The sequence below is a fragment of the Quercus lobata genome, chromosome 1 (genome assembly GCF_001633185.2).
Source record: "Quercus lobata isolate SW786 chromosome 1, ValleyOak3.0 Primary Assembly, whole genome shotgun sequence".
NCBI lineage: Eukaryota > Viridiplantae > Streptophyta > Magnoliopsida > Fagales > Fagaceae > Quercus > Quercus lobata.
In genome coordinates, this window is record NC_044904.1 from 16,420,808 (window position 1) to 16,491,936 (window position 71,129).

A 71,129-nucleotide genomic window follows, 5' to 3' on the forward strand; every position below is an offset into this window, starting at 1 on the left:
CCTAAAATATTCTATCAAATAAAATTGAATGCCAAAAAAAGAAAAAAGAAAAATCAGATAGTATGGGGTGTTTGATTTGTGTTTTCAAACAATTATTTTCAATTTTTAAACAGCATCAGACATATTTCCACATACTTTTTTATTCACACATATTCCTACAAATATTTTCAAACAATTATTTTCAATTTTTAAACAGCATCAGACATATTTCCACATACTTTTTTATTCACACATATTCCTACAAATATTTTCAAACAATAATTTCCAGTTTTTAAACAGATGTAACAAACGGACAGCCAAAATGGCCAAATGGCCATAAAATCCTAACTATCTAGTTAGTAGTTCTAGTTACCAAACTATATTATTTACTAGCATCTTGAGTCTTAAAGATTCGATTTTGGTCTATAAATCGAGTTTCAAAGACTCGATTTCTATGGTCTGATGTGGATTTTTTTCCTACTTGAAAATTGAGTCTCTAAGGCTTGATTTATAAACCAAAAAAATTTTAAAAAATTTCAACTCTTAAGTCTCTCGTACAAGCCAAAATACAAAAAAAAAAAAGAAAAAGAATTAAGAAATCCAGAAACACAACAATCAGATCAAAGGGAGAAAGAATCAGATCAAAGGGAGAAAGAATCAGATCAGATAAGAGAGGTGACCTGCCCAGAACATATCATAGAAGAACCCAGAGAAAAAAAAAAAAAAACCAGAAACAAAAAGAGAGAAGAACCTGGATCGGTCAGCTTGGGTCACCGCGCACCGCGCTGCCTGGCCTGGGTCGCACCTCTCTCTCGTTTTTTTTTTTTTTTTTCTTTGGGTTCTTCTGGGTCTGGGATGTTCTTTGAAATTTATAAGGTTTATAAATCGAGTCTTAGAGACTCGATTTTCATGTGATCACGTGAAAAAATATGCCATATCGAAAATAATTAGACCATGAAAATCAAGTCCTTAAAATTTGATTTATAGGTCAAAATCGACTCTTTTAGACTCGAGAGGTTAATAAATAATATAGTTTGGTAACTAAAACTACTAACTATTTAGGATTTTATGTCCATTTGGCCATTTTGACCCAAACGGACCCTATAAAACCCCAGTCCAGTCCACACTTCTCCCCATTGTTTCTTCCTCCTCAGGAAACTCAGGAGTTGGATTGTTTCTCAAGAAAACGAAAACGAAAGCAAAAGAAAATGGCATCGTCGAAATCATCAACACCACCACCAGGGGGAACTACCGATGCAGAGAGAGAAAAAGCGTTGGATCAATTGCTCACTGTCTTGGCTTTCTGCGAAGACGACAAACTCCATATCTTGCTCAGCAGGCTTCTCCCTTTCGCTATTTCCTCTCTATCTTTTCAATCCTCCCTAGTCCGCAACAAGGTCTCTTCTCTCTCTCTCTCTCTCTCTCTACCCATTTATTTTTTTTCTGATTCATGCTGTTGCTGTGTCAAATTTTCTCAATTATTAAAACCATTTTAATGCATAAGTACTGCTTTCTGAACCTGAAAATGGAAAATGAATGAGCAACGACAATAGGGTAGGACTCGAAGAATTGACCAGTACCCAGATTCTGAATTTTCAATTTTATGTTCTGGCGAGAGGGTTTCTCAATCACTAACACAATTTTAATGCGTAAGTACTGCTTTCTGAACCTGAAAATGGAGAATGAATTGACAATGACAAAAGGGTAGGACTCGAAAAATTGACAAGTACCCAGATTGTGAATTTTCAATTTTATGCTCTTATTTTTTGTGTCCTGGCGAGAGGTTTTCTCAATTACTAATATATTGTTAATGCATAAGTACTGCTTTCTGAATTTGAAAATGGAAAATGAATGAGCAACGACTAAAGGTTAGGACTTGAAAAATTGACAAGTACCCGGATTGTGAATTTTCAATTTTATGTTCTTATTGTTGTGTTCTGGCGAGAGGTTTTCTCAATTACTAACACATTTTTAATGCATAAGTACTACTTTCTGAACCTGAAAATGGAAAATGAATGAGCAACAACAAAAGGCTAGGTCTCGAAAACTTGACCAGTACCCGGATTGTGAAAATTCAATATATGTTCTTATTGTTGTGTTGTGGCAAAAGATCGGGGCACTTGGTGCAATGGCAAGTGCCTTCCCCCCAAAAGTGACAAGTTGTGAGTTTGAAGAAAAAATAAAAAATAGGGTAAGGCTGCCTACCAATGACCTCTCTTAGACCGTGTAAAAGTAAGAGCTTTGTGCGCTAGATAGAAATGGAAAGTTTATTTCGATGGAAATGGAATGTTTGATGTTTGTTCTTACTACATGTGATCAACATTTATCTCTACTCTAGTGTATCCTTATTTTTCTGTATACTTTATTTTCTACACATGTAGGGTAATAGATGTATACTTTGGTATTTGAATTGCCAAGAGCCTTGTAGCTCAACTGGTACCTTTTGGTGTTTCCAACGGAGACGTTCCGGGCTTAAATCCCTTCCTCCAACTATCAAATTATCAAAAACTTTGGTATTTGAATTAAAAGCCTCCAAGGTTAATAACTTCCATGTCGTGACAGGTTCTTGAGATATTGAGTCATGTAAACAAGAGAGTGAAACATCAGCCTGAGATTGCTTTACCGCTATTGGAGTTATGGAAAATGTATTCAGAAGCCAATGCTGCTCCAATGGTTAGAAATTTTTGCATTGTGTATATTGAAATGGCATTTGAACGTGTTCAAGCAAAGGTATGTTTGTTTTCTACAGTCTACATCTTTTTTAGGAAATTATTTTGCCTAGTTTGGAATGACAGCATGCCATACTAGCAATTTGGAATTAATGATGATACCTGATGGTAATAGCAAAAAGAAGAGTTGGCACCTATGCTTTTGGTGAACATTTCAAAGCTTCCTCTTCAGCACCAAGAGATTATCCTGAGAATTGCAACCAAGGTATCTTTTTGTCCTATCTGCTTTAAAAATAGATTGTTGATGCCGCCCTGGAAAACTTAGAATGATTTTTGTTAGTTTATGAGGATAGGAAGGAAATAGAGGAATTGTGACTGGGTGGCTGCATTGAGCGGCCATTCTTTTTCTTTGCTGGAATTTTAACATTTATGCACTCTGTCTTGATTTTTCATACCATTTGTTCATTTCCTGTGTACTGTGGATGTTATTTGCTTTCTTTCCTTTGAATAAAATATTTATCTTCATTAATTAAAAAAAAAAGGAAGGAAATAGAGGAAAATTAGGTGTGGCGAGTGCATCTTCTTGGACAGACTATCTCAAAGTCTAATCCTATGTTTGAAAGGAAACATTTTTATTTTATTGTTTTTCCTAGAACATGTCAGGGTGCAGCCTAGTGGTTGGAGGCTTGGGATGAGCTGTAGACTTAGTCATATGGGTTCAATCCTCACTAGGAGTTCTCTTGGATTAGGTCATGTATTCGTGGTTTACTCTTAGGGATCGGTCCAAAGGACCTTTCCTTGGTGAGGTTCCAGTTCTTTTTTTGCCAGAACAAAGATCAGAAACAAAAAAATTCATTGCTTGCTTCTAGAACCATACAATGACACATGTTCATAGAGGCTTAGAACATTCAAAACTTCTCTTGTAACTAAGATAATAAATACTTGACTTCTTGGAGAACTAAGAATTTGGCTTATTTAAGGATGACTCCTCTAGAATTTGAATACTCAAAAATAATTTTAGATTTATTAGTTGCTTTATTCCCATCAACAACTGAGCTCCAACTATTGAAAAGCTTGATATCTTTCCAAAAGTTCTTGACTGATACATTGGAAGTCTGATACAATTATTTCTGAAATTGGTTTCCCTTTCCACTTGACTAGGAATTTCTGGTACCCTTCCTTTCTTGTAGAGACAAGTTGTTCATCAAGGACATCTTTTATCATGTCTGGTTTCATAGGTATCACAAGCAGTCTAAGAGCTTTATTGTTTTCATTCAGTGCTTCATGGTGCTCAGAATAAGGGTTGAGATTCTCCACATTGAAATAGAGCTGATGCTAAGATCTTTTGGGAGCTCAAGTAGATATGCATTTAGCCCAAGCCTTTTGAGTAGCTAATAAGGTTCATGTGTAATATTTTAAATGCTCCTTTGGCAAATTGTTTAGGTTGTTACCATAACTTTGCCATAATTTTTTTTTTTTGTTTTGTTTTTTGATAAGTAATAAACTTCATTGGAATTGAAAAAGGACAAAAAGATATAACAAGGCACACAGGCAGTGTGCTAAGAGGCAACAAAGAAAAAGAAAACTAAATAGCAATGAAAGTACACAAATCAAGCATTTCAGGCAGAGACATGAAAGTAACAGCACCCTAAGCATTTACCCATTCAAACAGAGTCTGAAAGAAGACAAGCTTCAACTCATGAATCAACCTTTCATCCCCTTCAAAAGGATGTGTATCTGCATGAGACTTGAATTGCTCAGAGCTAATAGCAATCTTCTTTTAAACTTCTTCATGGATCTCATAGATATGCCTCACGAAATCCTCAGCCTTTTGGCTTGTTCTAATATCTGTTGGTAACGGATAAGGTCAATAGGTTGGCTTGGCTTTTAATCCTGTGGCAATTTCAAATGGTGACCGACCTGTTATTTTATTATTAGAATTGTTATAAGAAAATTATGCTGCAGGCAGAATCACATGCATGATTGTACATTTTCCCCAACAAGGTATCATAAAAGGTTTCTTGAACTTTGGTTAATAACCTCTGTCTGACTAACCATCGGTCTTATGGTAGTAGGCATTTGAGCACTCAGCTTAGTAACCATATTATTCATAAGGTCTTCCAAAAGTAGCTCATATATATATATATATATATATATTTTTTTTTTTGGAAAAAATAAGGAAATAAAAATTCTTTAATATCTCAAAGGGGTGTAACCTATGTAAAAGGGAAGTATTTGAGAGGTGCACCAAGAAATCATGTAAAAGTAAAAGGATCAAGAAATTATAACAAAAGAGGGAAAAAGGCCATGATTTACTCTAGAGTTCGAGGATTCACTTTTAGGGTTTGAATGCTTCTTACAATGGCTCTAGAAAATTCCAGAAATTGTCCTTATTTCATATCTTGGCTACAAACAGCTTTTTAAATAAAACCCTACATGACAATAAAAGTAAAATACCTGACTTTAAAATCAAATAAAGCACTTAAAAAAAAAAGGATAATCTGGCAGCAGCTCTGTTTTAGCATAAGACCCACATATAACAAACTTCCAGCAATCAAACTAGCTAGATAAATCCCTGGTGAGACTTGTAGTATCATTGTAGTCCGAAATAAAAATTCATGATTTAGAGTTCGGATTCTTACGTCTTTTGTAAACCTTTCCAAAATGCCTTGTGTCCTCGTTAGAGGCCTTTCCTACACAAAAATATCTTAGTGTTCTTAATGAGTTTCTCAAGGTAAACAGACCAGCTAAAGTTGGAAACGGCTGAATGGTGGAAAAAGATTCTCATAACTGACCTTAAATACAATTCAAATTAAGACTTAGTTGAGACAGTGAAAAGGATTCTCATGACTGACTCTGACCATGCTTGGAGTTAAGACGTGGTTGAGTTCAGTGAAAATTGGCAAAAGTTAGCTAACTTATTAATTCTAAGAAACAGCTTATGTGGCATTCCATTTTACATCTGGGTTTCTTTCGGAGTTATGGCAATTCACAAATATCGACTGTTGCTTGCTTTTAGGTGATTGGTGAATGTCATTCAAGTCAAATTGATGATGAAGTTACTGCCAAGTATAGATCAATAAATGATTCTCAGGATAGGGAGCTCTTCATTGAATTTTGTCTTCATACAGTTTTGTATCAACCACCATCTCAAAGGTACAGAAATCAATTTAGTTTTTTTGTGATACTTGATCACTAAGCATGTTGTTTGTTATATCATAGCTGACTTTGAAGACTCATGTTTCTTTGCAGTGGAGGATGTCCACCTGGACTTTCAATTGCTCAAGCCAGTCGTGTTAGTGGGAAAAATCAATTGAAAAGCGATATGCTTTTAACGACAAAGGTGAATTTATTATGGGGCAATTCAACTGCAATAAATTAGATGGCTTGTCCTATTTCCAATCCTACGTGGAAAAAAAAAAAAATCTAAAATAAATGAGCTGTGAGGTTGGTTGCTCAAGCTATTTCATTTATTTATTAGCAATCTAGAGCAAATTTTCAGTTAGGATTGATCAAGTTATTTGGCTTTTCTAGGGTAAAGAATCAAGCCAACCTGAGCAATTAGGTGCTTATGATTAGTACATTCATCTTTCAAGATTATAGTTGATTGTTCAAGTCGTTTTTATGAATCCAATCTTGAGCTGACTTTAAGTATTTTGTTATTTTTCCAAACTGATTGTTGGAGCAAAAGCTCATTATATATCTAACATGCCTATTAAATAGCAAATGGTTTCATTGTTAATTGGTATCTAATCCAGGAAATGATTTATGTTCATAAAATTAAACTTCGTTTTTAACATTGTGGCCTTGCTTATGCTTTGTGGATATTTGTTTCTGTGTGTTTTGGGTACATTGGGTTGTGTCACTGAAGAAATTGAAGACAGAAATTTCTCTCAAGCAAATCATTAAATGCAAAAGCATTAATCAGATAGAGATATTGCCTATAACTTACTCGCCATTCTCTTGAGCTTAATTCTGCAAAAGTCGTTTCCAAGTGCAATTTGAAGACCTGATTAAACCTATCTTATGCCACTATATAAGCTTTATATTGCGTGACTATTTGACATTGAAAAAGGTTGACACACCAAGAGCAATGGAGAGAACTTCTTGCCTTTCCTTCCTTGTGCCAAACTAAAAATTTTTAGATTTTGCCCACTCATCTTGTGATCCTAAAGAGAGTGATTGTGAGTTTATTTGAAACCACAAAGATTCTTTCCAGTGAGTTCACTGCAGCAAATCTTATTGGCATGTGGAATTCATAAGAAATTTTAATGATTGGGAGTTTGATGGGGTGGCTTCATTTTTCCATTTGTTAGATTCTCATATTCTTCTTAGGGAAAATAATGATAGGATGAGATAGAAGTTAAAGAGTACTAGGGAGTTCACTTTGCAATCTTTTAATGAGACATTGCGTTTTTCCATTTGTTAGATTCTCATATTCTCCTTAGGGAAAGTAATGATAGGATGAGATGGAAGTTAAAGAGTACTGGGGAGTTCGCTTTGCAATCTTTTTATGAGATATTGCGGGGCTCATGCCCTCTGACTTTTCCTTGGAAGGCCATATGGAGGGCCAAGGCCCCCCAAAGAGGTTCTTTCTTTGTGTGGACAGTGGCTTGGGGGAAAATTCTCACTTTTGAGAATCTCATCAAGAGAGTTTATTCAATGGTGAGTTGGTGTTGTATGTGCCATTGTAGCGGGAAGATTGTGGATTACCTCTTGATTTATTGTAGCTTGGCTTTCAAGTTGTGGAGCTGTATATTCATGATGTTTGGGGTTTAGTGGGTTTTACCGGAGAAGGTTTTGATTTACCATGTGTGTGGTGATGTTGAGGCCCGAATTCAGATATATGGAATCTTATTCCTTTATGTTTGATGTGGACTATGTGGAGGGAACGAAGCCGGTGTACTTTTGAAGATGTGGAGTGCGCGTCATCTCAATTGCAAGCATCCTTCATCAGTTCTGTTTATGAGTGGTCTTTTGTATCGGGTCTTACTGATAGTAACTCTATTCACTCTTTTGAAGAATTAATTCATGTGTAGATATTTCTCCCATTGTAATTCTTTAGGCTACTTCGTGCTTATTCTCACAAAGTAGCCTCATTTCAATAATATTATTTTTACCTATCAAAAAAAAAAAAAAAAAAAAAACTGCAGCAAATCTTAATGGAGGTCCTTGAAGTGACAGAGGTTTGGTTTGTGATGTGGAGAATATCACTGTAAATGGATGCCATAGGTTCTGGTACTATTTTGGTAAGAAGGTAAGCATGTGTTTGCAGACGTTATATAGAGAGTCTAGGTTACAAAGGTTTGAGAGTTCTGACTAATTGTAACTGTTCCTTTATAGTATATTTTCAATGGGATTGGATTTCTCGGAGTGGTTGTCCATTGAATAGGCTCTTCATTGGTTTTGCACTTCATTCCAAACCTTTGCGTTCTTACTTGTGTTGGTTTAGATTTGGTACTTGTGGTTAATATATTTGTTTGCACTAGAATCCACAATAAACATGTTTAATTTCCTCTGTTTAGTTACATAGGGGTCAAAACATAATTTTCAGTTCAGAACTATACTCATCCAGCTCTCATGTATTGCAAACTCCTCCTTAGTGTAAAAATTAGCTGATTTTCAACTTGCACCAACATATCTCTCCTTACACATGTATGCACGCAGTCTATATTGGTCAATGCCTTGAATTCTTTCATGAGATAGATATATATTTTTTTTGTAAGCAGTTGGGGATCTTGAATGTTATTGAAGCCATGGAGTTCGCCCCTGAGCTTGTTTATCCTATATATGTGGCTGCTTGTGTAGATTGGTACGTCATAGTTCCTCTTGTATATTTATTTAAGTTTATTTAAATATTTCTTATCTTTTTTTTACTTTGGTTTGTTTAATATATCAATTATAATGTGTTATTTTATGATTGATTGATTCAAGGCAGGAGCCTGTTGTTAAGAGAGGGGAGGAGCTTTTAAAGAAGAAGGGTTCTGGTGCGAATTTAGAGAATCCCAACCTGATAAACAAACTATTTATATTATTTAATGGTATGTAATTCTTAATTTATCTTTTTAATTAAATTTGATGTAATGGATTTGTTATAATTTGATCAAGTGATGTTCTTTTCTCACATTCTCTTCCTCGCTAGATATCTTATCCGTTTTTTATTAAGAAATTTTATTAAAAAAGCACAAAAATGGGTGCAACTTCAATAAAGGGAATGCATACAAGAGATACCAAACAGCTATCATCTGAAATTAAACAATCAATAAACATTGTATGTTTCTTTTTTATCTTATCAAAAAAAATAGTTCTCATATTACCTATCAAAAAAAAAAAAAAAAAAACCTTTTTGTTGCTTTATTTGAAAAAAGAAAAGAAAATGAAGATCAATAAACACTATCATTTTGAATAACAACTAGTGGTAGCAATCCAACGTACAGGGAACGCAATAATAGAAGCTTTAAGTCCAAAATTGATCTCTCACACCCTTCATAGCCACAAGCATTTCTCGCTTTCCATATACACCATACCATATCAGGCACTAAGGAATCGCATTCCAAATGTCAAATATGATGATGCTGTCTGAGCTGTCCCTTCCAACAAGCTAATGAATAAATCACCCTTTAGGCTTAGCCCAATTAATCTCAAATAGTCATAAACCATGACCCACAACTCTCTAGCAATATCACAATGAAGAAGTAAATGATCTGTTGATAAGTTCTATCATTAAATTGAATTTTTTTTTTGATAATTTTGGCATATTAGTTTGGCTTTTTAAAATATCTTTGGATGATGGAAATCATTACCATATACTTAACCTTGAGATTCCATGGGTAATTGACCATAATTTTATTAGTTGGATTTGTTAGATTGTACTAACTGTAATGAATCTGAATCTCCTTGCAAGTCTTGGGAGCTTTCATATACAGTCGCTAAAAAATGATATAATGAAGTAACAGAAGGTCATGAAGTGATAATATGTGAAGAAAATCACTTTTCACAATATTTATGACTCATCCTTTTATCCTGATCATCATTAAAGGTTCGTTTGAGTATTTGATGATAGCGACTGCTAGTATGCTTTGGCTTATAGTTTGAATAAGAGGAGTTTACATTGTAATATTTTCTATCTGAAAAATTTATGTTAAGGCTTTTGTTTGAAATACATTGGTTTTTTTTTTTTTTTTGAGGAAGAAATACATTGGTTTTTGCAAGTCTTTTTCACCCTCTTTCCTATCATGCTAGTACATATTTGATACATAATTACGATTTTTGTAGGTAATGTTGGAGCAGAAAATGTTGAACCAGATTTAAGAGTCAATCCTGGGAATCCTGCTCTTAAATCCAGACTGATGTCTATTTTCTGCCATTCTGTAATGGCCGCAAACAGTTTCCCATCAACTTTGCAGTGCATATTTGGCTGCATATATGGTACTTAGCTTCTCTTAATTTTTTTTTTTTAAATTTTTATAATATATATGTATTTTTAATTTTATAATATATATAACTTGACTTTGTGTTTGCCCATTGTTGGAATGGTTCCATTTCAAACATGGGGACTTGATGCTGGAGACACAGAGATCATTATTTTAATTTAGTTGTTTATTGTTTTGCAAGACAATTGTATTTTTGTTTGGGCCCTAGTAATTAATTAGGTTAATTAGTATTTTTATTTAAAGTCTAGGGTATTTTTGTCATTCAATAAGTAGGGTTTCTTACAGACTTAAGGTTTAGCATTCCTAGATAAGCTAAGTTTTGTACTCCTATGGAGAGAGATTTTTTTGATGAATAAAGTTTCGATTGAAATCTGTGGTCTAGTGCTGACTCCTAGTGGTTCTCCTTTACTTGGTGTTTACTCCAAGCAACCCTAGGTGCCGACTCCTAGGTTTTATCATTTATTTTTCTGTTGCATTGTTCTGGTTTGTCCTGCATCCGGATTGTTCCTGTTGCTAGATTTGCTGAAGCATTGTTATTGGGTTGCAAATATTTTGTTTTGTTTTGGTAAACTACACACACCCAGTGGGGCTTGAGTAATGCTGACTTGTGAAAAGATCAATAAACACAATCATTTTGTTGGGTGATGCCACGGTAGTAGAATTGTTCTCTTCTTTGCAAGGAAACTATGGTCACTCTGTGAGTGGTAAAATCTGGGAGTTCTTTTTTTTTTTTTTTTGGCATCTTCTGTGGGTAATTTGGAGAGAAGATTATCTGAACTTTTGAAGGGGCTGAGCTTACATTGATCTTGATCAAATCTTTATACCTAAGAACTTTGTATAACTGGATGTCTGTCTTAGGTAGGGTTAATTCTGCTTTTTTGTAGAATTGATTGATATTTTAAATTTTAGAATATACTTCTTAAGAGTTGCTCTAATGTACTCTCTTTGTACTGTAGCATTCTCCCCTTTACATAAAGTGATGTTTCCTTTAAAAAAAGAGAGGCAAACATCCTTATAATTGTCATATTGGAAATCACATAGAAATTTAGGACTTTCCATGGCTGCATCATTCTCCCCAAGTTTGAAGAAATCTGGCCTGAGCTTTTCTAGCACAGAAATTGATTTCTTTCCAATGAGCACTAGACATGCATTTCAATCTTGGTAAAAAAATTGCATTAACTTTTCGCTCACCTTTTGAAGCATCAAGCTTAATAACAAAGGATCTGTGTTTCATGCCTTATGTAATCTGTATGGAATCAATACTTATAAAAGAAAATGTAATCTGTATTGAATGTGGTAAAACTCAATAGTGGAAATAATCTTGAAAAAAAATGCATCCTTAGATTATTTTGGAACACGGACTGTTAAAGAATCTATATCTATCCTTATCTCCATTGCCTTTGTCATGCAGTCTTTCTGATTCTGCCAGAGTACACAAGTATTTAACCACAAATACTTATCACTTGATTTTGAAAACCATGTAAGCCTTGTTGCCATTGGTGTCACACATAAATCTTCATATTGCTAAAATTGTAAATAACATACAAACTAACAGGTACCCCATTTTCATGCCATCCTTTTGTATTGAACACTTTACTTTGGGCAAAGGAGCTTGAAAGGCTAAATGCTTTTTAGAACAGGAAATACTGATTGGTACTGCAATTTGTAGGGTTTATGTATAAGTACATTACTTTAATAATGCAGTGTCATAGAAATGTCATATCCATGGTTTTGGATTTTTGTATTTTGTGATAGTTTATCTAAACCTCATCATTTTGACTACTTGGTCATAAAAGGGCAGATTTACTTTTATCTTCTTTTCATTTTGGTAATTTCATGTTGATTGTGTGATAGAATGTCCTTATGCTTATTTTTCTTTGGTTTCCTGAATTCTTAAATGTGATAGGAAGTGGTACCACATCAAGGTTGAAGCAGTTGGGAATGGAGTTTACTGTCTGGGTATTTAAACACGTAAGGAACTTATAACTTCTTCTTTTTCTTTGGTGTTCTGAAAGAGTGCTCATGCTAGTGCAGGTTCCTATTTGTGGTTCCCACTATAAGTTCTAGATGTTAGATACTACATTTTGTGGGCTATGATCAAACCTTTGGTTCTAGTTTCCTACGCTAGCATACATCTAAAATTACATATGTTGGGAGGTTTTAATGACTAAGATATTTTGCGTGTTTGGTATATAAGTTAATTGATGTTTGCCATGAATCATGTCAATTTTAATATGTTTTGGTTGAAATGCACTTTTGTCTCTAAAATTTGATCTAAATTCAATCTTCGTCCTCCAAATGTAAAAGGTTGCAATTTTGTGGAAAATATAAAAGGTATCAATTTTGTCATTTCATAATTTATTCATGACCAACCTCAACTTTTTAATGTGCCGTGTTAGTACTCTGCTTGCCTAGTACGCAATTCCTTTAGTAGCTGAAGGAGAGAAGGAAGCAATTGGTACTTTTTAAAATTCGGGGAAAAAATTGCAGTTTGTTTGTTTGATTTTTGATTATTTAATATTGAAGAATGAAAATCAAACTTGGATCAAATTTCCAGATGAAAAACATATTGTAGCCTTTGAACAATGGGGGGTCCTTTTTTTTTTTTTTTTTTTTTTTTTTTTTTTTGTATTAGAAAGGTTTTTTCTTATTCAAGTTGGAGCTTTATCATGTGTAGTGAAACACCCCATGCTGCGTGTGCCCCAATTGCAATGCAAATGTGAGCATGGGATAGCTAACCATCAACCGTTAGTCGCTGTTGCTCTACATTAACAAAAACAACAACAACAACAACAACAAGGCCTTTGTATCAAATTTTTTGGGGTCAGCTATGGATCCTCTACAAGATTAGTTTGGGTCCACATGTGTTCTTTTCCTCCATTTTATTATATTCAAAGTCATAACTTTTGTTACTTCCTTAATTGACATGTCATTTTTAACTACTTCTACTAATGTTATCTTTGGTCTTCCTCTAACTTCTTTTGTTCCCTTAACTGAATTAACTCACACTTTCTTACTGGTGTATTAATCACTCTCCTCTGCACATGACCAAATTAGAGATTTTGATGCTCTTCTTCCTCACTTCATTTTGATAATTATTTATGCAGGCAAAAATTGATCAACTTAAGCTTATTGGCCCAGTTATACTCACTGGAATCCTGAAGTCACTTGACAGTTATTCAGATTCAAAATCAGGTCCTGCATTTGAAGTTCTTTGAACTTCTTATATATATCTGTGTGTGTGTGTGTGTATTTATGTATGTATGTATGTATAAAATTTTATTTTATTAGGCTTTGTAGAACTTCATTCTGATTGATCTAGTGTACTAAATTCACCCAGATGCTACTGCTAGGGACACCAAGACTTTTGCTTTTCAAGCAATTGGGTTGTTAGCACAGCGCATGCCTCAACTTTTCAGGTTCATCACCCAACTTTTCTGCTTTCTTCTGTGACCCCCCATTAGGCATTTCTTAACATTGTGTAGGAGGGGAAAAAGTTCTGATGGCTATTTTTTTTCTCAGTGGTAAGATCGACATGGCTCTACGTCTTTTTGATGCATTGAAAGTAGAGGATCAGTCTCTTCGTTTCATTGTTCAAGAAGCAACCAATTCCCTTGCTGCAGCATACAAGGTTTGCTAGTATTTTTTTTTTTCACTGGGTTGAATATATCATTAATAAATTCTCTTTCGCTGATGTGGCAATTAATTCACAAAGCTGTTGTCTCTCATTGCTACTTTAGTGAAGTTAATTTTAGCAATTCTGTTGTGGTTTTGTCAATTGAACTATTGCTACGTGATACTGGTTGGTTCAGTGGCAGGGAAGGTTTTGTTTTGTTTTATTTATTAAGGTGTATTTTTTAGTATTTATATCTACACTTGCTATTTTCTAAGGAAAATGCTCATGATGGGAATCATGTTTAAGACTATTCTTCTATTTACGGAATACTCATGCTCCAACTGATCCAAATGAGAGAAAGGATGTCTGAGATTCATTTATAATCCTGGACAAACTCATTTATAGACAATTGAGATTGTCAGAGAGGATATCTTTGAGATCTGTGACATAGTATGGAAGGATTAAAAGAGACCCATTATATTAGTTAAAAAGATATTATACAAGGATTTCAAAGAGAGCCATTGAAGTGTATAAGTTATATATGCCCAAAAGTTACCTCAAATAAATTTGATGTAGAATTAGATATAGTTACCATCATTTAGTCACTAAGACCTGTCCAGAACAACAAATGCTAAAGGGCAACATCTTTAACTCACTTGATTGACAGTACATTATGGTGGAAACCATGTTTATAATGAGATTCATTGAATTTTAAAATAGGTCAACTATAAATTTATTACAAATATATTTTGAATTTGAATTTTCTAATCAATATCATTTACATTTACTCCAACCAATCAATTCCTTGGTCTTGTCTTCAAGATGCATGGTTTTAAAAACCGAACTGGACTAGACCAGCTGGTTCAACTGGGAACCGGACATTAATCCGGTCCGGTTATTATTAAAAACCGGAAATAAGAGAAAAACTGCAAAAAACAAGAAACCGCTGGTTCCACCGGCAAAACCGGAAATCAGTACGATTAAACCGGTTTTAAGCAGTTCTTTATAAAAGACTTCTGCTGTTGTGTTTTTGAAAAGAAAAAAGAAAAAAAGAGAGCAATCTTGTTTCAGATTTAAGGAGAAGAGAGATTTTTATATTGAAAATGCTCTTAAGTTTGAAGTGGTGAAGCCTAAAACGGCCACAATGACCCCAAAAAGGCAAAAACATCAGATTTACCATCTTTGTGTTGAGGAAGAAGCTCAAAGATGAAGCAGATTTACAATTTTACAATGATATGATCTGTGCTTCAGTTGAGGCCTTTTTTTGCTGCTCTTGTCTGCTTTAGTGGTGGTATACTGGTATGAAACATTTGAAATTTTAAAATTGGTATTTGAAGAAACTGAAATGCAAATGCCGAAATAGAGGGATAGCATAGAAAGAAGTTGGGGTAGGTTGAGATATTTAATGCTGTGCCACGTTTCAGTTTTCTATTGGTTATGGGCTTTTTAAAATTTTTTTCCATTCAATTGTGTGTTCCATGTGGTGCCATGTCGTTGGCATGCAGGGTAGTAAAATTTTTCCATTAGTCATAAATCGTGAAGTCATGAGTGATCACGACATTTCTTTCTCTTAAAAAAAAAAAAAACAGCATCATCTCATTTCATTAATATAAAAACACGAAAATGAGCATAAATATATATATAGTTATGAATTAAATAACCAAATAATTATATATTAACTAAATTTTAATATATTATATATAATTAATTAATTCATATGCTAAATAAGTCTTTGGTTATATTTTAGTATTTTTATTTTGTAAATATAAGATCTAAAAGCTTACTTAAATCATTTTAAATTTTTTTATATATTTTTAACTAAACATATTTACTACTATTAGCTTATTAGTTATATGAAAAGACTTATTATTTATTTTTATAATTTAATTAAATTATTTATGACGTCACCAGTCAGACCATTGGTCTGACCCTGGTCAGACCACAAAACTGATAAGCTGTCCCTTTTTCGGTTCTTTGTCCGTTTCGGTTTTTAAAACCATTTCAAGATGTGGAAAGTGAACCATTCTTTCCAATATATGTTATCACTGATTGCAGTCCTAGAAAGAGTGGTATTTATACCCAACTGCTTGATTTGGATTTTACTATTCATATCTTCTTTTGCAATACAAGTTATAACCTACAATCAATTTAAGTATATTATTGGTTAGTGCTCTAAAGCTTAAGTTAGGCGTCTTTGTAGAGATGGAGATTTGTTTGGGGTGGTGGGGTTGCAGGTGGAAGGCCACTAAAAACTGAAAAACAAGAGTTAAATTCTGTTTCTTTGTCATTATGCACTCTCAACCTTTATTTATATGCTCATAGCTTCCTCAGTGCAGTCAGAAATATTCCAAATGTTTATTTGAGGCAAAGATGGGTGGGTTACTTGGCTTGAATGCTTCTTGTTTGTTGGACATTCTCTTTCTTTGCTTTACCGTAAGCATTCACATTTTTGTGAATACAATTAGCTTGCTGATAAAGCTGACAACTTACAATTCAGAAGTATTTGACTTCTTGACCACTTTGCACCTGTACATCTGAGCCATGTTCTATGATATTAACTTTTTTGTTTTGATTATTCTGCATCACATGCCCTTTATAATAATCTAATTAATGCTGCTATATTATCTGAGCATCAGGAAGCCCCTGCAACAGTGCTAAGGGATTTGGAAACTCTTTTACTGAAAAGTTCTCAAGAGGTATCACACTTTTAATTTGTTGACTTCGTTTGTCTGTTGCTCTTTGTTCTTCCTTTGAGGATAAGAATTTCTATGATTCATTAAAGAAACTTGCTGCTCAACCATATATGGCTAACTTATTGGTGCTGACCAGGAAAAAAGTGAAGTACGGTTTTGTGCTCTGAGATGGGCTACTTCTTTATATGATATGCAACATTGCCCAAGTCGGTTTATTTGTATCCTTGGAACTGCAGATTCTAAGTTGGACATAAGGTACTGTAAATTTTCATTTTGTATTTGGAATGGTCTCTGCTTAATTTGCAGAAAATTCTCTCCCTATGTCTGTCTTTCTGGCTCTCTTTATATATATATGTGTGTGTGTGTGTGTACAATAATTTAAAATAAATAAAATTTACATTCAATTTATAATTCAACTTCTTTATAATCTTGCTTTTGGAATGAAGTGATTGAATGGAAAACAATTTATGCCATTCTGTTTCATAATGTCTTGTACGTTTTGATTCTTATATCTATATCTCATCTTTTTGTATTATTTCTTTCTTGAAATCTAACAATTTTAACTAACGCCGTTATTTTTTTTGATAAGTACATGATGATGATGTTTTGTTGTTAATGTAATTTCCTTCTGTCAGATGAAGAAAGAACTCAGATAGTTTTTATCAATAAATTATAACACTCGCATCCCCCTTAATTTTTTAGGGAAATGGCACTTGAAGGCCTTTTTCCTGATAAGGATGAAGGACGGATAATGACTCAAAGTCTTGATCTTCGATACCCAAAACTTGGTGTCATGCTAGATTATATTCTTCAGCAGCAACCGAAGTTGTTAGAGTCCAATGAAACAAGGGAACATAAGCTTCTTTTCCCATCAAAAACATATGTGGCTATGATTAAATTTTTGTTGAAGTGCTTCGAGTCAGAGTTGGAACTGAACAACTCTCTAGAAGGATCATCTGAATTTCAGTCTTCAGTGGAAGCAATGTGTTTATTACTAGAGCATGCTATGTCCTTTGAAGGCTCTGTTGAGTTGCATGCCAATGCTTCCAAAGCATTGATAGATATTGCATGTCACTTTCCAAAGGTTGGTTAGCACAGATTCTCTTGCTTTGTTTCTTCACTGGTTCTTGTTGTTGCATCTTTCTTTTCTTACGTATTATTGTTCTATCTAGATGATAGCTTCACACTATGCACTTAAGTTGTCATGGCTGAAGGCACTACTTAGTCATGTGGACTTGGATACTCGTGAATCTGTCGCACGCTTACTTGGAATAGCTTCCTCTGCTCTTCCTATGCCTGCAGCATCTGCTTTTATTCATGAGCTGATTGCCTCAATCAGTGGAACACACAAGTTAAGGTTTGTATGGTTATCTTGTAAGGAATTTGATATTTGCAACAGAATATGTAAATTGTATTAGATTTCTCAGTCTTTTATTTATTCTTTCTCTGTTTAGGTTTGAGACTCAGCATGGAGCATTATGTGCAATAGGATATATTACTGCAGATTGCATGTCTAGAACGCCTACTGTAAGTTGGATGTTTGTGTTGTTATGTTATTATGTATCTTTTTTCATTCTTTCCCCCCACTCTCCCCTCTGGGTAAGAAGATAGTATTTGGAACTTGGTGGTGTTGCTGGGTTGCCATGTGTGTTCTCTTCTGATTACATACTGTGGATTACTACTATGGCCCCTTTTAAGGCAGCAGCAGCTGTTGAAAAGAGATTGGCTGCTTAGAAGAGGCAGTATCTTTGAAAAGGCAGGAATATCAATCTTAATATAAGCTTACTCTTGAGTTTTCTAATAGATTAAGAAACGCCAGAGGGATCTCCTTTGGAATGGGAAGGATGATTTATTTGAACACCATTCGGTCATGGAAGGGATGTTCCTTTACTTTTCATGGATGGGGTAATGCTGGTTTTACTTCCTAAAATGTTTTACTTGCCAAATAAAGAAAAAAAGAAAAAAGATTCAGTGAGGGGTAGAAAGAAGAGGAAGACAGCTAAGCCTTAATCCCAATTTAATTATTGTTAGGAATCTTCCTTCTTAATAGGGTGCTTTTAGGTTAGTGGCTTTGGTGGTTTACTTTTTATTTTTTTGGTATGGTGGTGTGGGGGTTATGGGGAGGAGTATTAAGGAGGGGAGTACTATGTATGAAAGTTGGAGTGGCTGGTTGGCTCCAACACTGCAAAGGGGCCAGTATGGAGTATACAAGATGTACATAGGGGAACCACCATAGACCAATAGTACGATGAGTCAATAAAATCACACAAACTGCTGTGAAGTATGGTGAGGACTGGGGTGGATAGAGTACAAAACTTGTTCAAGGAACTATGGTTGTGGGTTATGGAATAGTATTATGATGGGGTTGGATAGGTTCAAACAGTACACTCAATTGTAAGTTGCCAAATTTTACAAATGAATGTCTAATGTTCTATACAGTACTGACATGTATCCAACATAATTTTGCGTCATCTCTCAATGAAATTTATTGGTACTGACTAAAATTTTCTGTTATTTTTTACTTTAATTATTTCTGTTCTCTAAATGCAGGTTACTTTATCAATTAAAACTGAAAATCTGATTTTTTTTTTTTTTTTTACTTGCATTTGTAATTCTCTTAAATATTTTGACAGATTCCAGAGACATTATTTCAGACTACTCTTAAGTGCCTGGTTGATGTTGTTGTTTCAGAGACTGCTACACTGGCCTCAATTGCAATGCAGGCACTAGGTCATATTGGGCTGCGTGTTTCATTGCCTCCACTTATTAATGATTCTAGTTCAGGTGAAGTTTCTGTGCATTTGCTGAAACCTCATGGATTGCTTTTACTGTACTGTACTTGTTATATCTTTACAGCTATACTTGAGGTATCACATAAACCCATTTATTAAATGCAGTTGACATTCTGACGGTTTTACATGAAAAGTTGAGGAAGCTACTTTCTGGTGATGATATTAAAGCGATTCAGAAGATTGTTATTTCCATTGGACATATATGTGTAAAGGAAACAGCATCCTCACATCTAAATATCACCCTTGATTTGATTTTCAGTCTTAGCCGGTCTAAGGTAGGTGTAATTTCTTAATCAGCTAATGTGCTTGTACACGCATTGGACTGCTTGTAAATATTATTTAGCATGGTGTTTTCATTTTTTTAAACTTATACAAACAAATCTGGATACAATAAATTCAGTAAGGGATGACTTTAGTCTCAAACCAAAACCAGACCAGTGGCGGTCATTTCTCTTTTTTCTAACATGGAATTACTCCAATGAAGTAGAATTAATCCAACCCAATACGTGTAAATCCTGGTTTGGTTCAGGTCAAAATTATTATTTTTTCTATATGATATGTGGGGAATCTTGATGGGTGGAAATCATTATCATGATTACACCAGAAAAACCCAAGATGGAAAACAAATTAGGAAAAAGAAAAAGGGAAAAAAAGCTACTAAGAGAAAAGGAAAAATTAGTAAGAGGATTTTGTTCCTCATTGCAATTAAATGTTGATGAAATGGGTTGTTTGTTGCATCTTATGCTTTGTAATAAGTTAAAAATCTCTAACTTGAAGCAATGAGTACAGGACTACACGTTTGCACATTCATAGGCCTTTTATGTCATGTAAATAAGGATGATTCTCAGGTTGCGTTTATTCCCAAACCTCTAATCTTTAAATTTGAGTAACTTTGGTTAATTATTTATCTCTTGAATAAGGAGTTTGTGACCAAGCTTAAATGGCTTAAATACTGAGCCAAACTCAACCAAGGGATTGGTTCTGTTCAGTTCTTAGGTTGCTTTGGATTAAGTTGTACCCTAGTGGATGAGATTGGAAAAACCCTAATAATTACAACTTTGGAGTTTTACAGGTTGAAGATATCCTCTTTGCTGCTGGGGAGGCTCTATCATTTTTGTGGGGTGGTGTTCCTGTGACTGCCGATGCGATTCTCAAAACTAACTATACTTCACTTTCCATGTTTTCAAACTTCCTTACTGGAGATGTGACCTCATCACTTGCAAAATATGGCCCTGTTGAGAAAGGCAAAGTGAATGATGATTGTCATGCCATGGTTAGAGATGCAATTACTAGAAAGCTTTTTGACGTTCTTTTATACAGTACCAGAAAAGAAGAGCGCTGTTCCGGAACTGTCTGGTTGCTATCACTTACAATGTATGCTGGCCATCACCCAGCCATTCAACAAATGCTTCCTGAAATTCAGGTTTGCCATTCCTTTACAAGTCAAAAATATCTATTGTGTTATTTTCCCCCCTTTTTCTTATCTTTGAGAGTTACTTGTTTGCATTGTACCGAAATTCAAGAAGAATAAATGCATGCTGACCCCAAAGTTTTGTGATTAAGGTTTTTTGTTGTTATTAGTACAAATCGCAAATGCTAATGCTGCCAATGAATATTCTATACGGCTGCATTTTCTTGCAAATACCAAAGAGGCGTTGATGTTAAAACCTTCTTTCCAGCTTCTTGTAATACCATAATTGGATTTCTGAGTATAAAACATTTTCATATGAATGCAGGAGGCTTTCTCACACTTACTTGGTGAACAGAATGAACTTACACAGGAGTTGGCCTCTCATGGCATGAGTATTGTGTATGAAATTGGTGATGCAGCAATGAAGGAAAACTTGGTCAATGCACTTGTAAGCACTCTGACTGGTTCAGGGAAGAGAAAAAGAGCCATCAAGGTAACTGTTTCGATACCTTATATATATAAGTTACTGTATCTTATATATATAAGTTACTGTTCTGATACCTTCTATTTCTCTCTCTCTTCCCATTGAAGTCTGAAGTTCTAGAGTGTTTATGCAGCTTGTTGAAGACTCTGAAGTGTTTCAAGAGGGGACTATTGGTGAAAATCTAAGTGGAGGGAAACTGAGCACTTATAAGGAGCTTTGCAGCTTAGCAAATGAGATGGGGCAACCCGACTTAATCTATAAGTTTATGGATCTTGCTAATTATCAAGCTTCTTTGAATTCCAAGAGGGGTGCAGCTTTTGGGTTTTCCAAGATAGCAAAGCAAGCAGGGGATGCTCTTACACCATATTTACGCTCATTGATTCCAAGGCTTGTTCGTTACCAATATGATCCTGATAAAAATGTTCAGGTACACATTTTTGAGTGCTCTGATTTATATTTATGAATTTCTATTCTATACTGGATGTAGTTTGTTACTTAAAAATGTAAATATTTTCAGCTGCATTCTGTAATTTCACACACACTTTAATGCGTATGTTTCTGCGAGTATTTTGTTTCCTTTTCCCCCCTCTTTCAAATGAGCATACTAACTTGTATATCTTAATATTGTTGTTTGCTTTAGGCCAATTAATGTTACTAATGTCATTTTCTCATTGCCTGTTGTTCTTGCAATGTTTTAGGATGCAATGGCCCACATCTGGAAGTCACTAGTAACAGACTCAAAGAAAACCATTGATGAAAACTTGGACCTCATTATTGATGATTTGTTAATACAATGTGGATCGAGGCTTTGGCGTTCACGTGAGGCATCCTGTCTTGCCCTTGCAGATATCATCCAAGGACGAAAATTTGATCAGGTGAGGAGGTCTATATTCATTTCTTTGTCCTAGTATATTGTAAACTCATGTTTGACATTGTAACCTATACAATCCTTGCTTAGGTTGCTCGGTAGTAGTAAACCAAGTTTTCTCAGAAGATTAGGATATTGATTCAGAACTCAATTTTAAATTTTAAATATTTCCTAGTATGGCATGGCTTTATCAGTACACCTTGCAAGTTTTTTTGATAGGTAAGGAAAATTTTTATTAAAAAAAATAGCCAACCCGAGTACATTGGGAATGTACTGTGGGGGCAAAAATCATGGACCAAAATTACAATGATAAAGTAGAACAAGAAGGGAAAAACAAGAAAAAAGCAATAGAGCCACACTCCATACAAGGAGAGTATGTAAGAAAAAAGACTTAATCTCTAGCAAAGACCGTTCACATCCCTGAAAACATCTAGCATTCCTTTCACTCCAAATAGACACATCAAGTAATTTGTCACAAGTCTCCAAAAATCTATATTGTGATGTTTCCCAAACTTACCTTGCCAAGACTCAAACAACTCAATAACCTTATGTGGCATAACCCATTGAATTCCAAACAAACAAAACACCAATGACCACAACTCACCTTACAAACTTTTTTGCAATGCAGAGTTTGAAAAAATTTTAGTATCTCTTATCCTGGGCTTGTAACTACAATAAGCTGCAAATATCATGCCTCAATCTGATTACTGGATTGTCCTTGGGGAAAGTATGGAGTGGTGTCAACTTCTAGAATTTATATTCAGGACGTGCTGAAACAGAACTCAAGGTCCGTATGGGGTTAGTCTTTGGAAATTCATCAGGAAGGGTTGGGAGGGTTTTCATCGGTCCAACAGTTTCAAGGTAGGCGATGGCTCTTCTATTAATTTTTGGCATGACTCTTAGTGTGATGGGCCACCACTGTGGATCATTTGACTTACTTGGGGGCTATTACCACTAGGGTATTAGCTTTGTTAGACTGATTTATGATTGGGAAATGGTGTCTTTTGCCTCTTTTATGAATGTACTTTATATGGTGTTGATAAGGCAGAGTGGGGTGGATATTCTGTTTTAGAACCCTTCTTCACCGAATGTCTTTGAGGTTAGATCCTATTATAAGATTTTACATTCCACGTTTCATTTTTCTTTTCCTTGGAGGAGTCTATGGAAGCCTAAAGTTCCTTCTAAAGTTAGCTTTTTCATTTGGACATCAACTTTGGGGAGAATTCTAACTTTTGATAACCTTAATAAGCGTTGTATAATCATTAGACTTAGACTGGTGTTGTATGTGTAAAAGGGATGGGGAGACTATTGATCATCTACTCCATTGCCTTGTGACATTCAAAATTAAGTAAGCTTTATGATTTGTGTCATCAATAAAAATAAAAATTACTACATATTTTGAAATCTAACCGTTGAATTACATGTTTTTTACTCTCTTAATACACATGTCAAATTTTGTGTCAATTGTATATTATTTACTATATGATCTATAAACGCTTATATTTTATGCATAATTCTAAATTATAAAAACTTGTAATTTAAACAATTTATTGATTATTGATGACATAGTTATTGATCTTTAATTTTTTAGAAATTTTACAAGTATGGAGGTTATAAGAAGAAGATGTAATCCAATGATCTATTTGTCAAAATTCATCTCCAATAAAAAGATATTGAGTAAGGTTGTAGCCTTAGGCTACAACACAATTTTATGGCTAAACTTTGTCCATATTTTTATTAAAATTATACAATGATTTGGCCTTTTTAATGGGAAATAAGACTATAAGAGTACATTGTTCTTTATATAAGACAGATATGGATGCATTACAATCCAGAATCCTTTGCAATTAGTGCTTCTTTTATGTTCTTGCTTTTCTCTATTTTTTTTGTACTTATTTTTTTGCTCTGTGCTAATTTGCGTTTAACAGTTCTTTGATAATACATCTTTCTTACCTATCAAAAAAATTTACAATCCAGAATCTTGGTTTTACAGTTGGATTCAAAGTTCATTTCATTTCTGTGATTTGGACTTAAACTAATTGGATTCAAACCTGATCTTTTCTTTGATAGGTAATAAAAATTTATTAAAAAAAAAGTATAGTGCAGTATACTAACAGCTCAACAAGCTAGGATCTAAAATTACAAAAGTCAATAAGCTCTGATAAATTAGAAAAGGAAAACATCCCAACTGCTGTCGTCCACTCAAACCTGATCTTGTTCAATACACAGCAGAATCCGAAATATTAAAAGCCCTTCTTTACTCTTCGTTCTTTACCACTGTAGTAACAAGATTAAGTTTCTGTATTTGTATATACATCCACAATATGGCCATTCTTTCCTTTTAATGGAGATGTGAATTCATCGATAACTTTCAGCAGAATCCAATACCATCTGATACATCTTATACTCAGATTGTTCCTATTTTTCTACATACAGCATCTTTAAAATATCATTTGTGTTTGCTGCTTGGCGATATCATTTAATTGTATTTTTGACATGTAGGTCGGAAAGCATTTGAAGAAATTATGGTCAGCAGCATTTCGAGCCATGGATGACATAAAAGAGACAGTTCGTACTTCTGGTGATAAATTATGCCGTTCTGTAACTTCATTATCTAAGAGGCTTTGTGATGCATCCTTAACTGAAATCTCAGATGCAAGTCAAGCGATGAATATTGTTCTTCCTTTTTTGCTTGTGGAAGGCATATTAAGTAAAGTTGACAGTATCCGTAAGGCATCTATTGAAGTTGTTACAAAACTAGCGAAGGTTAGCATTGTGTTACAGTACAGTACGCTTTTTTTTAGTGAAAATAACTTAAGTTTTCTGTTACTGTGGTACTAGCTTTTAAATATCACCTCAAATGATATTTTTCAGACTGTCCAATACAGTTGAGGTCTCATTATGAAATGTTACTTTGAGTTGTTTATAAGAACCATATTCTTGTCTATTCAAGGTATAATTACATGCATATATATATATATATAATGTTTTCCGTGTATGTGTGTAACACCTGGATGCTAAATGGTTTACCAATCTTTGATCTTGATAATACATTGAATATACATTCTTTGGCTACTTCAATAAGAGGAAAGGGATTATATCTGCTTGTTTTTAGATGATGTGGGAATCTTGATACGAGGAGGTGGAATTGCTTGCGTCCTCTAAATGGGAGAAAACTCTAGTACTATTGTCATACAGTATAGTATCATTGTGTATGCTGCCCCAACTAGGTCAAAAAATGCCATCCCATTATTACTAAATCTCACTGAACTGTCAAATTGTAGAAGCCTTTTGCTTGGCTTTGGAGCAGGATTCTTTATTGAAGAGCTGTATCTAAAGATATGCAAATAAATATTTATTAAAAAAAAGATATGCAAATAAATGATATTATGAACAAGACTTTATTTCTAATTAAATCAAATATATGTTGTTGATATAATGAAAAAGACATGTTGTACCCAACATCAACTATTCTTTAGGCAATAGCAACAGCAAATAAAGGTGCCAATGATATTAAGAAATACTTTTAAATAAATCCATAAATGCACTAATGACTTTACACTTTTAAGAAAAATGCAACAACTAACTTATGGAGTTATGAGTTGGTATAGACTAAGTTATTTTTTTTAATAAGTAATAAGTTTATTGATGTCAAAAAAGGGGAACACCCTAGTACACAAGGAGTGTACAAGGGGTCAAACACTCAAGAACAAAAATTACAAGAATCTAAGAAATCAAGAAAAGATAAAAATGATTGGTTCCGCAAAGCAGCAAACCAATCCATTAAAGTTCTAAAGAAAAATAGCTTCAAGTTTGATATGGATCTCTCCTTATTTTCAAAGCACCAACTATTTCTCTCCCTTCAAAGGCACCACAATAAGCAATGGGGAACCGTTAGCCATAAATACCCATTTCGATGACGGCCAAATCTGCCTTGCCAACATGCTAGAAGCCCTACTACAGATTGTCGCATAACCCAGCTCACTCCAAACAAACTGAACACCAGAGCCCACAGATCCATTGCAACCGGACAATGAAGAAAAAGATGATCAACCGATTCACCATTACACTTGCACATGTAGCACCAATCCAATATCCAAACCTACCTTTTTCGTAAATTGTCAATCGTTAAGCATTTCTCTAAAGCAGCAGTCCAAACAAAGAAAGCTACTCAAGAAGGAATCTTCTGTTTCCAAATGCTCTTCCAAGGAATGCAGTAGTCATTAGAGCCCACTAAGAGACTATAATAATCCTTAACCATGAAGCCCTTTCCTCTATCAGATTTCCAACACATTTTATCCTCACCAAACCCTCTCACTGAAGCACCATATATGGTATACATGAAACCGGCCAGTGCCTCTAATTCCCGAGCATGCACACCCCTAAAGAAACTTACATCCCAAAACAGGATACCATTATCAAACTTCATAATCTCAGCCACACTAACCTCCTGATATCGGCAAAATCTAAACAATTCAGGATAGTTGATTGCAAGAGATGTTTCACCACACCAACGGTATTGCCAAAATTTCACCCTAGACCCATCCCCAATATCATATAGAATGTGGCGAGAAAAAGAAGGCCATCCTCCACTAATAGTTTTCCGCAAGCCAACACCATATAGGCCATTAATAGGCCTAGTACACCAGTCACCCCATCCACAACCATATTTTACCGCTATCACTTGCCTCCAAAGGGCAGCCCTCTCCATTTCAAATCTCCATAGCCATTTTCTAAGTAAAGCTTCATTAAAAAGTCTTACCTTCCTTATCCCCAAACCACCCGAAGCAATGGGAGTGCAGCCGGTAGCCCATTTAACCAAATGGAATTTTGGTTCATCAACGATGCCACCCCATAAGAAATTCCTCTGAAGTTTCTCAATTCGGTTAGCCACAGCAATAGGAATAGGAAATAAAGATAGAAAATAAGTGGGTAAATTAGATAGAGTGCTTTAAATTAAAGTGACTCTACCTCCCTTGGATAAGTACAAACGTTTCCATCCTGCTAATCTTCATTCTATCTTCTCCAGAATTGGATTCCATATTTTCTTATCCTTGAATTTAGTTCCCAAAGGAAGACCCAAATATTTCATTGGAAGATTATATTGTTTACAGCCAAGGACATTCAACAATAAGTCAAAATTTTGCACCATACCAATAGGAACCAACTCTGACTTGCCCAAATTTATCTTTAGACTAGAAACCACCTCTAGACTAGAAACCACCTCAAACCAAATGAGGATTATACGGAGAAACAAAACCTAATCCAGATCAGCATCACAAAAAATTAAAGTATCGTCCACAAAGAGAAGATGAGACACCGCCAAAGATCTTCTCTTTAAATGACCCACACCAAAGCTTGACATGTGACCATCATGAACAGCTTTATCCAACATTCTCCCAAGGGCTTCCATAACCAAGACAAATAGCAAAGGGGACAATGGCTTTGTCTCAACCCCCTAGAACTCTCAAAAAGCCCACAAGGAGAGCCATTTATCAGAATAGAGAAGCGAACTATAGATATACAAAAGAAAATCCACCGCCTCCATTTAGCAGAGAACCCACCCCATTCTAGTAACTGCATAAGAAATCTCCAGTTTACATGATCAAGAGCCTTCTCAACATCTAATTTGCAAAGTAGCCTTGGTCTATGAGATAGGTTCTGTCATTCTGTGATTAATTTGATCCCCACAACTAGGGTCAATTACATTGAAGATTTTCTCCATATTAATTTATTTGTACCCTCATGCTTGTTTGAATTGTTAGCCATTATGTCATTTTTAACCACTCTTTTCCCTCCTTTCCTCTCTGCACCTTCAACATGGATCAAATCTCTCCTTAACTGTATTTGGATAAGCATTACTGACCTGGGCTGGTCCACATTAATTGAATTTCCTACTGTTGTACCATCATGTTGCCTCCTATAGCTTGACAACAAGCTCCTTTGATTTTGTCTTCTATTTTTTCATATTTCCTTTCTTTTGGCATCCTCATTCCTGTTGTACTCAGTTTCATGGGCATGTTTCTTCACTGTTCAACAATTTATTATAAGGTATGCCTTTGACCATCTCAACACTTATCCAAAAATCTCTGATGTGCCCTGGTGGATCTCTGCATGTTTCCTTGTCTTCTCTTTTTGAAATTACTTTTTTCACTCCCATATCTTTAACAAGATTAGTAGCTTGAAGACTAAAACAGGGTGCAAAAAACTGAAAATCCTTCTCTTAAGTTCCTATAGATACATGGGTTACATAAACTCCTAATTATTTTTGCAAAACAACTGAATCGAGGTTCTAGACAAGTTTTGGCTATTCAATCTTGTAAACTAGTCAAGATTGAAATTGGACAGATGGCTTGGCGCCTGGAGACAGGACAAAATGGAAGATTGCTAGTTTGACTTGCTGTATTAATTGCAATGCGAACCTTATTATTTCACTATGTTGTCATTGCCTTTTCTTTTATTCCTTTTTTTTTTTTTGATAAGTAAAATTTCATTAAAAAATAAAGATAGAAGGGCGCCACCCATGTACATAGGAACTGTACAACAGTACCAAAATAAAATGCTAAAGTACATTGATCAATCAAATCATGCAAAGTAATAGAAAACATCCCAAAACCGTTAATCCACTCAAACAGGGTCTTGAGGAATAACAGCTTCAGGTCATGAGCAGATTTTTAATAACCCTCAAAAGTCTGACCATTCCTTTGCCACCAAAGACCCCACATGAGGCAAGGGGTAATCATTACGACACTAACTGAACTTGCCTTTTCAGCTAGCTAAAAGCTCCACAACACCCACATGTTGCCATTGCTTTTTCATATTCCCTTCAAGGATCTCAAGGAACCTTTTTCCTTACTCTATTCATTCATTAATATAATATCAAATGATCTCTCTTCTTCTTCTTCTTCTTCTTCTTCTTTCTTTTTTTATTTTTTTATTTTTAGTTTTGGTTTGTTGACTTATCAGAAAAAAAGGTATTAGGTTGTTGACTTTATTCACTCTCTAATTCTTTGTTCTATAATCATGGGTTTCATTGTAAAGTCAATATATTTGTGATGTTAGCTAATGAGCTCTAGCTCCAATAGCCCCTCTAATGCTTCCAACTTTCAGATTCAAGAAGTGAGAGAAGAGATTTTGGGTTTAGAGAAGGATTAGCTTGTCGAGAACTTAAGAGCGAAAATAAGGCCAGGCTTTGTTATTGGAAAAGAAATTCTTTACAAGTGAAAAATTTATTACAAGGGTTGGAATTCTATTATGTATACTCTAAGAACAAATAATAGGCTATACTCCCCTTACAGCCTGGTTACTTAAGCAAAATGACAGCCCAAAATAACAAACAAGTAACAACCACTCAAAACAGTTCAGAGAATGCCCTGCATCAGAGACTTCTCCTCTTAAAAAAAAAAAAACTTGTCCTCAAGTTGGAATACTAGCAGAAACATCTTCTTCAGTTGCGTAGTAAAGCAATAACTGCTTCACTTTGATGATGTTAGAAATGTTGAAGTGGGGTGGAGGCTGCACTTACCATTGATTTGCTCAAGACCTTGCTAGGATCAACTTTTCTATCATTAAGCGTCACATAAGATCTAGCAGGCATCAAGGTGTTTCTATATTAAAGCGCATAAATGATTAGTGGGAAGGACATGACAAGCATGTTCACTCTATTCTCTCCCGTTATAATGATATAAGTTGTCAGATGCTAAGCTTTGGCAACACAAATGCCCAGTGGGATATGGTCAATTGTTCTGTTTACTATAGTGGCCATAAAGGAGACTTGTAGAAGGATATAAGATCTCGATATTTTATATGATTTTTGTGGATTGGTTTAACAGCTCATTTTCTGCATATGCAGTTTGAACTTGATAAGGTTTTGTGCTTTATTTTTTATTTTTTGTTTGTTCCTAAGTGACTGATTCTGGTAGTACAACTTTCAAGCTGTCACATGTTTAATTAGCATACTTGTTAATCAATAGCCAAGGTGTAAGTCATTAATTTCTTTCATTCATTGGTTCTGTCAAAAACTACATATCCCCTTTTATTAAAAATTACTCTTGGATTTTGTGCCTTATTTACAGGGTGCAGGAATTGCAGTTCGTCCACATTTATCTGATTTAGTTTGCTGCATGCTGGAAAGTTTATCAAGCCTTGAAGACCAAGGGCTCAATTATGTTGAGGTATAACATAATCTTTGTGCCATTATTGCATTTATATCAGCTCATGCTGTTTAGTTTATTCATATATTTATTTACTTTTCTGTTCCAGTTGCATGCAGCAAATGTTGGAATACAAACAGAGAAGCTCGAACATTTGAGAATTTCGATTGCAAAAGGCTCTCCCATGTGGGAAACTCTTGACATATGCATAAATGTTGTAGATACTGAATCATTAGATCCATTGGTTCCTCGTCTTGCTCAATTGGTACGCTCTGGAGTAGGCCTCAATACCAGGTATATAGTCATACTAATTCATGTGCTGTATTTTAGCATCTATTCAAGATGAAAAAGGATTTGTTTTGTATTTAATAGCAGTTTGTGTTGCCTGTTTTCTTTCTCAATTTATATATATAAACTACTCTTTCTTACCTATCAAAAAAAAAAAAAAAAAAAACCTCTTTCTACAGTGAGTTATAGCTCAACTGGCTCTTCCTTTTCCTATAAAATGGGATGGAGGGGGAAGTTTTGGGTGGGTGTAGGACACACTGGGTGCATGTGTAATTTATACATGACAAACATAATGATAAAATACTGCTCAGTGTTATAAGATTTGTGGCAAAATCTTTATGTGCAAATTATTAGTAACATAACAATGGTTACAAATTTTAGTTTTATGGTAAGTACTAAGCAGATCAATAAAGGACATGACTTAAACAGAAAAAAGTTGTAAATTGTAAAAAATTGAAGAATTGATAGGGTACGGAAGTTTGGGGCAAACCCCTTAACTTGTGTGTAATTTCACATACAAAACCCTAGGCGACATAATCAAGTAAGAAACAGATGGTCACCAAAATACAAGAAACTTTGATTTCTTCAAACTTCTAAAGATAATGTCCATAGGTGTTTATTCAATTCAATTGATTCAAGTTCAAGATCCTTGACTTGCCCTGTTGTGAACGAGCTCTAGCTCAATTGGTACCTTCTCCCCTTTTAAGTGCTAGGCAGAGGGTGAGATCATGGTTTCAAGACCCATCAGATGTGTTTGTAACTTACCCAAAATACATATATATATATATATATATATCCTTTAGTTGCCCTATTATGTCCCTTCCAGTTACACTACATAATACACACAACAAATTTCAAAGGTTCAATTTGTTTCATTTATTTTATTGGGTGAACTTGGTGTGAAATGTTTGGGTAATGTCTTAATGTGGCACATTTGAAAGGAATGTTAAATCCTTTTGCATTTACAATATTGCACAAAATTTTGGGTAGTAGCAATGATTCAATTTTGGATCCAAGTTTTACTATATTCCTTAGTGTCTCCTCATTTCATCTAATACATTATTTATTTTGATAAGTAATGAAATCTTTTATTAGAAAAAACAAAAAAGCAAACTTAGCACACGACGGTGTACTAAAAGAGAAGTACAATCAATTCTTTTTTTGATAAGTAATAAGTTTTATTGATATCAAAAAAGGGACCCCCTAGGCCAACAAATCAAGTACAAAAATTTCAAGAATCAAGAAAATCAAGTCAAGAAGAGAATGATTGGTTTCGCAAAGCAGACAACCAATCCAATAATGTTCTAAATAAAAATAACTTGGGGCCTGTTATGGATCTCTCATTATCTTTAAAACACCCACTATCTTTCCCTCCAAAGACACCACATTAAACAATGGGGAACAAGTAACCATATATGGCCATTTTGATGTCGAAGTTTGCCTTACCAGCAAGCTAGGAGCCCCACAATCAACTCCAAATAAACCCAAAACCATAGACCACAAATCCATAGCAACTGGACAATGAAGGAAGAGATGGTCAACCGATTCACCATTATACTTGCACAGATAACACCAATCCAAAATATAAATCTTCCTTTTTCGTAAATTGTCAATCGTCAAGAATTTCCCTAAAACAGCCGTCCAGACAAAGAAAGCCACTCGAGCAGGGATCTTCTACTTACAAATGCTTTTCTAGGGGAAACAAAAATCATTAGAGCCCACTAGAAGATTATAATAATCATTAACTATGAACCCCTTATTTCTATTTGGTTTCCAACTGGAAATACAATTAATATGCTAAAATAAACGACAACTAGAACTAACTCTAACGAATTATGTTTTGATCCCAAATCCTCGTATTATCTTTTGATGAGTAAATAATCATCTTATAAAGAAGAGGAGAATGCTTCTGAACACAGGCTGTATACTAGAGCAAGTCCTAATGAAATTACAATCAGAAATTTAAAAGATCAACAAATTCTAAGAAGAGGAATGAACAATGCCTAAGACAGATTTTCAATTGTATAATAAAATTCTCAAGAACTGAGATTTAAACAAAATCAAGATTAATTCCATTTCTCCAAAAGTCCACCTTTCTCTTCAAGTTATCCATGTAAGGCGCAGTGGAATATATTGTGGTTAAGTGATTAAATTGACCATTTCATATTAGTTTAAACATTTAGGACAAGTGGTAGTTTATATTAAAAGTTTAATGTGTTGGGTCCCACTTATCAAGGGAGAGTTTGGGCCCATACTGAGGGCAGTGTTAGAATGATGGTTTGGTAATTAAATTAACCCTTAAAATTTCCTACAACTTGCAATTATTAGTGTAGAAATTAAAAAGGCGTTTTAGAAAACAACTTTTTATTATGTGAAACTTGAATTAAAAGGCCAACAGTAAAGTCTTGTACCCATAAGTATTGAATTTCTATTCTGATAAGTAATAAAATTTAGTTAAATAAGAGAAGTTTTCAGTCCCAGTACATGTGGAAAATTACAAAGATCCTGAAGCATTGAATCTTTAAGATCATTGTTTGTTTGGATCCTTTTCAAGCATATTTGTTCTTCAGCTTAGTGTGTGTTATTGGGATAGCTTTTTTTAATTGGCTTATTTTGCTTTAAAAATAAGTTGGGTGAGCGTACAACTGTACTTAGAAAAAGTGAGGTTTTAAAAAGTTAAACATAAGTAGGCTTATAAGCTACACCAAACAGGCTTTTACTCTTGTTGAAACTTCTTGGTCGACCTAAGTTATATTGGGAACATTTTTCTTGTTTGGCCACCATCAATGTTATATTTTGAAACTTTCAGACCAAAGCAAAATTCATATCTTTAATTGTACTGTGCTCCCAGTTATCTCCCCATTTTTTCTGTTTACTTCATACAAGGCATTTAGCAATCTTAGTTGGTAATGCTATGGACTGCTGTTTAACTGAAGAGAGTTTAACAATGACGGATACATCTTTATTGTTCAAAAAGTGATGGAAGTTCCTGAACATAGTGTCTCCAAGGGAACGGGCATTGTAACTTTCTAAAAAATTAGTCCTGTCTGTAATGTACACAATTGTTAACAGCAATGATGCTTTCTGTAACCTATACATATTCTTCTGCAGGGTTGGTGTTGCCAGCTTTATTACCTTACTAGTTCAAAATGTTGGAGCTGATATCAGACCGCATATAAGCATGCTATTGAGGCTGTTGTTTCCAGTTGTTACAGAGGAGAAAAGTGTTGCAGCAAAGCGTGCCTTTGCCAATGCTTGTGCTATTGTTCTTAAGCATGCAACACCCCTTCAGGCTCAAAAGTTAATTGAAGAAACTGCAGCTTTACATACTGGTGACAGGAATGCTCAAATTTCGTGTGCAATTTTATTAAAAAGCTATTCATCCATGGCCTCAGATGTCGTGAGTGGATATCATGCAGCAATTGTTCCAGTTATCTTTCTTTCAAGGTCCGAATCAGATGATTGGAATTTTTTTTTTTTTTTTTTTTTACTTTGAGATATTATTAATGCTCTCACCAGAAAGGAAAAATATATCACAATAAATTGTTGTCACCATGTTATTCTCTGATTACTATTTATCATGTTGGCAGGGAATGTAGATGAATATGGTAAATAGTTTTAGAGAACCATTCCGGCCAGTAAAAATCATACAATGCTTAGTTGTTTACAGACTTAGAAGTTAAACTGCATTTTGGATTAAAGTACTATCAAGGTTTACAGAATATTACCCATTCTGGTAGAGAATTACCCGAGTCTTTGATGACTGTATTCTTTTGGACTCATGCACTTAAATTGTTGGAAATTTTGAAATATAAACCAACATTTTTGCTTCTTCAATGAAACTTATTTACATATATTAATAAAAAAATCTGTACAAAAAATGTTGACACTTTTTAAAGATCTTTATAATAATTGCCAATGACGTTTAGGTCAAATGGTGTTGATGTTTCTAACAGAGATGTCTAGGGTTTGAAATTCCTTCCCCCTCAATTCCACCTCCCAACCCCCTTTCAATGTATCCAAAAAGATCTTTATAATAATTAACAAGCAAAATTGATTGTGCAAGTGAAATTTTATTTTCCTTTAAAGAAACCAGTCAATTATGATGCAGGTTTGAGGATGACAAGTATATTTCTGGTTTATTTGAGGAGTTGTGGGAAGAAAATACAAGTGGTGAACGCATCACCCTTCAGTTGTACTTGGGGGAAATTGTTTCTCTCATATGCGAGAGCATTACATTGTCATCATGGGCAAGTAAAAGAAAGGTCAGTGTTATCTTCTTCTTCTTCTTTCTTTTTTCTTTTTTTTTCCCTCTTTTCCTTGCCTTTTAATTTTATGTTCCTATGAAATGGAAATTGGTTGCCTATGGTTTTTAACCAAATGGAGTTCCCATTCCCCGTTCCCTGTAAGTGGTAAGGGGTTCACTCAGGTTCAATCACATAAGAACCTAAAAAGAAAAATAAAATAAAAATTGTTTCCTATATTTGTAAGATCTCTGCTTGTGTCTTGCAGTCAGCCCTAGCAATTTGCAAGCTTAGTGAAGTTTTGGGTGAATCCATGTCATCTTATTATCAAGTTTTGCTCCAATCTCTTATGAAGGAAGTTCCTGGCCGCTTATGGGAGGTAGGTTGATCTTTTCATGAGCTTTGATAAAGAGAATGCACAAAGTCAAAGTTATCATAAGCAATATGTTTTACTGTGTTTTCTGCTAGAATATGCAGTCAGTTTTTCCCCCCTTCCATTCCTACATATGAAGCAATATCATTGTAAAATAAAAACCTGATTGAGTTACTATTTAATGGTAGTCAATCCAGTATAAATATATGCCTCATGGGTTCTTAATTATGTCATAGTGTAAGATTTTTCCTCTTTTTTTTTTTTTTTTCCTTCATATTTTAACCTATTTTGCTAGTATTGAGAACCAATTTTTTGGGTGGACAGGGGAAGGATGCTCTATTGAATGCTTTAGGTGCCCTCTCTGCATCATGCCATGCAGCAATCTCCACTGGAGATCCTGCCAGTCCCAATGCCATTTTGAGTTTGGTATCTTCTGCGTGCACAAAAAAAGTGAAGAAATACCGTGAAGCAGCTTTCTCCTGTCTTGAACAGGTTAGAATTGTATAATGTTGCTGTAATATTCATGAAATCTTTCATATATTTTCTGGAAACATTGGACAGTAGAACCTATGTCTTCACAAAACTTTTGTACAAGGATTCTTAAATTTCACTATTTCATACTAAAGCAGGTCGTATGGAATTATGGTTCCTGACTTACAGTTTAAGTTCCAGTGGTCCTTTCTAGACAGTTGCACCTTAGTCCAATTATTGCAATCCTGAAAACATGTTTTATGATGAATTACATTTTTTTATTGAAATATATGTACGTCAAATGGAAGTTCCAATCTTTTTTTTAACATAACACTCCATCTCTTTATGTAATGATCACTAAAATATTGAAACAATGTGCGGGCCCCCTTTGGTTAGCATTCTATGAAGTCATCTACTGATTGGTGGAAAAGGATTTATCTAGTGAACCCTAATTAGTTGGCATTAACACTTAGTTCAGTTGATACCTAAAAAATGTGTCTCCTCTTAGAGGAACAATTTTTTTCCTTAATTTTTAAAGGTGTTAGAACCCAGGCTTTGATATATGTTAAAATAGAAAGATGAAATAAGTCTGAAGGTGGAAGCAAGAGAATTAATACAGTTTGACCTTAGAGGCTTACATCCCCAGTGTAGAGCGCTCAGTGGCTACACCTTTACCATATTGAACTGTGTTTTACAATGAACCTAATGTAGGGTATATAGTAGTTAACCCTAAGCTAACCCTCAAATTGCAGTACTTTCACTACAACTAGGTCTAAGATTACTTTGCTTGCTCTATCAGTAGATGGTCCTATAATAAGCCTGGGATTCTTGGGCCGTTATACCTTTAACAGTTATATTATCAAGTTGTGATAGTGCTATGGTATTTCGAGGCTTTTGTTAAATAGACTCTAAAATTACCTTTAACTGCATTTTGGGGCTTTTAAATAGACTCTAAAATTACCTATGGTAGAAAAATAGTTATATTATCCTAACAATAAGCTTTTAGGATAATCAGTAGTTTATCATGGTATCAAAGCATGTGGCACTGAGTTCGAACCATGCCTCCATTTTACCTCCAATAAAAAGGTAAAAATGTTGGGTCCCACTTACTATGTGGGAGTTTGGGCTCACATATGAGGGAGAGTGTTGGAATAATGGTTAAATGATTTAATTCACTACTTCCTAATAATTTATAATAATTTAAGTTGTTTGGATCAACATCATGGAAGGGAAGGAAATAAATTTCTAACCTAACAAGGAAAGGAAATAACTTGTAATCTATTACATTAGATGTAAAATAAAAGAGAATAAAATCCGAAGAGTCTCAGCATCCATCAAGATCAATCACAATCAATTAGGTACAATGAAACCAATCACCATTAATATAGCACTTTTGGTGTCCTCACCACCAGAAGTCAGATGTCACTATGCTGTATTTTTAACTGATTTATTTGGGCCACTTTTTCAATATATGCTTTCTTAGAATTATGATTAAATGATTAAATTCATCATTTCCTAATAGTTTTAGCTTTTGGGGCAATTGGTAATTTAATAGAGTATCAGAGCAAAAGATCCTGAATTCAATCCCTAGCTTTACTACCTCCCATTTAAAATGTTAAAAATCCCATGTGTTGGGCTCACTTATTAAGGGGGAATTTAGGCCCACAAATGTGGGGGATTGTTAGAATTATGATTAAATTCACCATTTCCTAATAGTTTAAGCTTTTGGAATAATCGGCAATTTAACATGCTTGAATTATAGGTTTTGCTTAAACTGTATTATGAAATGTTGATGTATGCTCTCATGGTGATTGATGAAGAATGACTTCTTTTTGTTACCTATAATTTTAATTTGAGATTCGACTTCTTTTGTTTATTTTCCTTCCTGTATTATTTGTTACAGGTCATAAAAGCCTTTGGTCTTCCAGAGTTCTTCAATTTGGTCTTTCCTTTGTTATTTGATATGTGTAATATGGCTGCACTCAATAAGTCTGGGCAAGCACCCTTGGCAAGTGATGCTGCTACAAAAGGTTACATTCAGATTTTCAGTCCTATCTAAAAATTTATAGTTCACATTATTTGAGCTAGGTATGGCGAAGGTATATTTAATCATTTCACAAATTTAGAATATTATTGTTAACTTATAACTATCTAGAACATGATTGGGATTGAGTTCGTCTGATTGGGATCTTTTCCTTAGGAGGTTTGAAGGATGTGACATTAGCTCTTGAAGTATCAATATAAAGGGTGTAACCAATGCCTAAAACTCCCACTTTTGCTAGATCTGGGAGAGATGATTGGTACACAGCCTTACTCCAATATTTTTTGGAGAGGCTGATTCCTAGACTCAAATCCTTGACTTGCTTTTGGTGGAAAGACACTTGCCATCACACCAAGGCTTGACCTCTAGTTTCTAAAGTGTAAATGATAATTGGACTTAAATAGGATCATCACCTCAATAGTTAATAGGTTTTGTTTGTGTCATTATTATGGGGAATCTATGGACCATCTTCTGCTACACTATCAGTTTGCTTATGCTTTATGGAGTGAAATATTTTTTCGTGTTTGGGATCCAGTGGGCGATGCTGAAGACAGTTGTTTCTCTCCTTTTTGCATGGAGGAATTTGTTGGGAAAGCACCGGTCAAAGATCTAGAATATGGTTTCGGGGTATCTAATGTGGTTAGTTTGGCAGGAATGCGTACCCGTACCTTTGAAGATAAATAGAAATCTCTAGAACTCTTAAAATCTCTTCTGTTTGGTACTCTGTTTCAGTGGTCTCGAGTTTGGGGTTATACGCAATATATTTCCATTCATTCTTTTCTTCATTCTATTAGTTTTACTCGAGTTTAATTTATTCATTTCCAGTTTAGAGTTTTCATCATAGTGAATGCATTAAACTTTTTTATCAATAAAATCTCTATTACCTATAAAAAAAAAAAGAGGATCATTGCTGCAGTCTTTTTTCTGATATGCAGATGGTTTTAGGACATGTATTTGTAGAATCATGAAATCCATTTTTCCATTTTACAACATATATCCAAAGGTTGCTGGAAAGTGTAAACTAGAATGCAGTCGGTTGAGAGGATAAGTAAGAGAAAATAAAATGGTAGAGAGAAAATGGAAGACGGATTGATATTTCGATAGATTAAAAAAGCAAAATGAAGGAACAAAGGGAGAGATGGTTATTTTTTATCCGGGATCACCATTCTTAATCCTCCCAAATTGGGAGGAAAATAGGAGAAAAAAATGTCTTGCATGGTTATCTGACTATCTTCTCCCTCTAGTTCATTAAAAGAAATTAAATACAAGTTGTTTTGTTTTCTCTCCTTCCTACCAAACACTTACAATGGAAACTAGAAATCTCTTCTTCTTCTTTTTCCGCCCACACACCCCCCCCCCCCCCCCCCAATTCTCACATTCCATCCTCTCAGTTTTGTATCCTCCCTACCAAATAAAGCTAATTTTTCATAGTTTCTCTCATGAGCTTGGGCTTCTGTTGTTAGCATAAAAGAATTTCTATCTATTTTTTCAGATGCAACCCTCAGGGGTTTGTCTGTCCTTTGTACATTTACTGTTGTGATATTTTCATGTAGATTTGTGCACTGGGTATGACCATCACTTCCACTACCCATAATTTCTGGAAAACAAAGTCCTCAATTCGTAGCCTCTTTCAGGCCCCCAGAACTAAAGCTTTTCAAACCCTAAATGAAACTACAAATTTTAAACCTTGACTCAACTGAAGAAAGGGGGCAAGATCTTCAGCTCTTTGCTTATTATCTACTGCAAAAATAGCCTTACCTTTGTTTCTCTTTTCCCCACTTGCTTCCATGCATCATCAAACTATTTTACAATTTGAAATTTGTGTGTTAAGGCTGTAAAGCAGTGCTAGTAGTCTTATTATAAACTTTCTGTTGTGCAGAATCAGAAGCTGCTGAAGATGTATCTATTCCACATGAGAAAATATTGGACTGCATGACGTCTTGCATCCATGTTGCACATATAAATGATATTCTTGAACAGAAAAAGAACATATTGCACATCTTCATAACTTCCCTGTCGCCTGGATCTCCATGGACAGGTACCCTGATTAGCTTTTTCTTTTTCTCAAAAGTTTAGTACCCTTCTTTATAGTTTATTGATTAAACTTTCATGGGCAGTCAAAACATCAGTGTTTACATCAATCAAAGAACTTTGTTCAAGACTCAACAAGGCTTCTGTTGACTTTCACGGAACTTCCCTTCATGCCAACATAACTTCTTTAGTTCAGGAGGTAATCAGAGTTGTATTCATTTGTCAGATATTTTCTATGGCTTTTCTGAACACGAAATTCTATATTTTTTTTTCAGTTGTTTCACTCAGTGTCACCTGAGGTAGTCCAATGCATAAGCACAGTAAAGATTGCCCAGGTATGTTATCCATTTCCTTATTTGGTTGGTCAATGCACATCAACTTTTGTTCTAGTTATTGGTTCATTGAGCTTGAGGAAACCCTTACACCTGACTTATTGGATATCAGGAGGCACCTCATCTCTCGTATGCCTTTCAAGTAAAACATCTGATACATATCGAAACTGATCCTATATATGTAGTCATAATGATTCTGCTCCCCCACCCAAATAGGGCAACATCTATTATTTTTATTGTTTAATTCAACTTTATGTAATTTATAAAAAAAAAATGTTAGTTAATACAATAAATCAGAATCCACTGATAAGATGGCCATATCATTATTTTTGACATCAAATAAATTGTATATTGCATCTCTCTATGGGTCAGTTGCTTGCCTACATACATCTTTGGGGTCCGTAATCGCGGGGCAAACACATGATTTTCACATTTAAAAAATAATATAAATCTTTTGGCCCAAGGTATTATTGAAATTGCATTTTTAAAATCATCAAAATGTTGCATTGTGATACTGCAGTTTCTTTTTCACAAAGAGGTTTCATGACTTTCTTTTCATTGTACTTGCTTAGTTGTATTCCTCTAGTTTCTTCCAGACCTTTTGCCAAGTATCAGCTCATCAAACACATTCATATAACCATCTCATAATACTCAAATATAAAGATTTACCAAAGCTCTTTAATTAATGGTACACATTCATATAATAAATTTTTATTGATGTTAACTTCTAAAATTGGCATAAACCCCCCTCCCTTTTTATTTTCAATTGGTATTAACTTTCTCAGAAAAGATTTATTGTTTGACTTTCATGTCTGTTTGACTGTTCCCCTTTGCTTCTAGCAGTTTCAAATTTATTAATGCGTTTTCTTATTCCCATTTTTACAAATTTTACACTGTCTAATCTAATTCTCAAATTTAGGTTCACATCACTGCTTCAGAGTGCCTTCTGGAAATCACCAAGCTGTTTGGAGACCTTCCATCAGCGCATTTGATAGAAGTAGGGTTTAAGAATGAGATTCTTAATCAGCTTGGGGTGGAGAAGAATGGGGAGGCAAGGTCATTGTTAAAAAGATGCATCGATATACTTGAAAACTTGAAAATCGAAAATGTCCAATAAACTTGAAATTGGTACAGCATGAAGCCAATGAACCTGTTGAAGCTCATAATTAAATTTGCAATGACATTCTATTTTATTTTGAGTTAATAGATCATGCAATTTAGAATTATGAAGGGGTGTGCCGTGGGGACCAACCATATTTGCTTGCTTTTGGTAATTGGAGTGGAGACCAACCATAGTTTTGCTTATTCTTGGATAATATGAAGAATGCTTACTTGGAATTGGTATAGCTGATTGTATTGTATTTCACCATGTGGTCTTTGTGTACAGGTGTGTATTTTGGAATGTGGCAGTGATAGACACTGCACCGACTATAAAAACCGACACAACACCACTAACAAGTAGACTTACCTTTTATTTTTTGAGAAAAACAGACGACTTAATCGAGAGTAAAGACACAAAACAGTGACTTGAATCATAGAACAGTCACTGCACCAAACTAAACAAGACCATTGATAGAATTATTTGCAACACAGATCGGGATGAAACAAAACCCATTGAGTCCCAACTGTAGCTAAGTTTGATGCCCATTTTCTCTTCTCTCCTTCAGCTTCTTGAGCTAAACTTCATAACATTTAAGTAATTTAGTGCCACTCTTATGAAGACCGAATTTGTCATACATGTCTAAGCACTCTTTAACAATTTCATAAAGTTCGATATTGCTACTTTTAATTCTATTGTCATCAACCCAAATACACCTGTAAAAAGTCTTAATAATACAGTTTTCATAGTCAATAAATTTCCAACCTGGTTTTCGCTTTTCTTTTTTGCACATGGTTACCTTTAGGGAAAGAAATGAGGTGAAGACAAAGGTTAATGGTTAGCAGAAGTAATAGGAAAATTTAAGTAATTCAAGTAATGTCTTTTGGGAATGGACAACAGACTTTTACGGAATATGTAATTCTTAGAGCTGAAATATATATACTTATAAAAATATTATGTCAAAAGACTCGAAACTATAATATATGCTTCTAAAAGGTAATTCAAAAGTTATTATTGATTAAGAAAAAAAGAAGAAGAAGATAAGGATCTCAAATTAGAAACTGGTATTGTCATTAAACCATTCATTTATAAAAATGCTACCTCTTTAACTTTATCTTCCATATTAACATTCATATTTTTACGTTTAATTTCCCAACCTATTTTTATTCATTAAAAAATCAAAATCAATCATTTAATATTAACATACTACAACAATGTGCACTCTATATGGCAAAAACACTCATATTGTAAAAAAATCAAAAATTAAGGTTCCACAGCTGCAATACATTTTTGTGTCCAACTACTATGGCAATATGTTTTACTGTGTTTTCTGCTAGAATATTCCGTCAGTTTATTTTCCCCTTTCCATTCCTACATGTGAAGCAATATCCTTGGAAAAGAAAAACTTGGATGAATTACTATTTAATGTTAGACAATCCAGTATAAATATATGCATCATGGGTTCTTAATTATGCCATAGTGTAAGATTTTTCCTTTTTTTTTTTTTTTCCTCTTCATATTTTAACCTATTTTGCAAGTATTGAGAACCAATTTTTTGAGTGACAGTGGAGGGATGCTCTATTGTATGCTTTAGGTCCTCTCTCTGCATCATGCCATGCAGCAATCTCCACTGGAGATCCTGCCAGTCCCAATGCCATTTTGAGTATGGTATCTTTTGCATGCACAAAAAAAGTAAAGAAATACATGAAGCAGGTTTCTCCTGTCTTGAACAGATTTATTGTATGATTGCTGCTGTAAAATATTCATGAAATGCTTCATATATTTTCTGGAAATATTGGACAGTAGAACCTATGTGCGATTTTCACTTCACATAACTTTCATATAAGGATTCTTCAATTTCACTATTTCATACTGAAGTTGTAAGGAGTATTGGTTCCTCACCTACATTTTTCCGACAGTAATCAAAGGCATTAGCTGAATGTAAAATAGCTGACAGGATGACGCAGGAGAAATAGACTACAGGAGGAGAGGATTTTATTTGGGAAACAAAATAAGGGGTAGGACCTAGGGGCTAGGAATAAGCACCAAGTGGATAAAATAGAAAAGTAGTTAGCATCTAAAGCATTATCACCTGGATTTGCTTGGAATCAACACCATACATGATAGGTGTGACGCAGTCATGCAGGACAACTAGAGCAATTGAACCGTAAAGGGATATGACCTAGGAGTTAGTACTAAAGATGGAACTAGAGTCAGCACCAGACCAAAGAGACCAAAAGACTATTTTTTTTTTTTTTCATTCATCAAAATATCAACTAAAAGAGTACAAGAGGTTGCTTATATAAGGAGAACTAAACCCTAGTTCTAATCTGTGTAAGAAACCCAAGTTGCCTTATTACAAAAATAAATTGCTTCCAAATATTTAAATACTAAAAGCCTAATAAACTACTAAGATCTTTCTCAAAAAAACAAACATAAATAATACTGTAAAAATCTTTTTGCGTCCCTCGCATCAATAAGAACCAAGGAATCAACACCTGAGTTTGACTGGAATAAGGACCCAACACTGGAAGAAAACCTCCAACCCAAATTTTATAAACCCACTATCAAGTTTACAATACTGAGGCTTTTAAATAGACTCTAAAATTACCTATATTAGAACCATATCCTAATGACTTAAACTTTTAGAACAATTGATAATTTATCATTGTATCAGAGTATGTGGTATTGAGTTTAAACCATGCCTACATTCTACCTACCATTTGAAAAGATAAATGTGTTAGGTCTAATGAAACCAGTCATGAGTCATCATTAATATACATCTTTTGGTGTCCTCACCACAAGAAGTCAGATGTCGCTACGCTGTATTTTTGACTGATTTGTCTGGGTCATTTTCCAATATATGCTTGAACTATTGGCATTGCTTAGACTGTATTATGAGTTGTTGATATATGCTCTCATGGTGACTGATGAAGAACGACTTCTTTTACTTACCTATAGTTTTAATTTGAGATTCGACTTCTTTTCTTTATTTTCCTTCATGTATTTGTACAGGTCATAAAAGCCTTTGGACTTTCCTTTCTTATTTGATATGTGCAATTTGGCCGCACTCAATAAGTCTAGGCAAGCACCCTTGGCAAGTGATGCTGCCAAAACAGGTTGTATTCAGATTTTCAGTCCTATCTTAAGAATTATAGTTCATATTAATTGAGCTGGGTATGGTGAAGGTATATTTAATCTTTTCAGAATTTTGGAATATGATTTTTAACTTTTAGCTAGCTATCTAGAACATGATGGGATTGAGTTCCTATTGGGATTTTTTCCTTAGGAGTTTCAAAGGATGTGATAATTAGCTCTTAAAGTGGTAATTATAAAAAGGTTGTACCCAATGCATAAAACTCCAATTTTTGCAGAATCTGAAAGAGATAATTGATAGACAACCTTATCCCAAATTCTTTTTTGGAGAGTCTAATTCCCAGACTCGAACCCATAACTTGTCACTTTTGGTGGAAAGACACTTGTGATCGTACTAAAACTTGAGCCTTAACTCCTAAAGGTGTAAATGATAATTGGACTTAAATAGGATCATTGTTGCAAACCATTTTTAAACATGAAGAGGGTTTTAGGACATGTATTTGCATAATCACAAAATCAATTTTTCCATCTTCACAACATATTTATCAAAAGGTTGTTGGAAAGTATAGCCTAGAGTGCAGTTAGTTGGGTGGATAAGTAAGAAAAAAGAAAATGGTAGAGAAAAAATGGAAGATGGATTAATATTTTGATACGAGTAAAAAGTGAAAGGAAGGAACAAAAGGAGATAGATCATCGATGTTTATTTTTTTTATCTGGGATCAACATTCTTAATCCTCCCAAATTGAGAGGAAAATAGGAGAGAAAATGTCTTGCATGGTAATGTGATTATGTGACAGTCTTATCCTTCTAGTTCAATTAAAAACAATTTAATACAAGTTTTTATGTTTTCTTGCCTTCCCACTAACCAAATGTCTTCCCACATTTTCTCTTTCAATTTTCTGTTCTCTCTACCAAATAATGATTCCCCACGATGGGACACTTAAAATGACAAGTAAAGGCAACATCTATAATTTTGACTGTTTAATTGAACTTTTTGTAATTTTAAACCCATGTTAGTTAATGCATCCAATCAGAATTCCACTGATAAGATGGCTGTAACATAATTTTAGACATCAAATAAATTTCATAATGCATCTTTCTAATGGTCAGTTGACATCTTTAGGGTTCGTAATTGCGGGTAAACACGTGATTTCCACATTTAAAATACATAAATAAGTAAAATCAATCTTTTGGCCTGAGGATATGATTGAAATTGCATTTTTAAAATCGCTAAAATGTTGCATTTTGATACAACAGTTTATTTTTCATGATAAGGTTTTCGTGACATTCTTTTCGTTGTACTTTCTTGGTTGTATTCCTGTACTTACTTCCCAACCTTTTGCCAATTTGAACCATGTTATTCAAACACGCAAAACCTTTGGATTATCAGCTCATCAAACACATTCATCTAAAAATCTCATAATACTCAAATATATAGATTTACGAAAGCTCTTTAATTTAGGGTATATACTTTCATATAATGAATTATGTTAATTTCTCCATCTAAAAAAAAATGTTAATTTCTAAAATTGGCATAACCCCCTCACCACCCCCACCCCCCCCTTTCTCTTTTTTATTTTCAATTGGTATTGTCCCATTATTAACTTTCTCATAAATGATTTATTGTTTGACCTTCCATTTGGGAGTTCATAAATGAATGAATGAATTTTTTTTTTTTTTTTTTTTATATACAAGATAGAATTTCTACTCTAGTCTAATCTAAGTGCATATGTGTGTGAAGCTCACTCCTGAAGACTTGAACCCTGGCCCTTGCCCCCCACACCTCACAAACACTTATACTTGTGGAGTGATCATCGCACCAAGGGTGTGCGGTGGTCATAAATGAATGAAATTGAATTGGATGTATTTAAGTAAGAGAAATGAATGGATTAGAAAGGAATATAATGAAATTAAGTACTCTTGTTTGGATGTTTTAAAATAAAGGAATGTAAATGAATGAAAAGTAAGTAATTTTGTTTGGGATTAACATAGAGGGAAAGGATCAAAGGAATGAAACCATTTTATGAAAATATTACTATTAGACCTTTATTTTAAAATAAATGACTGAATATTTATGACTATTTTTTGGAGATTTAGTAAAAATTCATTAAGTCTAATTATATTCCCTTCAATTCCTTTCAAATTTGGGGGAATGAAAATTTGAAATTTTGAGAGAATAGATAGAAATGAGTGTTCACCCTTACCAATTTCATTCCCTCCCATTAAAACTCCCAAATAAGAAATGAGAAGAATATTTTAAAATTATTTTTTTCGTTCACTTTCATTTCTTTTCTTTCCCTTCTCCCAAATGAGGAAGGGGGTGGGGGGGTGGGGGGTTTAACATCAAGTCTTTGTAGAATTTAATATGTGGTAAAAAAAAAGTAGTGTAAATTACAAATTACACCCTTAAGTTTGGGAGTATTGGATTTTAACCCCTAAAGTTTGGAGGTGTTTGGATTTTACACTCCTAAATTGTGAAGCTTTTGGGTGTAAAATCCTAAAATCCAAAAACCCCCAAACTTTAGGGAGTAAAATTCAAACACTTCCAAACTTTAGGGGGTAAAATCCAAATTCTGAAACTGTAGGGTTTAAAATCCAAACATTCCCAAACTTTTGGGAGTAAAATCTAAATTTTGAAACTTTAAGGTGTAAAATCCAAACACCCCCAATGGCATCAGTTCCCCTTCTCTCCAAGAAATTAATTACTCCTTATTGGAGAAGTTCTTCCTCCTTTCACAAAGAGTTTGGTTTATACCATGGGTCTCACAAATGTCCACAACCCCTGTGAGAGAAGGGGGGATTCCTTTCAAAAGAATGAAAATTTTCTTCCCCTTCTCCTAATCTTCCCCCATATTGTGGGTTCAATCCCACCTCCCCTTAAAATTAGCAAAAAAAAGACAAATTTATAAAATTTTGAAAAATACCGGTAATCCATAAATCACAAGTTTAAAATATTTATTATATTCACACAAACAATATAAAATAGGGTAAAACTTGGTACTCGAGTTACAAAACTTGGTATTTTGAACTTGGTTCGTACCATGAACTCGAGTTAAATCATAAAATTTCAAAAAAAAATTCATGGTACTCGAGTTCTATGAACTTGAGTACCATGGAAAACTTGATTTCCACAAAATCAAGGTTCAAAAAAGTGATAGATTACTAAATATTTCGGAAACAGTAGTAGATCCATATATACTTTCCCAAAGAATAGTGTGGGGCCCAAAAATTTATGGGCCAGGCCCATTTACCTGTGGGGAATTCATAGGCCCAAGCCGAGGAGAGTTATGGTCCAAGCCCGATAATATAAAACACAAAGATAGTCTTGGGATACAGTCGAGGACAGTTCAATCCTTGGCAGACCCAAAGTCCCACCAGAAAGAGGGGCAAAAACGGTATAGGACTAAGCTTGAAAGAAAATCTAAAATATTCAGGGAAAGCTGCCCTTACTGCCATTTAATACTCTGTACCCGACAGAGCCGTATTCTTCGGCTTTTACAACCACCCCCAACGACTTTGGGTATGGGTTGATGGGACAAGTATCAGTCTTGAAAAGTTTGACCCTACACGTGGACGAAGGACAGTGAATGCAGGCTGGTATAAAAGGAAAAGTAAGTAATCTAGAGGAAAGGCTGGGAAAAATGGTCAAAAACCAGAGCCTCCCAGCCCACCTCCAGGAGAAAGACTCTAGGGGTGAAGAAAACTTAACCACGCATGAACATCACGAAAAACCCACCACCTGGGGACCAAGGCCTAGCCTTTCAAACCCACGCTCTACAAATGATATTGTTTGGGCCTTTTTACGTGCGAACCCAACACCGCTACGGTTCGTTACGAATCGTGCCCTTACAATTGACGCCGTTTGTGGGAAGGCTTGTGTGTTGGTATAGGTGGTAGGTTGAGAGAGTTCCTTTGTCATTTCTAACAACTGGTTATAGAGTTTTAGTGTAAAGTTCCGCTAGGGGCTACGTTTCTTGACTAGGGGCTACGTTAGGTAGCGTTAGTCGCATGGATAACTCTAGGGGCTCGGTCGAGAAGCTAACTCCCCTAAAGCCAAGGTCCCACGCAATGAGAAAACTGGGTTTTGGACAGAACCAAGGCATTGCATGGTTCTCGGACTCAAGCCTATGGGGAAACCAACTACTTGGATGAGGAAAACTGGGTTTTGGACAGAACCAAGGCATTGCATGGTTCTCGGACTCAAGCCTATGGGAAAACCAACTACTTGGATGAGGAAAACTGGGTTTTGGACATAACCAAGGCATTGCATGGTCCTCGGACTCAAGCTTATGGGGAAACCAACTACTTGGATGAGGAAAACTAGGTTTTGGACAGAACCAAGGCATTGCATGGTCCTCGGACTCAAGCCTATGGGGAAACCAACTACTTGGATGAGGAAAACTGGGTTTTGGACAGAACCAAGGCATTGCATGGTCCTCAGACTCAAGCCTATGGGGAAACCAACTACTTGGATGACGAAAACTGGGTTTTGGACAGAACCAAGGCATTGCATGGTCCTCGGACTCAAGCCTATGGGGAAACCAACTACTTGGATGAGGAAAACTGGGTTTTGGACAGAACCAAGGCATTGCATGATCCTCGGACTCAAGCCTATAGGGAAACCAACTACTTGGATGAGGAAAATTGGGTTTTGGACAGAACCAAGGCATTGCATGATCCTCGGACTCAAGCCTATGGGGAAACCAACTATTTGGATGAGGAAAACTGGGTCAATTACTTGAATGAGGAAAACTGGGTTTTGGACAGAACCAAGGCATTGCATGGTCCTCGGACTCAAGCCTATGGGGAAACCAACTACTTGGATGAGGAAAACTGGGTTTTGGACAGAATCAAGGCATTGCATGGTCCTCGGACTCAAGCCTATGGGGAAACCAACTACTTGGATGAAGAAAACTAGGTTTTGGACAGAATCAAGGCATTGCAAGGTCCTCGGACTCAAGCCTATGGGGAAACCAACTACTTGGATGAGAAAACTAGGTTTTGGACAGAACCAAGGCATTGCATGGTCCTCGGACTCAAGCCTATGGGGAAACCAACTACTTGGATGAGGAAAACTGGGTTTTGGACAGAACGAAGGCATTGAATGGTCCTCGGACTCAAACCTATGGTACTGGATTTTAGGTTTTGGACAGAACAAGGCATTGCATGGTCCTCGGACTCAAGCCTATGGGGAAACCAACTACTTGGATGAGGAAAACTAGGTTTTGGACAGAACCAAGACATTGCATGGTCCTCGGACTCAAGCCTATGGGGAAACCAACTACTTGGATGAGAAAACTAGGTTTTGGACAGAACCAAGGCATTGCATGGTCCTCGGACTCAAGCCTATGGGGAAACCAACTACTTGGATGAGAAAAAGATTGAGTTTTGTAAGATTGGCTACTTAAATAACAATTCTAAGTTACTCAATCCTCGGCTCAAAAACTGTAAAAGGTTAATGCCAATAGGAGTGTTAAGAAGATGTTGAAACGCGTCACTATTCAGTAGCCTAGGGGGGCTGTTCTTTTGTGGGTGATATGTCCTCGGATGGTTACTTCCTACACCGCATCAAGCATTGAGCTATCATCTCGGCTAATTTTGGGGTAAGTATCGTTTTTCATAGGTCGGCATTGTTGTGCCAAACAACTCTATTAAGGTTATGGTGATATCTTTTTCTTAGCAAGCATTTTGGCCCTAAGTGTCATTGATTCAAATGCTATATTACTATGCCGAACAGCACTTGTAAATACATAATAGCGCATTTCTCTTAGATAAGGGATTATGGCCCCAAGTATTGTACTTTAAGGTCGGCGATATGATGCCAGGCCGACTCAGTAGACCCATCACAATGTCCCTTCTTTTCCTGCCTAATGGGAGTTTCAGCCCTAAGTATCATTTGTTTGATTCAATATTATTAAGCCGGATTGTTTTTATAAGCACAGAGCAAGATCTTTCTGTCAACTGGGACTTTGGTCCTAGACGTCGGCCACAGTTTAAAAATAAAAAAAAGTTTCACAAGATTGTGTGTCTATTCATTGCGTTATCATTTCGGAAATATATAGATAGAGTATGTGAAATAAAGTGATAACAATTTTCATTAATATAAAGATGTATTACAACGTACAAAGAGGGGCTTAAACAAGCCTATACAAAAGGTGGACTGCCAAAACAATAAAATAAAAAAAAAAAAAAAAAAACAATACATTAAGTAAACAGTCAGGTCTCTTTTTAAACTCGTCTCCGAAGTCCTTCCAAACTCTGCCTCAGTAACGCCCATATTGAGAGAAGGACCTTCTTCAGAAGAAAATGAGATGGAGGATGGAGGAGATGAATGAAAAGAAGGAGGAGAAGAAGAGAGAAGAGATGAAAAAAAGAAAAAGGAGCAAAAGAGGGAGAAGGAAAAGTACCAGGATGGATCTGGTGGTGGAAAGAAGAAGAAAGAGAGGTAAAAGGAGACACCAGTGAACGAAGAGAGGAAGAAGCAGAGGCACTTGGTCCCTGCCTCAGTCCTGACTCCTAACACACTGGTGCCATGTTAGGTATGCTCATAAGAGAGCGGTTGGTACTGATGATAGGTGTCCTCGACTCAGTCACGCCGAAAGTTTGACGTGACGAGTCCCTGCTTCGGATTTTGGCTGAAAGGAAGATGAGATAGATTTTGAGTCTTCGCCATCCCTACCCTGACCGAGCCATTACGGACTTTGTTGGAACGTGGTGTTTACCGGGGGGGGGGGGGTGTGGTTCCTTCATTACTCGTTGTTATGATGAACGTATTATGATTTAGTGTACAGCTAGTGGGTAAAATAAACGCTAAGGGAGGCTAAGGATTTCAGATCTCAGAAAGATAAATAGGGTCTTTGTACGAGAGCGATAGCCTCCTACTTGTCTTCTTATAGGAAGGGGAGAACGGAAGGTATTAAATTCGTCTAGGTTTCCAAAAGAATCCGTAAACAAAGATGAATCCGTTCCACTTCCCCACCTCACCAAACAAACCGTCGAATTTAAATAAGTCTCGTAAATATAAGTCATTAAAGGAGCGTTTTGGATAACCAAACGGCGAGAACGCGTCAGGAGTAAAATCAAAAGAATGTCTCGTAGACCGGTACATTTCCTGGGCAGATGGGGAACTGCCAGTATTAATGAAAGGCCGAATTAAATGAGCCATAATGAAAGCTCGGTATTACTAAAACCCCCCTTTCCAACCAAGAGGTCGGACAGCAGGGTTTTGAGGGGCTATTATGGGGCCCAAAAATTTATGGGCCAGGCCCATTTACCTGTGGGGAATCCATAGGCCCAAGCCGAGAAGAGTTATGGTCCAAGCCCGATAATATAAAACACAAAGATAGTCTTGGGATACAGCCGAGGACAGTTCAATCCTCGGCAGACCCAAAGTCCCACCAGAAAGAGTGGCAAAAATGGTATAGGACTAAGCTTGAAAGAAAATCTAAAATATCTAGGGAAAGCTGCCCTTACTGCCATTCAATACTCTGTACCCGATAGAGCCGTATTCTTCGGCTTTTACAACCACCCCCAACGACTTTGGGTATGGGCTGATGGGACAAGTATCAGTCTTGGAAAGTTTGACCCTACACGAGGACGAAGGACAGTGAACGCAGGCTGGTATAAAAGGAAAAGTAAGTAATCTAGAGGAAAGGTTGGGAAAAATGGCCAAAAACCAGAGCCTCCCAGCCCACCTCCAGGAGAAAGACTCTAGGGGTGAAGAAAACTTAACCACGCATGAACATCACGAAAAACCCACTGCCTGGGGATCAAGTCCTAGCCTTTCAAACCCACGCTCTACAAATGATATTGTTTGGGCCTTTTTACGTGCGAACCCAGCACCGCTACGGTTCGTTACGAATCGTGCCCTTACAAATAGTATATGACCATTTTGGTCGGAAATTGGGTACTTGAAAACACTGCAATTCTACAGTGACTTCATTAATTAGTCCCATTATCATGATATTACATCAATCAAACTTTTAGTCCATAATTGAGAACAAACTGTTTAATTGAAGTAGAATATAAAATAGTAACACTCCAAAGTTAGGGTTGAGACACACAGTTCAATTAATTATATGAAGATTTCTTCTCAAAGTAGAATATAAAATAGTAACTCCCCTAAAGTTTGGGTTGAGCCACACAGTTCAATTAATTATGTGAAGATTTTTTCTACAAAAAAAAAGAAGATTCGGTCCAACAAAAATAGTTGAACTGGACTGAAACCTTGATTAATAAACAGCACTGTAGCAAATTTATAAGATACCAGAATAAAATTTTGAGTTAAAAGACACGATTTTAAATCTGAAACATATTTTCAATTTACGATTTCAATTCTTTACGATTTCAATTCAAAAAATATGTAACGGATTTTTTAATTTATCAATTTTATTTTGTGAAGCATGAGAAATTTAGAGTGGCAATATCCAACTCCAACAATCTTGTCAACACTATCTCAACACATTTAATTTTGCTTTAATAAATGTTTTTTTTTTTTAATTATTACTACAACCATAAAATTTACCTCTATAAATGGGGTTGGATACACTTGCCCAAGTCTTTGCAGCTCAAATCAATTGGTCATCCATTATCTATCCAAGTAAATGGGTTTGGTCTGGGTGAAAACTATTCAATTTTATTATATAAAGTTTTATGCCTGCAATTGGATGACACTTGATTTTTCCCACAAGTTTAATGAACTGTTTGAAAGTTAGGATTTATATCCGTGCAATTACTATGGAGTTGCAAGATGTAAAAATTTATGAAAGGTAAAAAAGTAAAAAGTTCATTGGTTAAAAAATTTTAGGATCCAATGACTAAAATTGAAGTGAATTTGTAACTTTAAATCCCACTTAATTGATTCGCTGTTACATTGTTTAAGACCTAAAAAGAACCTAAACAGAGCCACATGAATGTGCTGCAAAGCACAAGCTTATTTTATTTGATCTTTTTTTTTTTTTTTGTGGGTTATTGGGCCTTTAATTATAGGCCCAAAAGTTTAGCATATTTTTTAAGCCCAACTCATGAAAACCTTTAAACATCCAACTTCCAACAACAAAACCCCTAATAACTAAACTCTTTGCACAAAACAATCCACATAGAGAGAGAGAGAGAGAGAGCTACAACTGCGAAACCTGCTTGGCGCTGTTAGAGAGAGAAGGAGACGATTTGTGGTTTCATTGTGAGTTCTCTTTTGTCAATTCTATACTGGGTTTTTGCTAAAGATTTTGCGCGCACTACGTGTTTGTTAGTATTTCTCTGAGAGAAATAGCGTAAAGTGAACTGTCATTTTGATTTCTGATTTATTTTCGCAATGTTTCTTATGGGTCTGTTTTAAATTGACTTGAGATGAAGTGGGTTCTCCCCATTTTGTTTCTTTATTTTTTAGTACCAGTATAATTCCTTCTTCCTTTGTAAGGGTGCAATGTTTTCAGGGGCGGCCCTAGACATTTTGGGGTCTAAGGCAAGAACTAAAAATGTATGTGTATGTGTATGTGTTTATGTATGTATATGTGTATGAGTGTGTGTGTATGTGTATGTGTATGTGTATATTTATGTTTATGTTTATGTTTATATTTATTTATGTTTATGTATGTGTATATGTTTATGTATGTGTAGATGTTTATGTATGTGTATGTGTATGAGTGTGTATGTGTATGTTTATGTGTGTGTATGTGTATGTTTATGTTTATGTGTATGTGCATGTGCATGTGTGTTTATGTTTATAACAATTTCGTTAGTTACTTTGGTGTGTTAAATCAAACATTTATGTATGTTTATATTTATCTTTAAGTTTATGTGTGTGTATGTTTACGTTTATATGTGTTTATGTGTATGTGTGTTTATGTTTATGTATATGTATATTTATATGTATGTGTATGTATGTTTATATGTATTTGTATGTGTATGTGTATGTGTATGTGTGCTTATGTATGTGTATGTGTATGTGTTTATGCGTGCTTATATTTATGTATGTTTATGTGTATGTGTATGTGTATGTGTTTATGCGTGCTTATGTACGTGTATGTGTATGTGTATGTGTGCTTATGTATGTGCATGTGTATGTGTATGTGTATGTGTATGTGTGCTTATATATGTGTATGTGTATGTGTATTTGTATGTGTATATCTCTTTGTCTTTTTTAGATTTAGGTGCAATACCCTGATGCAATTGTAATTAATGGTTGAGATTAAAAATTAGAAAAAAAAAACTTTCAATTTCAACCATTAAATAAAATATATTAAAGGAGAGTTAAAAAGTTAAAAAAAAAGAGTAAAAAAATATCTACGACAGTGTACCTGATCTCAGTCCGTCTTTCTTCTCTCACCATTTTTCTTTTCTTCTTTTTTACGCGATGTTTTGTTCTTCTTCATTTTATTTCTCTTTATACATCACCTAGGTTTACAAGAGAGGAGCGAGCGAAAGCCACGTCAAGAATGAAATCGAAGATTGTACTGCTGAGCCAAAGACTATGAAAATCTCTTCCTCTCAACTCAGACGATCCTCTTAGGTGAAATTGTGGCTCACGAGGTTTCACCGGATTATAGTGTGTGATTTTTGGTTATTTATTTATTTGAGATTATGAAGCAAATAATTTTTATATTTTGCTTACTCTTTCTATTTTCTGAAAACACTTTTGGGAAATAATTTTTTTTGCTTTGCTTTCAGTCTATCATTCTTGCTTGTGGTATGTGTTTGATTAATTTAGATATAAAATTAGTTCAACAAGATAATTCTTCTTCTAAAATATAATAACAAAACCAATATATGTTTTTTTAACGGTGGGTTCACTTTCAGTGTTTTCATTTTGTGATTTTGGTTGTTTTGTGGGTTTTGTGCTTTGATTTCGGTGGGTGTGATTTGATTTGTGATTTGAAGGGCTTCTGGGTTTTTGTTGCGATTTGATTTTGGCTGGGTTTTGGTCGTGGTCGTGGTCGTGATTTGATTTTGGCTGGGTTTCGGTAGTGGTGCGTGGTTGGAGGTGATGAGCTTGAAAAGCTCCGGCCATGGAGGTTTAGAAGGAGAGCTTAGTGGTTAGCTATGGGCATGGTGTGACGTGGGTTGAGGCAGAGAGAGGATGAGAGGGAAACAGGGGCGGCCCTAGACATTTTGGGGCTTAAGATGAGAACTAAAAATGGGGCATTTTTTTATACTTATATATTAATTAAATTAATGTTTATATTATATTTTTCATCATTATTTTCATTTTCTTCTAAATTATTTTGAAATTCATTATCAAGATTTGTTGTATTGCAAAATTGAACATCATTTTCTTCTAAATTATTTTGGTGAATTTCTTGCTCATTTGTGATATTTTCATATAAATTTGTGTTATATTTTGTTTATTATTAATAACAAATTTATCCATTGATCATTTTTTAGACTCAATTAATTTTTCTTATTTTTTTTCTTTTTTTAAGTTTTTCATATCCAGATGCATATTTTCTAGTAGATATTTCTAATCAAACAATATATTTATAAAGACTAAAATAAAAAATAACTTTCAAGTGTAGAGCAAATGAGAAATAGAACCTGATTTATATAAAAAGTATTGTTATAGTTTCACTGAACAATAACAAGTTTTTAGCAATCTCAACCTGCATAAATTAAAAAAAAAAAAATTTAAGCACAAGCATAACAAAAATTTAAGCACAGCCATAACACTGACACAAGACTTATTAATAAGACCTACCAAAAAAAAAAAAAAAAAAAAAAAAACCAAATTCCTATCTATAACCCAAAAAAAAAAAAAAAAATGCAGGCTTTAAAAAAAAAAAAAAAAAAAAAAAACTTGAAGGCCCAAACTTAACGCCCAGTCCAGGGAGGGTCCAGGCAGCCATAATGATAAACAAAGCTACAAAGCAGCCAAGGAGGGCCCAAATAAACAAAGTAATCTTAAGTTCTTAACAAATAAAAGCCCAAATATTTATTATAATTTTATACCTGATTCCTGAACCTAATCAGAACCTGATACGGGACACGGTGAGGTGAGCAGTTGAGACTTGAGAGAGGCGGAGAGCAGAGAATCAGAGACCAGAGAGAAAGGTAAAATTTTTAGGGTTTTGATTTGTGATTGTTTTGTGGTTAATATCTTAGATCGGATTTGTAGTTTATCTGGTTGTTTTTTGGTCAATGATTTTGTTTAGAACCAATGTTTAATAGGATTTACCAATTTTTTTTTTTTTTTTTGGTTAAAAGGATGTGCCAGATTTTTTTTGTAATTCATTTGAAACTAAATTTTGTACTACCCGGTTGGTTCTTTTCTAAAATTTTGGGGGCCTTAGGCAATTGCCTAACTCGCCTAAGGGAAGGGCCGGCCCTGGTGGTTAGAAGTAGGCTGTTTGATGAAATTCTTCAAAGAGGTAGAAACTACTTTACTTTTTGTCTGTTTAGGGTCTCATGCCTCGCCAATACTAAGACGAACTTATTTCTAAGAAACGGAGTTACAATCCCACCAAATATAGTTGAATTGTTTGTTAGTACACTCTTTAGTGTCGCTGAAGTATCTGTGTGTGTGTGTATGTATCATTGTAGTATCTATATGTATCTATATGTATCATTGTATATTTTTGTCAGGTTGATTATGGTCTTTTGTGTAGATTCCAAATTTGCCGTAGTTTCTATTAATTTGGCTTAATATTCTGTAATATTTTCTGAAGCATTAGTATGGGACTGACACTATATGTTAATGATTTTCAGGAGTCCTTAATGGCAGATTCGGGTGAAAATCAACAGCCTGAACAAGGTATAATTCTTCTGTTGTAATCCCTTCTCTTTCTTTGTATATTCACCATTTGGATACCATTCTTATCTTTTGTTTTTGTGGTTATTTGCTATTTTCATCCCAAAATATTTATAATCTTTGTCTTTTCAGTTTGCAACTTTTTCAGAAAGCCTTCAAGGAATAAAAACATCAGAAAAAGAACAGTTGATGAAGAAGATGAGGATGATTCAAAAACAGAAGGCTCATTCTTACACAGTCAAAAGAAAACCATAAAGCCTGACAATAAGCTGTATTTTTCGACTGGATCCTCTAAGAACAAAACGTCTACTGAAGCAAAGGAAGAACCTGAGAAGCCAATTTTTCAGTTTGAGTCTTCAAGGGAAATTCAAGTTGAACATGATAGCAGAGCGACAGCAACTCTAGAAACTGAGACCGATTTCTCAAGAGATGCTCGTGCATTGCGTGAGAGATCTCTTAAGCAAGCAGAGGAGGCTTTGAAGGGGAAAGGAAAAAGCTCTGGGGATGAAAAGTTGTATAGAGGAATTAATGGATATACCGATTACAAGGCTGGTTTCCGAAGAGAGCAAACGGTTGCTAGTGAGAAAGCTGGCGGAGCACATGGGCCTTTGAGGGCTTCTGCTCACATAAGAGTTTCAGCGAGATTTGATTATCAACCGGACATATGTAAGGATTACAAAGAGACTGGTTATTGTGGGTATGGAGATTCTTGTAAGTTTATGCATGATCGAGGGGATTACAAGTCTGGATGGCAAATGGAGAAGGAGTGGGATGAAGCAGAGAAAGTAAGGAAGAGAAATCTAGCTTTGGGATTAGATGATGAGGATGATGGTGGTGTAGACCCTGGTGAGGAAGATGATGATGATGATTCGTTGCCCTTTGCATGTTTCATTTGCAGGCAGCCTTTTGTTGATGCTGTTGTAACCAAGTGCAAGCACTATTTCTGTGAGCATTGCGCATTAAAGGTATTCCTTCTATACCAACTTAAATTATGGAGCATAATCAGTCTACTGTTTGTGAATTTATGATGCCTGTTTAAATTTTAAGAGTGAACCTGGCAATGGATTAAATTGCAGACTTGTAGTTTATGAAACATGACAAAGTGTAGGCTTGTTAGAAAGATTTATTACCAGTGTTGTCCCCTCCCCAATACTAGTAGCACATACTTACACACTTATGTACATATGTAAACTAGTTAAATTTTTAGATGAGGAGCTCTGCCATGCAAATTAATGATACAATCAAATGCTATGAGTGAATTTTTCAGCAAGATGCTGACAGATGGGTTTCCAATGCACTAACATGGAAAACTTAGAGCTGGTTTAAGTTTGAGAAAAAATTCAGGTGTCATAATTATTCTCAAAGTTCAAGGTTGCATTTCTGTCAAGACATATTTTGCCTAGGTATGGTAGTGGGTTCTTATAATGGGCTTAGGGTTTGTGCATGGATCAAACACATAAGGTTGTTATATGGGTGTAAATAACTTGATGATTAGGGTTTATAAACTTATTTCTTAGTGAAGTCTTTCAAAACATGTTTTTTCTGTATAAGTAGTTTGAAGTCCTATTTATTAGAGAACTGAGTTATGCTTTTTTTTTCTTTGTGGTTTCAATTTTGAGCCAATTGCTTGTTAAATTTAAGCCAACTGTTGAGTCTGCAATTTTGGGCATTCAGTCAAGGTGTATGTTGGGTCCAACAAATCAATGTGGTCATCAGATCTAGGATTTCCTTTTGATTGTTGTCATAAAATCTCTTATTATGAAGTTTCTAGCAAGATTGATTATGCAGCTGATGACACGAGCTTTTAGCAAATTGCATTGTCAAAACAACTTTGTTAAAAATATATATATCATGTTGTCATTTTTATTTGTTTTTGTTCTGTGCTTAAGCATGGCCAAAGGTTTCCTACAAAACATGTCAGTCTGATTTCATTGTTGCCCATCTCTCCTTTATTTGAAAGTGTATTCTAACTGGAGGCTCTTCTCTTTTTCAGCATCACACAAAGAACAAGAAATGCTTTGTTTGCAACAAACCTACTCTTGGCATTTTCAATACAGCTCATGAGATACGCAAAAGGATTGCCACAGAGGGTAAATAATAGTCGCTCGGTTGTTCGTCGTGCTCTTTGGTTTGTAACTTATTGGAATGATTTTTTTTTTTTTTTGGTTAGCATTTAAAGAGGAAGTTTCCTTATCAGTCTCTCTTTTTCCTAGAATGTCTGGCAAAATTCTCTTTAACTAGAGATCTTATTGAAGGAAAGCAATTTAAGTAGGAGTACTATTGTAGGTTTCTGCAGAATTTAATTAGTATTGGGTATCTGAGAAAGCAAACAGATTTGCTCAATTTCCTATTTGGAACAATTTGTTTAATTAGGTGGAGACTGTTTCATACATTGGATCCAAAAGGACACAGGTCATGACATTGAAGTTTCTTTTTTGTTTTTGTTTTCTATGATCCTGATTTATATGTCTTAACCTGATATGTAAGAAACTTTTATGATATTTCAGATTAGCTTTAATAAGTAAATAGACTTAACATATTAGTCATTCTCTTTTATTGGGGGATTATTGGGAAATTACCTTTTAAATATTTTCTGGTGAGAAACAAAGTTCCAGTTTTCTGCTTTTGCTAATTGGGTGTTCAAATGATCACAAAAGAGGAAGGTTTGGAGCTCTATGTAGACATGGTACTTGGCAGGGCTGTTTATGATGTGTGCACCCAGATGTGTCACGGGAAATATGTTTGGTTTCCTTCTCCTCTACATTGATGAAGAGGCGAAGAGGCTGTGTTAACCTGGTATATCTAGTTTTTGAAGATGGAAGATTGTGTGATCAGTACATAACATGACATACATGAGCAATGGGTTCTTGCCTCTGCTGTGATATGTGAGCTCGCACTTTGGGCACTGGGTGTTGCTGAGACCATGGTTGTTTGATGTCAGAAGAGCACATTTTGCTTGGTGGGTAAGAGTTCATTGGTGAAAGGTTCTGGTGGCTACAGGCCTGCATTTAGGATGTCAAGAGTTCCTGTTGATGGTATGAAATATTTTGAAGGGTAGGGAGGTGGCAGAGGCAATTGGAAGGGATAGGAGAGAACAGCAGACATTGGCAGAATTTGAGACATAGGTTTAGAGGACACTTATTGGCTGATCCTGGTGAGCTTTGTGACCTTGGGGAGCATTTGACTTTTATTTGCCTCTTGCAATTATTAATTTCTTTCTTTTATGGGTAAGTGCCATATTTACTTCCATTTATATTTTTGTAGAAAGGATTTCTCTCTATGAATTGTACAATTAAATAGCTGGTTCCAGTTTTGACCTTTTTTTCACATTGTTTGACTTCTGTTTTTCTGAGTGTTTCATGTAGTTGAACCAAATTCAAATGATGCTGCCCCATCCTCAGTTGTATATGCCATTTGTATTGAAATTCTTCTATATTTTGATGTTGAATTAATTGAGTTGGATGATTGCCAATGAGCTCTAAGTCAAATGGCACCCCCTCCCCATGCAAGTAAAGGTGGAGGGTGAGGTCAACCAATGGAATGCTTGTGTAATTGGCAATAACAAATTCACTTTTGTTGGATTATGGCTTAAGGATTATATTGAATAGCATCTTAAATGGTTGATAAGCAGCTAGTTCTCTATCTGGATCAGCTTGGCAGCTGTTTACTTTGATTTGAAGAAGCATGTCAACTGGAAAGGTAGCTTTGCTTTGTCAAGTGCAAAATTTTTCTTGTTGAAACTAAAGAGGATCGAGTTGTTGAATTGTTGGGACATGAGCTGATTGTATTAGTCCTATTTTTTAGAAAACCTTTTTTATGAGATGATGGGAATGTAGGCCTCTGGCTTTTGCCTTTTATTCTTTACTTGAATATATGCCATTGTAGACATTTTGCTGTTTCATTTTTCATTTATCAGAGATAAATTTATAGAAAATACATCCACAAGTATAAACATAGAATTCAATGAGCCTGTGCCCAAGAATGGGTCTTTTACTCATAATATGCTTCACTATACATGCGTAGAATCTTGACATCATGATTTGCAGATCCTTACCGATATTTTGAATTAATCTTGCATTGTAAATGCTTTAAAGTTTGAGTATCTGTTATAGATCAATAGAATTGGATGTGTACCTAAGGATGACTTTAATTTCTTCTCTTTCTTGTATGATGTTTTTAGTATCCTTTTTTGATATAAAATAAAAAAAAAAAAAAAAAAAAAAAATTAAAATTAAAACCTTGATGGTGATAAATGTTCACCTCAATTTGTGGTTCTCTTTTGGGAGCTGAGAAGGCACACTATGTTGCTAGAGAGTATAGATCCCATCTCAGCGTTGAAGACTTACATGATCTAGATCATTCTAGCCAGTGAAGTAGAGTTTAAGGCCATAGAAAAGAAGATACATCAAGCGGTTAAGGATGCCAAGGAGTTTGCAGTTGAGAGCCCTATTTGGCTATTTCTACACACAGTCAGCTCTCAAAGAATGTCTTTGCGTATCCAAAAGGTTTTGGAATTTGATCTGATTGGCGATTTAGATTTGAGGGTCCAAAATTCTAAAGGCACTGCTCATGCACAACCTTTTAAGATTTGGACATCATGCAATCTACTTGCTTTGGCATTCAGTTTATGGATGCATGGTTCTAATGTAAGCAGGATTTGTTCTTTAGGTTGCATACTATATTTCCAAATAGTTTTGTCCGCTTATGTTCTAAATTTGTGATTTTTGTTGGACTACGGTTTGGAATGACAAAGCCTAAGCCCAGCTTCCATATTTTCCATTGATGTTGCTGTAGTTAGTGGGTTTTATGTTGATTGGTCACATAGCAGTTTTCCTAAATGAATTTCTAAGGTGATCAAAGATTCAACACATGTTTAAGGGGATGTGGTTTTTCACAACCTAAATTAAATTTAACGTGATTAATATTCCACACAACATGCTCAAGTAGCTAGGCATAAATACTTGAGCATCTTGTGTCAACTTATATACTAATCATGAATTGACGCATAAACATTATATAAATTTGGGTGTGAGAAGGGGTTTGTTCTAGGCATTATTAATATTGAAAGCATTTCGAGTCCTTTATAATAATAACCGAGTCCAAAAGATCCATAGTAGCTACTGCCTAAAAAACTCGCAAGATTCAAATTTTTATAAAAGAGAATAAGAACACAGGCTGTACTTTAATTTCATTTTCATACATATGCAGTCACAAAAAGCAAAATTTGAAAACTGTAGTTCTCATCCATTACATGAAAGAATATCAAAGAAAAAAAAAACTTGCTACTATAAACTACAATCTAATTAAGTCGGCATCTTCAACCTGCAAATAGGACAGTAATGGCTATTATTCAGCCACTCAACAATGCATTGCTGATGAAAGATGTGAGAACAAGGCATGCATGTGACACTCGAACCAACTGGAAAATCCTCCAAGCAGATGATACAAGAAGTATCAGTAGAGCTCGAGTTAAGCCTTCCTTCCTTCAAAGCCGCGATGGCTGATGGAGCAGCAGGTGTAAAAATATGGTCTTCTCCTTCAAATTCCAAACTCACACTATACGTTGTGACAATATTCAAATACACACGCATCAACAAATTTACTGTAGTAGGGAAATATTTAGAATAATCGAGCAAAACCCCATGAGCCCTCGCAATGATCTGAAGCACCAACTTCTCGCGTTGCTAGGGGTCGAGTTGATCTAAGGAAGGAGGCAAAAGTTAAGAGAGTTTTGGATACAAGAAATCAACATCTCGATTGAGAAACTCTTGTTGAAGAATCTCAACGGTGGTGAGTTCGGTTATTGGGAATTGGGTTTGGTGTTGAACTTCATCATATTCAGCATCTCTGAAGATATGATGATGGGTGGAGTCGGGGTGTAGATGAAAGACAATAGTAGATGGGTTATTGCATGAAAGCCTTTCGTGGGTTAATCCCATGTCCCACGTAGTTGCTTTATCTCGAACCACCACGGGCATGGCTAACTACACTACACTGTCACTGCAACAGGAGAGAGAGAGAGAGCCTTATAATTTTGCAAAAGAGAGAAACTGAGTTTGTGATATGAAAAATGGAAAGTAACACCAACTTTCACTTATATGTGTAGAATTGTGAGAGGCGGTGGAGAAAACTTTTCGAATGAGAAGAGGAAAGATTATTTTTCCTATAGGTGGTATTTTTTTTTTTTTTACCCCACACAATAGCCCCTCAAAATCCTGCTGTCCGGCTCCTCGGGTAGAGAGGAGGGTTTTGGTGATATTGGGCCTTTGTTTCGGCTTGCCACGTCAGGCCCTCCACTAAAGGCCAGAGCCTTTTCGTTTGCCCAAGGCACGCTCCCGGCTGCGAGACATTCTTTTAATCTATCCAAGCCGCGTCCCTATCGCTTCGGTATACGAGGCGTGTTTTAATGAGGGTTCCTTCACCAGGTGACATAAATTCAACGGTTCAAGATCACTTTGGAAATTGAGCGAGATTTATTTCGCTTGTAATTTCTTTTTGGAGATTTGGGGGAATTGATTGCCACCAAATTTGCCTCCCATAGAAGAAGCATGGTGGGAGGTCATTCCCTTTATTTGCAGACCCTTTAAGCTTTTCAAATTCCTAACTCTCCAATTGTGCCCAAAGTCCTCATTGCCAGTGTGACTAAGCCTTAGGAGGTGAAATGGTCAAGGCTAGGGTGAGGGTAAAGGAACCATACCCTTTTCAGAAGCCTTGGGTATCCTCGAGATTCAAAATGGCCCAGTTAGGGCAAGGGAGACAAAGGCTCAAGACATTTTTTCTCCTCGACAAGGCAAGAAAGGAGCCTCTTCTTCCTTTAGCCAAAATCCGAAGCGGGTGGGGGTCGCATTAGATTTTTGGTGCGATAGCACTGGGACCTCCATCCGGTGCCGTATGGCATGCACGTGAGGGCTTGGATTTCCCATCACCGATACCATCCGTGCTTGCTCGATTGCTGCTAGAACGATACTTGCTCGGTTGCTGCTAGAGCAGGTATGGGGATTGGGCATCCCCACTTCTTCCTCTCTTCCATCACTGGTGCCACCCAGGCTTGCCTAGTCACTGCTAGAGCAAGGTTGCGGATCAGGTGCCTCTGCCTTTTCTTCTCTTCCCTCACCGGTGCCATCCAGACTTGCTTAGTCGTTGTTAGAGCAAAATTGAAGGATTTATCGTCCTTGTGTATTCCTCCTTTTTTTTTCCTTAGTTAGCTTATGATTATAGGCTTGTCTAAACCCTTTTATGTATTTTGTACTATCTCTTTATCTAATAAAATATGATTTTACCGTATTTTATGTATCCTTTCTTTTCTGCAATAATCAGTTTGTGAATGAATGTGCCAGTGCTTTTTCTTTTGAACCGCACTTAGAACCGATGCCCTTGCCGGTAAAGAGTTATTACTTTGAACTTATCGAAACCCCCGGGCACAACAACGCCAACTTTAAATAGGTTAACTATATAAGACTAACCGAGATAATAGCCGTACGTTCTGTATTGCGAATGGGGTGACTGCCTGAGGACGTGTAATCTAAAATAAACTGTCTGAGGGGATAGCTGGGTCCTAGGGTTCTTTCTCGCTTTTCTAATGATATCCGTAGCTTTAACTCGTTTTAGGTGTCTGGTCCAAGGACCGAGGCATGACTGTACCTAGTCTAAACACTCAGAAAGGCACCCCTGTGTATTAGCCTCCATAAGGCTGGGGGGCCGAAGACCACACGAGACCTCCATTCCGCCTAGGACTTAGGCCTTTCTTGAAGTTGCTAGTTTCCTATAGGTTTGAGTCTGAAGACCATGCAAGACCTTGGTTCTGTCTAGCACTTAGGCTCTTGGAGTGTCTAGTTTCCCCATAGGTTTGAATTCGAGGACCATGCAAGACCTTAGTTCTGTCTAGCACTTAGGCTCTTGGAGTGTCTAGTTTCCCCATAGGTTTGAGTCCGAGGACCATGCAAGACCCTGGTTCTGTCTAGTACTTAGGCTCTTGGAGTGTTTAGTTTCCCCATAAGTTTGAGTCCGAGGACCATGCAAGACCTTGGTTCTGTCTAGCCCCTAGACTCTTGGAGTGTCTAGTTTCCCCATAAGTTTGAGTCCGAGGACCATGCAAGACCTTGGTTCTGTCTAGCACCTAGGCTCTTGGAGTGTCTAGTTTCCCCATAGGTTTGAGTCCGAGGACCATGCAAGATCTTGGTTCTGTCTAGCACTTAGACTCTTGGAGTGTCTAGTTTCCCCATAGGTTTGAATCCGAGGACCATGCAAGACCTTGGTTTTGTCTAGCACTTAGGCTCTTGGAGTGTCTAGTTTCCCTTTGAGTCCGAGGACTATGCAAGACCTTGGTTCTATCTAGCACTTAGGCTCTTGAAGTGCCTAGTTTCCCCATAGGTTTGAGTCTGAGGATTATGCAAGACCTTGGTTTTGTCTAGCACTTAGGCTCTTGGAGTGCCTAATTTCCCCATAGGTTTGAGTCTGAGGACCATGCAAGACCTTGGTTCTGTCTAGCACTTAGGCTCTTGGAGAGATTCCAGTTTAGCCCTCGGTTCCGCTGTCCGTAGGGGATTCAGCGGATCAGAATATTATGGATCTCAAGAGCTAGCCCCTTGACAAGTGCATAGGGGCGCATATCTGATGTCCGAAGCCCCTTGAACTGCGCTGTTTAGTGATCCTCCCCTCGTAATGAATCATTTCAAAGCGTGACCCAAAACGAAGGCTGAGCTATGATGATGGCGGTGTGTTCCTAAGAATGATGAGGGGCTTCGGTGCAGATCACACCGCTGCCAAAACTGTCCTCCCGAGGGATTCTTGTAGCTTGACCGTGACTAACCGTTATATTCGCCAACACACAAGCTTTCCCACAAACGGCGCCAATTGTAGGGTCACGTTTTTCAGGCCAAGCCCAAAATGAATGGGACTTTATACCTGTGAGCTCGGTACAATGAATTTGTAGAGAGTGGGCCAAAAAGCTAGGTTTTAGCGTATGAACAACGGTCATCATGGTACTCTTTACGATCAGGTTGAGGCGGATTGGATTCATCAGAGAGGATCGGTCCTTGCCATGGTTTAGGGGGCCTTTTCTTTTCGGTGCCTCTGGTGTGTTGGGGGGTCTTCGCCCCGCCCTTTCTATCTCACTTTACTCCCTTTTTATAGTAGTTTCCTTTCTCCTGAATGGGGCCCCTAGGATCGGCACTTGTCCCATCAGTCCTTCCTTCCAGTTGTTGGGAGTGGTTGTAAGGATAGAAAGGTATGGCCGTGTCAGGCATAAGACACCGAATGTGATAATGGCAGCCTTTCCTTTCAATACTTTCATCGTCATTTTCTGCTTTAGTACTTTTCCCGCTCCGTGAGATGATAGGGAGTGTCACTACCGGTGGCAGGTTACCTCCTCCATCCTCGGCTACATTGTGTCGAGAAGGACTCTCCCCGCGGTCAAGGAGAGATTTTTCCCTTGGGCTGGGCCTTTAGCGCAATGTAGTCATCGACATGGGCCTACTGGTCTTTTACCCCACACACATAACATCACTCTCAAAATAAACTTAAAAATCTTTTGCTAATGTCCATATCATAGTAAACAGAAAACCTTCAAAACCCAAAACCACTGTCACATTTACTTCACAATAAAAACATTATAGTTGACCATGAATTAGCAGTTTATGAAAACAATACATGAGGTAGTATAAAATATAGCCCGATCATAAAACCATAAATCCCAGATAGGCAAAAGGAAAAAAAAAAAAAAAGCCATGAAACTGAAACACATGAAAGCAAAACCTATAGGATTGGGAGGCTAAGATCAAAACTGAAAACTGCCACCAAGTATATATAATTAACCACAAATCCACATGAGGCTAAAATAATTCAATAATCTACAACAGAAAGTTAATTATTCAATAACTAAATTAATACACTTGCATTTGTATATAAACCCAGAAACTTAAATTAAATCCAAACACAAACAAATGACTCACAAAAACATCAAGGGCATGCTGCTCCAATAACTAAATTAATATACTTGCATTTGTATATAACCCCAGAAACTTAAAGTAAATCCAAACACAAACAAATGACTCACAAAAACATCAAGGGCATGCCAAGGATGCTAGTCTAATAAAATGACTCACCTTAACTTGTATTATTCATTCAAACCATCACCTTTTTTTGGGTGCAAAACTCCTTACACACATAACAAAATTAGCCGCCAATAATTGAAATTAATAAAACCCACTACGGCTCCAAACCCATCAATCTAAACTAATCATTCAAAAGAAACACTCCTAAACGAAACCCTAAATCATATTTAACAACCAAAATTGAAACCCTAAATCATATTTAACAACCAAAAATGAAACCCTAAATCATATTAAACAACCAAAATTATGAAACAAAATAAAAAACTTACCGGTAATGTTTGCGGAGAGAATCTGGTTTGAAAAAAAAAAAAAAAAACAAACGCCAACAAATATAGAGTTGGAGAAGGGTGGTGCCGAAGAAGGTGGAGTTATTGAGTTGTGGGAGAGAAGGACTGATGGTGGCCTGCGTTTTGGACTGAAGGTGGAGCCGTTGAGCTGCGATTTGCGTGTGGGGGAATGGCAGAGCCTGGTTGGCATTTTGGAGGAAGGAGAAGGCAGAGCGTGTTAGGGTTTCTCTGATTTTGCATTTACGTTTTTTTTTTTTTTTTTTTTTTTTTTTGGGTTTTAGTTATAGGAGAAGTATTATCGGGTTTTGTTTTTAAGTGGTAGAGAATTTTTAGAATTTTTTTTTTTTTATTTAAGTAATGCTGACGTGGAAAATTGTGGGAGTTTCGAAAATTTCGGTTTTATATATATATATATATATATAGATGAATGTTTATTTAATATTTTTATATTATATTTTTCATCATTATTTTCATTTTCTTCTAAATTATTTTGAAGTTCATTATCAAGATTTGTTGTATTGCAAAATTGAACATCATTTTCTTCTAAATTATTTTGATGAATTTCTTGCTTATTTGTGATATTTTCATCTAAATTTTGTGTTATATTTTGTTTATTACTAATAACAAATTTATCCATTGATCCTTTTTGAGACTCAATTAATTTTTTTTAATTTTTAATTTTTTTTAAGTTTTTCATTTCCAAATGCATATTTCGTAGTAGACATTTCTAATCAAACAATATATTTATAAAGACTAAAATAAAAAATAACTTTCAAGTGTAGAGCAAATGAGAAATAGAACTTGATTTATATAAAAAGTATTGTTGTAGTTTCACTGAACAATAACAAGTTTTTAGCAATCTCAACTTGCATAAATTAAAAAAAAAAAAAATTAAACAGAAGCATAATAAAAATTTAAGCACAGTCATAATACTGACACAAGGCTTATTAACAAGACCCACCAAAAAAATAAAAAAAATACTTGAAGGCCCAAACTTAACGCCCAGTCCAGGGAGGGTCCAGGCAGCCATAATGATAAACTGATAGCCAGGGAGGGCCCAAATAAACAAAGTAATCTTAAGTTCTTAACAAATAAAAGCCCAAATATTTATTATAATTGTATACCTGATTCCTGAACCTCCTCAGAACCTGATACGGTGAGGTGAGCAGTTGAGACTTGAGAGAGGCGGAGAGCAGAGAATCAGAGAGAGAACAGACTGAACAGTGGAGACTGGAGACTAGAGAGAGGCGGAGAGCAGAGACTAGAGAGAAAGGTAAAATTTTTAGGGTTTTGAGTGGATTTATTTGTTTTGATTTGTGATTGTTTTGACCGGATTTTTAGTTTTTCTGTTTGTTTTTTGGTATCTGAAAACTTTAGCTGGTTTATAATTCTCTTTGTTGATTGTTGTCATTTTGGTTGGTTCTATTTAGAGTTGCAATTTGGTGTTAGTAAATTGCAGTGACATGAATGGCATTCACTGGTGCAGAATAGGCTCACCGAGGATTATAATTCTCTTTGTTGATTGCTATCATTTTGCTTGGAAACTTTCTTATTTCCTTTATTTGGGACATATTTATGTTTGTGGTTTTAGAACTTGGAACTTGTAACTTTGAACTTTGAAACTTTTTTTTTTCTTAGTAATTATTGCCCTTTTATAAGTAATTTGTGTCAAAATTTACTCTCTTTTTCCCCAATGATTCTTTGACATCTATTATGAATTATGATTACTGGTATTTTTTCATATATAAATATATAGTCTTACGATCCTTGATCTACAATTGCATCCACGGAACCCTCACACCGTTGCTTATGTTGGATTCCTTCCGATCCCCTTGAACCAAATTTTTTAAGTGATGTCTACTATTTTTGAATCATAATCCGATGAATAAGGAATCTTTCTTTGGCTGCCTAGTTACTAAGAGCAAAGAGATCTTGTTGAAGTTGATGTCTAGATATGACAATTAACAAGTGTGAGATTTCTTTGCAATACATTGTTTGTTTCTAACAATGACTTGTTGGGCTATTTCTTTTCCATGCACGTACTTTTGACAATGTTTTGTTTCGTTAACAATGAATATGTGATAAATTAATTTTCATTTTGGTTATTTTAGAAATTTGCTAATACTCATTTCTATTGTGGACATGTTTCTTAAATGGATGAGACTTGAGTCTATTTTCTAGAATTATTAAAAAGGCTAGGTGTGTGGCTATTGAGTTGGATAAAAATATGGAGAAGCAAACATAATGCCTGATTCTGTTTCTTTCCTTAGGGAAGTATAATTGCATTATAATGTCTTAAACTTTTGTTGTTGTTGTTGTTGTTCAATATAACACAAGGAGTAAAATTTTTCCTAAATAACCTAATATTAATTATCGAATATTAGGTTAGGTCTTTCTTCCTTCTCAATTCTCACCGGCCACCCCCATGTCAACACACTCACTGTCTTCACTCAGTTGCCCCCCCTTTCTATATATCTCTCACACACAAGCACACTATACTATTTTACAATTTATTCAATTGTGCTCTAACTTTTTGTTTATTTGCAGTTGAGCTTTGGACAAAGAGGGGAGAAATAAAAACATGTATAAGAAGATGAAAGAAGCTGATGGAGCAGGACCCTTGAGAGGCCAAACAGATACCAAGGATGAAGAAATGGACTTCAAGAAGATTATGAAGGATATTGAGAATATCAGTATGTTTCAATTTTCTCTCACCTTTGTTGCTTTTTTAGTCCTGAAATTGTACCTTCTAACTTCCCCTTTTAATTCACTGCATTAATTTTATATTGAGTTTATTTTTATTTTTATTTATTTTTAATTTTTAATTTTTTAAATTTATAATCTCTTTGTAGCCTAAGATATGCATAATGGAAACTTTTTTTTTTTTTTCTAGAACAAGATATCAATGTTAAGAATAACATAGATCCCCACCTGCTATTTATGATCATTATTATTATTATAATTCGTCACTGCTATATGTTGCAGTGTGGGCTTCTGTGTTTAGATATCCATGCAACAGTTTCTGCTTTGTAAAGTTACTTTTTGTCTTGTTAGAGAGCCAAAAGAAATATTTGGTTATCTTAACCTTGTAAAGGTTCTCTCTGTGGTTCAAATAGAACGTGTCTCAAGCTGAACAGTATCAACCGTCAAGGTCTCTATTGGGATAATTTGTAGCACATTTGTCTTTTTAATTTCATTTTTCCATTTGCTTGTGACCTAATGTAAGGCAATGCCATTTTTTCAGGCTCCTCACATATGACATGGAAAGAGAGAAAGGAAATGGAGAATAGGAAGGTGATTGGTCTAGGTGGAAAGGTAAGAACTCTTTGCCCTTCTTTCATCTTCACTTTTAGCTCTATTTTGTTTGCAACAAGCAAACGGCCAGGTGGTGAACACTGAAGTGAACTTTTCAATTACTGTGACTGTATTGTATTCATTTAAAGCTTCCTAAATCTCCTTTAAAAACAGCCTACTAAGAAGCAGAGACTACCCCTCAGTGTAGCACGACCCATGATGAAGAAACAAAAGGAAAGAGAGCAGAAAATGCTAGAAGAGGTGATTAATATATTTCATTGGCCTTTTTATCTATAGTTCATCTGACCGGCAAGACTTTTTGTAGTTTCACTAACTATTTTAGCTTTTAGCGTTTGATTCTTGGACAATTTGGAGGCAAGTCCAGCAGTAGTGATAAAAGATCAATGGGGAGGCGCAAACCTGAAGACAGGGTTTTGAAAGCAAGTGAAGGTCATTTTAGAAATGGTGTACTTGATGTAAAGCATCTGTTACATTCAGCTCCAGCTCCAGCTCCTTCTAGAGGGAGTTATTCAGGTACCCATTTGTTCAGTGATGGGGAAAGGAAAGGAAAGGGAAAGGGAAAGGGAAAGGGAAAGGGGAAGGGAAAGAAGAATGGAGGTA

The 71,129-nt window shown here is 35.5% G+C and overlaps 3 protein-coding genes across 3 annotated transcripts in view; all 3 read left to right on the forward strand.

The window, feature by feature from the left end:
- Positions 1-1,093: 1,093 nt before the first annotated feature.
- On the forward strand, positions 1,094-41,104 carry LOC115981160 (proteasome adapter and scaffold protein ECM29). The gene is made up of 35 exons (XM_031103337.1): positions 1,094-1,376; positions 2,542-2,709; positions 2,824-2,913; positions 5,668-5,804; positions 5,901-5,991; positions 8,378-8,460; positions 8,583-8,689; positions 9,924-10,076; positions 11,988-12,052; positions 13,189-13,276; positions 13,422-13,500; positions 13,604-13,712; positions 16,334-16,393; positions 16,527-16,645; positions 17,093-17,474; positions 17,563-17,747; positions 17,845-17,917; positions 19,024-19,174; positions 19,288-19,457; positions 20,255-20,605; positions 20,919-21,086; positions 21,211-21,504; positions 21,776-21,952; positions 24,448-24,711; positions 30,021-30,119; positions 30,208-30,392; positions 33,498-33,833; positions 34,498-34,651; positions 34,899-35,009; positions 35,328-35,495; positions 37,378-37,504; positions 39,395-39,553; positions 39,633-39,745; positions 39,822-39,881; positions 40,798-41,104. Exons 1-35 carry the CDS (start codon positions 1,188-1,190, stop codon positions 40,993-40,995), a joined length of 5,463 nt encoding a protein of 1,820 aa, XP_030959197.1. The 5' UTR covers positions 1,094-1,187; the 3' UTR covers positions 40,996-41,104.
- A 14,921-nt stretch (positions 41,105-56,025) lies between these two features.
- Positions 56,026-60,679, forward strand: LOC115981168 (zinc finger CCCH domain-containing protein 1-like). Its single transcript, XM_031103342.1, has 4 exons — positions 56,026-56,118; positions 56,773-56,818; positions 56,948-57,780; positions 58,809-60,679. Exons 2-4 carry the CDS (start codon positions 56,782-56,784, stop codon positions 58,911-58,913), a joined length of 975 nt encoding a protein of 324 aa, XP_030959202.1. The 5' UTR covers positions 56,026-56,118; positions 56,773-56,781; the 3' UTR covers positions 58,914-60,679.
- Positions 60,680-68,325: 7,646 nt separating this feature from the next.
- The window catches only part of LOC115982386, a 2,994-nt gene continuing 190 nt past the window's right edge, over positions 68,326-71,129 (forward strand). The window contains exons 1-5 of the mRNA XM_031105007.1: positions 68,326-68,487; positions 69,762-69,907; positions 70,459-70,529; positions 70,683-70,769; positions 70,859-71,129. The exon at positions 70,859-71,129 is cut by the window's right edge and continues 190 nt beyond it. Coding sequence (XP_030960867.1) covers positions 69,796-69,907; positions 70,459-70,529; positions 70,683-70,769; positions 70,859-71,129 — 541 coding nt within the window. The 5' untranslated portion in view covers positions 68,326-68,487; positions 69,762-69,795. The remainder of the gene's footprint in view (positions 68,488-69,761; positions 69,908-70,458; positions 70,530-70,682; positions 70,770-70,858) is intronic.

Bases quoted from the DNA above. Each gene is read 5' to 3' on its own strand.
- LOC115981160 (XM_031103337.1), top strand. From the start codon at position 1,188: ATGGCATCGTCGAAATCATCAACACCACCACCAGGGGGAACTACCGAT. The intron at 13,501-13,603 runs GTTCATCACCCA...TTTTTTTCTCAG, and splicing joins CGCATGCCTCAACTTTTCAG to TGGTAAGATCGACATGGCTC. The intron at 21,087-21,210 runs GTAACTGTTTCG...GTGTTTATGCAG, and splicing joins AGAGAAAAAGAGCCATCAAG to CTTGTTGAAGACTCTGAAGT.
- LOC115981168 (XM_031103342.1), top strand. From the start codon at position 56,782: ATGGCAGATTCGGGTGAAAATCAACAGCCTGAACAAG. The intron at 56,819-56,947 runs GTATAATTCTTC...TTGTCTTTTCAG, and splicing joins AAATCAACAGCCTGAACAAG to TTTGCAACTTTTTCAGAAAG. The intron at 57,781-58,808 runs GTATTCCTTCTA...TCTCTTTTTCAG, and splicing joins GTGAGCATTGCGCATTAAAG to CATCACACAAAGAACAAGAA.